The sequence below is a fragment of the Talpa occidentalis genome, unplaced genomic scaffold (genome assembly GCF_014898055.3).
Source record: "Talpa occidentalis isolate TD23 unplaced genomic scaffold, MPIMG_talOcc4v2.1 talOcc4.14, whole genome shotgun sequence".
Classification (NCBI taxonomy): domain Eukaryota; kingdom Metazoa; phylum Chordata; class Mammalia; order Eulipotyphla; family Talpidae; genus Talpa; species Talpa occidentalis.
In genome coordinates this window covers 42,635,602-42,707,690 of record NW_023601433.1, presented here as the reverse complement: position 1 = coordinate 42,707,690, position 72,089 = coordinate 42,635,602, and positions in this window count along the sequence as shown.

Sequence of the window (72,089 nt, the reverse complement as noted above, 5' to 3'; positions counted from 1 at the left end):
TTGTCTTTCAGGAAGAAAAGGGACTTGGGTTCCAGCAGTTGTAAAGGTAGGACTTGAAGCCAGAGGCTGCTGTTTTGGGAATCCACTGGCATCCACTGAAAATAGACAATTGTGAGAGAGGAGAAAACACAAGTTTCCGTGGTTACCATTCAAATGGGTATCAGATCTGGAAGCAGTAGCACAAAGTCAATCTGGAGTTTCCCTATACACCCAACTGCAAATCAGAAAAAAGGTTAAAACCGACTGTTTCCACACAGAGAAGCCAATGTCCCCAGGACCATCAGGATGCCGCAATTCAAAGTTGGCCATTACAATTTTGTAAAGCATCTCAAGGAGTTACACAAAACTCTCCACACTGTTCAAATTTAAATTTTTCTTTTAATCCACTTAAATTTTAAAATAGCACATTGTGACAGAAAGACCATTGTACCAAGAGTATAAGTGTGTGGGTTCTAATTTCAGCTCTGCTGCTTACTAGCTGTGGGAACATGGTCCAGTTTCTGAACCTCGAATTTCTAGACTGCATATCAAGATGCTAATAACTAGCTCACAGTTAGCACACCTGTAGGTAGTCTGCAACTATAGATTTTTTATGTCGTCAGTTACTCTTGTCACCTTGGGCTTTGAGGAGAGTGGGAGTTACACACTTCACACCTGATAGAGGGCTGCAATTCCTGCCAGATGGTTAAGATCTCTGTCTAGTTTGAAGGGCTGGGCCTTGGACATGAACCTAGCACACCAAATCCTAAAGAAAGACTTAGTGAACGGGCTCCTGGGCTGATAGGGACAGAAACACCAGACACCATCCATTGCAAATGTACTCTTCAAACATGGGGAATCCAGGGGCAGATTGCTCAAAATTATGTGACTAATAGGCCCAATCTCATCATCTCTTTACCAATGTTTCCTGGTCTGGGCTCTAGAAGCAGCTGGCAAATCAAAGAACAGGCCATCTGACTTGCCAAGCATGCTGGTACTTTTCCCTTGTAAGAAGACACTATCTCCAATCCCTGGAACTTTGTAGAAATCTTAAAGCTGAATCCCACCGCTAATTTGCCTGAGACCTTCCTTCCTAGTTGCACCATTTCTGTCCACCATCCACCCAGGCCAGGGTTCATCAACAGCCTGCACCCATCCTCATCCCTCTTGGCCTCTCTGTAGCATTTGCCGCATACTTCACCCCCAACTCCTACAAACACACACCCCACCTTGTTCTTCCTCATCATACTCTACTCTGCCATTCTCATAATTTCTTCTTCCTACCAACTTTTAACCCTGTAAATATCCTGTATGCCTGTCCTCAGTCTCCCATATTTCCCTCTCTGTTCACTCTCAAGAGCTGAGAAACTCCTCTTATCTCATCAGTCTCCCAAATCTATATGCCCAGCTCTGACCTAGCTCCCAGGGGCTGGGCCAGGTCCCTCAGCTGCCACTTCCTTCTGGGATCCCAAAACCAACATGCCTCTTCCCTCCAAACCCATTCTGGAAATGACACCATTTCTGTGAGTCACCTGAGTTCACCTGGACCATTTCTACCCTCATCTTCACATCCAATTAGCTTTGAGTTCCTGCAGGGACTTCCTTCATAAAGTGCTCATGTAAATTTATTTCTCTCCATTCCCACTGTCTGAAACAACCTCTAATAAGATTTCTTTCTCATTGCTTTTCCTCTTGTGAAACTTTCAGAAATGCTTCCACTCCATGGTATCACATTCAAGTTGTGGTTTAAATCAACCCCAATCTGCTTTTCTAAACTCCTCCATGAACCCCTCATTTGAGCCCAGTTATCTTTTCAATTGTGGTTTTGAACATGATTTATAAATGGCTGCTTATGCTAGTCCTTTCCCGTAGAGAGCTAATAACAGGAGTTAATATTTTCATGGCAATCCCTGTTTCAGTCACTGTCCTAACCATATCATACACCAGGTCATGTAACCCTCACAACAACTCGAGAGAGCGCTTACATTTGTCATTCAACTTCGCAGATGAGGAAACTGAGAACCAGAGATGAACAAGTTGCCCAAGGCCACACAGCTAGGGAGTGATGACAACCTCACGCCTTCTTGCTCTACGGCCATGGAATCAAGAGCCCCACACTGACAAACAAACCTGTTTGAGCTGACGGGTACCTTACTGCTCAATATTTGAGCATTAACTAGGATTGGCAAAGTGTTATAGGGATTTTGTACTATAATTCCTGAAAGAAAGTTTTCCTCTGACCTTCAGACCAGAGAGAGGATGATGAAACAGTACGTCATCCTGCCATTACAATTAAGTTCAATCACCCCTAATGGAAAGTCACCTCCAAGGCAGCTATTAGAGTCACCCGCCGAATAGGCTGCAGGGCTTCCGCATAGATCACCATTACCCTGTCCCGCAAGCAGCCATTTTGGCTGAGGAGTGGGAAGACCCAGGAGACACTAAGAGACTCTCAGCTCCACCCCGCTAACATCGCTGCGAGGAGAGGGGCCTGTGCTTAGTCATGTGACAGAGGCGTCTGTATTTCAGTGTGGGGGACAAGTGATGAAAGGAAAGTCTTGTGCACAGCCAGGGCTGACGTCCCTCTGCTGACAAGGTGGAATCGGGCTCCAACACAGAGCGGGTTTGCCTCATCATCTGGAGACAAACTGGACCTGCCCCTCCCGGCTACAGGACAGCACTGTCCTTCTCCATGGGCACAGTGTCCCCCAAGACTGCAGCTGCTGGCATAGCGTCTGGGCAAAGCCAGGCTTCCTTCTTGGTCCCCTGTCCCTGAAGGAGCCTCAGACTTCATTCCTCCCATATTTTGAGCACCAAGAGTCTTCATTTTTTATTCTCATGTGCTTCTTTTTTAAAAAATATTATTTATTTATTTGTTTGTTTGTTTTTACATCACTGTTCATTTTTGTACAATGTTTGCTTTCTCCTCTCAGCTAGCACCAGGAGTCTTTACGTGCACAATGAGATGAGGCTGTTGTTTCTAGCTCCGTTTTACAGATGAGACAAACAAGAATCAGGGAAGTGATCACGCAGATCATTAGGGCTCAGGAGAGGGTAGAGATAGCCCCTCCACATACACCAGACCATGCTGCTCCTGGAACTCCTGCATAGGCATTGCTTAGAAGTCTATACTTTGTCCCATAAGGCAGATGGTATCATCCCCAATTAATAGATGGGAAAACCAATATTCCACCAGGCTGAAGAAATTGCCCTAGTTGCAAATCCAGCAAGCACTGGACAGGGCCTGACCTCTCCCCACAAGCACAGTGTTGTTGGCGCACTGTATGGCAGCAGCAGCAGCAGCTGACTGCCCTTGGGCCTGGATACCCATCCTCATCTACCAGAGCTGGAAAGCACAACACCCTCTCCCCCTCAGTGCCAGCTTCTCTGCAGAAGCCAAAGATCCCCCGTGTTGCCCATCCCTGCTCTTGTTCACTCCTCCTTGGCATTGCTGACCTTCCCAGGCCTTGGACTCAATTCTTCCCTGGATCCAGGGGTCTATCCTTTCTGAACCCTCAAAAGGTAGCTCAGCTCATCCTCCTGCACTCACAGCGCCACCACTTCCTGCTCCTGCAGCAACGAGTGGCCACCACCTCGTCCTTTGTCTGCCTGGCCTTGGACCTGCCTGGCTCCCAGTGGTCCCAATCTGGCCTCACTGAGCAGCACCTTCACCTCCACACCCCAACAGGCAAGATTTCACTCTTGTCACAGATTTCTGGGCAAGTTGGATTTCAACAGGAGCCTTGGCTTAAACACTCTGAGATGGGTTTTGACTGGTTTCAGCAGGTGGAGGCTTGCCATGCTGTGATCCCCTGGGCACCACCTTTAGGGCTGTGAAGCACCACTGTGTTCAGGGAGATTTTTCAACTTTCAATTATTTTCAGGAGCCTTTGTCTCCAAAATCCTGTGCTTTCTAGTACTGGCCTATCAGATGGATCCAGCCTCGCAGAGACAGGCTGACTCCTCAGGGCTTCTGGGACCCTGGCATGTGGGCAGCCCTGTTCTGGCTGGTCCTCTACTGCCTTGGCTTCTCAGCACAGGCCAACTGTGCTGCCCTCAAAGATGTGCCAGCACACTGTCCTCTCCCCCAATAAGACAAGCAAAGGCAAAAATGTAACCTTGATTTCAAGTCCAAGTCCCTGTAAAAGGAAATAACCCCCATGGAGTACTTATTGGTGCCAAGCACTATTTTAAGCATTTTACCTGGAGAGACTCCCTGCATCCTTCCAATGAGGAAGTCACCATTACTGCTACATTTATAACGAGGAAGCCAAGGGAAAGGGAACTAGGTAACATGACCAGAAGCAATAAGAATGGGAGCCTGGATTCAACTCCACAGGGTCTGACTTGAGAGTTAAATCTCTGAGGTTACCTGTCTTGTATGAAATATAATCATGGTGCTAAAGGGAAAGTAGACATTGGGGTCCAAATTCTAGTTCTGTTTCTTATTCTGTGATACTGACAAGTCAACTTTTTAGAAGGTCAGTTCTCTCACACGTAAAAACTGGGCTAATCATTCGCAGCAATGTGGATGGAGCTAGAAGGAATTATGCTCAGTAAAATAAGTCAGAAGGGAAAAGAAAAATATCGGATGGTTTCACTTATAGTAGGAATATAGGGGAACCCAATAAGACATCAGTGTGAAAAAATAACAACAGTACAAAACACAACAAAGCAGAAATGGACAATTATAAATCAGAGACATACTGCGGGGGAGGAGGTGAGAGAGGGATCAGAGGGAAGGAGGGAGGAGCAGAGGGGACTGAGGTGATGGTGCACAGGTGCCTTGGGGAAGCAAATATTGTTGAAAAATGAACAATGATGTACAAAATAAAAAAAATATATTAAAAAATAAAATAATTAAATAAATAAAACTAGGCTAATAATGAATGTGTCTGGTAGGGTTAATGACAATTAAGCAGAGTAGTACAAGAAGTATCTGAATAGTGTCTGACAGGTGGTGAGCATGCCGTGTCATTGCTAGTTTCATTATTTCCTCTAATTAAAAAAGTCTTCAAAGTGGAGTGCCTACCACAATGGTAATCTCTTTAGTGCCAAATACTTCAGGGTCAAGGGGCTTTTTAAAAGCTCACAGAACTATTCTAGAGGAGCACTTCTAATCTTTTTGAAGATTTTATTCTAACCAGCTGAAGTGGAAAAGAGAAGAAAAAAACTACATCTTCCTCAAGAATATGGTAGGATTAACCATATTTCATAACATTTCATGTATATATAAAAAATCATAGTGGTTTTCATAGAATAGATAAACCATCAAATAATCCTAGTTGGTCAGTAGTCGGTGTTGCTAGCTTGTCAATAAGCCAACATCATAAAACCATCTGGATCTGCTTCAGGAAGAGAAGTTTTTCCGTTGTCTAAGGTTTGTGGCTCATCCCCAGGAGAGCCATGAAGGTGCTGTCAAAGGGCCATAGGTGATTGTGTAGGCCACACAAGGCCAGGCCTAAACTTTTTTTCCCACAATGTATTAACTGTGCACTCAATCAACCCCCGGGACCAGCCCTTCCATGACTGGCACAAATTAGTTTACTAGTGACTTAGTGGAAAAATGGATGCTACATACATTGGAATAAAGTCAAGATGTTAAACTGCTTCTCAGAGAATCTATGGCCATAATTCTAGTTTCTCTTCCTCCCTTTGGGCAAATGATTTAGGCCCCCAAGGCTTATTTTTTTAATCATTTGTGAAGTGTGAGTTACAAGTGTCTTTGAAAACAAAGGGAAATGCAATTTTTCTTTCTATATACTATTCCCTCTCCTTGGAGAGCAGTGTTCTTTCCTTTCTTCCTTCCCCTTCTTTTTTTTTTTTAAAGATTTATTTATTTATTTATACAAGCACTGGGTACAGTCAGAAGTGTGGGACGGTGAGAGGATTCACCAGAGCCAGAGCGGGGACTAGAACAGGCAGACTGACGAAATACACTGCTGAGGGGAGCAGCGGGCGCAGCAGGAGAGATCTGCCGCACCATGTGGGACCCTCGCTGGTGGCTGGGGATTGAACCTGTGCTGCAGAGGCTGCAGGCAGCTTCACAGCCCAGCGCTCAACTGCTGCGCCACCAGAGGAGGCCCCCCCTTTTTTTAAAGATTTGTTTATTTATTTATGCATACAAGAACTGGGGTGTAAGCCAGAGGTGCAGGAGCATGAAAGGATTCACCAGAGAGAGTGGGGAGAAGAACAGGCAGATCTACTGAAAAATACTGCTGAGAGGAGCAGCGGGTGAGGCAGGAGAAGTCTGCTGCACCATGTGGGTTGATTCCTGGCCAGCGGGGATTGAACTTGTGCTGCAAAGGCTGGTGATAGCTTGATAGCTCTGTCTTTAACCCCTGTGCCACCAGGGAGGTCCCTCTTCCCTTTCATCCAGCAAATTCCTTTGTATTCTTCAAGACTCAGCTTAGAAGCTGCTTCTTCCAGGAAGCCCTTCCATCTCAGCCTTCTGAGATTGATACCTTACTCTTTCTCTCATAGCATCCTGGCTTCCTCCCACCCTGGCACAGATAGGCTCTCCTTCATTAAACTGTGAGCTCCTTACCAGCAAAGTGAGTTTTGCTCTCCTTCGGACCACCCTCCCCCACAACCAGAACCTGGCCAGGTAGGGCCTGGCACATGGTAGATTCTTAAAAAGGGCTTGTTGAACAAATAAATCATAAAGAATGCATAATCCAAGCCTTATTTTCCATTCACTTACAACATGGCATATAGATTATACCTCTAGAAATAAACAACTCAGAGGTTGTGCAATCAGAGAGTTGGGTCAGAAAGCAGAGCAAGGGGCAGGAGGTGCCACCACTCCAGCACGCCAAGTCCTCAGCTCTAGGCAACCTCTCTAAATGACGCAGCAACACCAGGAGGGAAGGGCAACCTTTCTGCCCCTTGCCAAGCTGTAAAACGGGATGGCAAGAAACCACGCTTTAATTTTCCTCTTCAGATCATGCCAGCTTGTGGAATTTAACCAAGAGAATATTGATATGTCCCAGAACAAAGCTGGAGGACAAAGTCAGCCAGATTCCTATTGCAGAAATACAGTCATACGGAAATGCAGGTCATCTGGTCTACCCTCTGCTCTGTGTACACATCCCTCAGAATCTAATGGTCACCCCAGTCATGGAAAGTTTCAAAATCTCAAAATTTTAACTTTAAGTGGCAAAGAAAATAATCACCCCATGATCTCTCCAATACAGTGCTTTTTAAAGAACCAATGGAGGGCCTCCCCGGTGGTGCAGCACTTGAACGCTGGGTTGCAAAGCTGCCCGCAGCCTCTACAGTGCCGGTTCGATCCCCGGCTGCTCCCTGGCCACCGGAGGAGGATCCCACATGGCACGCAGACCTCTCCTGCCACCCGCTGCTCCCCTCAGCAGTGTATTTTGGTCCTTCTGCCTGCTCTGCTCCCCGCTCTGGATCTGGTGAATTCTCTCACCCTCCCGCGCTTCTGACTGTACCACAGTGCTTGTATAAATAAATAAATAAATAAATAAATAAATAAGAACCAATGGAACAGCAATTACACACAATGCACTACTTTGGGAACCACGAGGAAAACAACAATGAAGACAGTTCATTGTGCTTGCCTTCAAAAAGCTTACACTGTACAAGAAGCAAAAAAGGCCAGTTCAAGGGCCTCCCTCATGGTGCAAGGGGTTAAGCACCACACTATGAAGCAATCTGCAGCCTCTGCAGCACAAATTCAATCCCCGGCAGGCCAGGGAGAAACCCACATGGTGTGGCTGACCTCTCTTGTCTCACCCACTGCTCTCCTCAGCAGTGTATTTCAGTCAGTCTGCCTGTTCTGTTCCCCACTCTTGTCTCTGGTGAATCCTCTCACCCTCCCGCATCTCTGGCCTGCACCCAAGCTCGTGTATGCATAAATAAATAAATCTTTTTTTAAAAAAAGCCAGTTCAGCAATGGGCATAATTGAGATCACCCATAATAAGGCCTGTAAGATGAGCATAAATGGGGGAGGGGGAGTCAGAAGTCACATGGGGGGCAAAAGGTTCTGCAGAACCTATCCATCCCCCAAAACACAACCAAATCAAATGGTAGAATCAAAAAAAATCAACCTCTAGAAAAAATGGAGACAACTGGGTCCATTTCAATATGGATTGGATGTTGGACAATAGCAAGGAATTATTGGTAATTTTTAGGCCTAGCCATAATATCACCACATCTGAATATACCCATATTTTTTAGACACACAAAAGCTTGCTCTTAGAAGTAAAATGAATGACGCTTTAAATTTTTTCTGAAGAAGATGAGAAATGGAGCAAGTGTGATGAAATCTTGATTTTGGATGATTCATGGGTAAGGTGCATCATGCTCTGTTCTCCACTTCAAAGAATGGTTGAAGTGTTCATAATTTAGATAAGTTAAAAATGAAAATAAGTTAGCACATGGTGAAAGAGGTGCTCTCGGTTGAGCCTAGAAAGGCAGGTCGGATCTCGTAGATGGAATTGGACAGGAGCATCATTTTGGCAGGGACAGGTCTGGCGGAGGCTACATGGAGGAAAAGTTGACTGTGGCTCATGACCCCAGTTTGCCTCTGTGTAGGTCCATGTTCTAAACACTGGCCTGATGGAGAAGCAAGGCCACCTGTGTCAATCTGTTTTTCAAGGATGTGGTAAGTGCTGACCAACCAAGAAGGCAAAAGACTTACCGAACACTGGGCCCTAAAGCAGGCCAGTCTGCCAGACTATTTTCCAAAATAACCTGCTTGTTTTTACTCTGCTGACTTTTGCTCAAGGACAGGCCCCTACGCCCTTCACCCCTTGCATAACTGCCCCTCCAGGTTCATACAAGCACTCGCTAGAAAGACCCCAGTCCCACATAAGGCTCATTTCTTTCCCTCTGGTAGAGCCCTGGTCTTCTGGGGAATATAATTCCCATTGCCCCTTTTCCTCTGGGTTCTTTGGCATTTCTGGAGAAAGCAATTCAGAAGTGGCACACAAAAGTGGACATGAGATCACCGGACTGCTGGCACCTTCACTTGGCCCCTCCCAAACACCCCACCACCACCACCGACTCCTTCCATATGTATCTGGAATCCTCCTTGCATGGCACTGTCCCTGGGGAAAAAAGCAGGCTGCCTATGAAACTGCATCTGCTGCTACTGTCTTCTCACTTGAGACCCCACCCTGGTCCTCCTCCCCAGGGCCTGTGGGGGTGGGGAGAGGCTCTTCTGGGGCAGGGTGGGCAATTAGGACCTGCCACAACTTTCAACCACCTCATCTCTTGGCCTAATTATCCTCTGGATTCTTTGGTTTTTCTGAGATCATGAGACAAATGAGCCCTGGTCATATCTACATGGTGGCCTCAGTGTTCATCTCTTGGGGTAATTACACTTGACAGTCTGAGAATCATTCAGAAATTGCCCACAGTGCACTCAGGCAAAGTGGGAGGTTCCTCTCTTGCAAGCTTATCTTTACTTTGCAGCCTTGGTAACTAACTGCCTGGGGTTACAAAATCAAAAAAAAAATATTTGTCATGAGAGTTGACCTAAAAAAGACTTAGATGGGGGTCAGTGTACCTTCAGATTGCCCTGACCTCTTCCAGGCATTCCATTTGGGGGCTGTGTGGAGAGGTGGGGGCTGTGTGGTACGAAGACCTTGGGTTTCAGAGTCAGGCTGGGAGCTGAGTTCAAATTCTGCCTTCACACTTAGCAGATTGGGTAGAGAATTCATCTCAGTGAGATATTTTCTATCTCACAGTTTTGGCAGGTTAAATGAGAAATGTGCAAGTGAAATGCTTGAGCACATTTTGCCCCCTCCTTCTATTCGGTGTCAGGTAGCTCATCCTGTAGATAGAGGAGTTGGAGATGATTGTCAAGGCCACTTTCAGCTCTGCTTGTCTGCCATTCCATGAAATTGCAGGAGCAGTAAGTCACTTTGCTTCCGGGGCTCAGTCAGTAGCTTCATGCATCCTTCATCCTGCTGGCCCCAACTCCCTGGTCTTTTGCTGGTATTATAAAACCACCAGGACACAAAGGGACCTGGGCAGAAGCTTAACCCCATATCCAGACAGGCTCCCAACCTCCCCTTCTTCATGCAGAGGCTTCTCTTCTCCATGTCACGGTGGGGCTTCTTCCTAATTTTCTGTCCTCTGTTGGAGATCACCAGTTGAGAAAAGCGTGGTAAGAAATTCAGATCTTAGCCATTGTTCCGGTGGGTAGAATAGTGGATAGAATATTCCATGAGTCAGATGCCAGGAAATGAATTCACCCCTTGCAGGCTTTGGTTTCATCCGCACCTCTGGTTTCTCATCTCTCAAATGAAAATCAGACCCACCCTTGGGCTGTTGGGTGGGATTTTCTGATTAAATTGTGGATCTTGTGAAAGTGTTTTTGAAAAGTATGCAACCCTAGAAAAATGTGAGGTGTTATAACTCCATTATGGATCTCCAAACCAGACTCCCAGGAAAGAGTAACCTGTTGAGTCACCTCCTACTGTCCTTTTCCCAATAGAAGTCCCCCACTAGCCAACCCCTCCCCCGGCAGAAAGGTTGCAGCTCTTTCTCCTGGTGCAATAGTCCTTGTGGCCTGGCCACCTTTCCATGGGAAACCTCCACGTTCTTCTACCAGACTCTCCTGATCCAAGGGTGGGTAACAATATATCCTTTTTACCTAGATCATTTTTAGTAGAACCTCCTTTCATTTTCTTTTTTTTTTTTTACCTCTAAGATTTATTTATTTATTTATACAAACACTGGGTACAGTCAGAAGCGCGGGAGGGTGAGAGAATTCACCAGAGCCAGAGCAGGGAACAGAACAGGCAGACTGACGAAATACACTGCTGAGGGGAGCAGCGGGCATGGCAGGAGAGGTCTGTGCACCATGTGGGACCCTCGCCAGCAGCCGGGGATCGAACCGGCACTGCAGAGGCTGCGGCCAGCTTCGCAGCCCAGAGCTCAACCGCTGCGCCACCAGGGGAGGCCCAACCTCCGTTCATTTTCAAACAAGTGTCCCTTCTTTGGCAAGAAAGAATATGGTCACAGTACCTCCCGGTGGCCCCTCTACAGACCTGCCATCTTAGCCAAGCTAGAGGAGCTCATCACTGACATTCTCTAGGGTGATTCAGACACGTTAGACATCATCTAGCACAGATGTTATCCCCTGGTTCACCGCAGCAAAAGGGGATGTGGCAGTCAAGATAACAGGAGGAAGATCACGGAGGCCAGACCCAGAGGTGCTCACCAGTCCTCCTCAGGGAGAAGACGCAGCCCTCTTTTTCAGCCCTGGGGAAACACTTTCCTTCACCTCTTATTTCTGTTTTTTTATCTGAAGGCTTATCTCTACCAGTATCAGAGTGAGGAGGCTGCCCCTGCCACCCCCCAACGCCCTTGCTTAGAGCTGCCCCCCGCTGCGGCTCCCAAGGCCTCAAAGCAGCTTCGGTCTGAGAAGAGACACTTGGAGCCAAGGACATTCTGTGCCGAACAGATTGGTGCTCCATATCCCTTGGGCTGATTGTTTTCGGCTGTTATCACACCATGATGAGAGCAACTTGAAAGAAGGTTTAGGATGCCACAGATAGTTGAACTGCTGATGTTTTGACATTTTTTTTTTTTCCTTCTCAGACAGCAATTCTGTGGTTTTTCTTATTGGGTTAGAGATGGAACAAATGTCTTCTAGAGTTCTTCATGTTTGCGAATGTTTCGAATGATGTTGCTTCCACCACTTTGTGCCTTAGAGGTATATCAAAGACACAAGTACTGGTCCTGTTTTACAGATGGTGAAACAAAGTTCAGCTAAACAAAGAAATTCTGGTCTTACCTTGACGTAGGCAATCAGACTTCCTTCTAGGGATGTCTTTGACCAAATTGTTTGTTTGCACACACACAAACATTCATATACACACTCTCTCAACTGACCTTTCTCTCTCTCTCTCTCTCTCTATACACACACACACACAAACACACACACACACACACACACACGTAAACTACTGTCCTTCAGGGGACCTCATATAGTTTACCTCTGCTGGTTTTACCCCTGATGCTGCCTTGCTTCTTGCCTGTAGATATACCAAGGTCAACTGTGTCCCTGAGTTTCACTCCATCAGCCAAAGAAGCCTTACTCAGAAGGAGAGAGCAGGGAGCAACCTGAGAGAGAAAGATGACAGATTTCTTCAGCCCCAGACAGAGGTGGATTTTCTTTGCATTTTCCTCAGGTGCAGCCTCGTAGAATGATGTCCAGGATCCAAGTTCCAGCACACACTCTTGAGCTCCCAAAGGCTTACCCAGGACAAGGGTACAAAAATCACTCTCATTTTATTTGATGTTTTCCCATCACAATCTTATCATATAATAAATGTTAGATTGTGTAATTGTAGGATAAATAAAAAGTATCAGGCTTTTCTGCCCTCCCGCCATTAGGATTAATGATGGATCCTTGCAGTCCTGAATGCATGCCTGATGGTGGGCAGTCCTCCTCAGGGAGAAGACGCAGCCCTCTTTTTCAGCCCTGGGGAAACACTGGAGTAGGATGTGGGCATATGTAGCTGGGAGTCACCTGTGCTAAGAGACTGGGCTTATAAGGGCAGCATCAGGGGGACGCCAGCAGAAGCAGAGAAGCAGAAGCAGAACCACGAGAGCAGCAGAGGCCACCAGAGAACACCGGAGAGGCCAGATAGAGTGAAGACTTGCTGGGGGCTCGGAGGCCTGCCAGTCTCCCAGCCCCCCAGCACCCCTGCCTGCCGTGTGCCTGGTAAATCCCAATAAAAGCCTGCAAAACCACTGAGGGCTCCAGGACTGACTCCTCCTTCACCCGTCTGCTCGGGTCATAGAGAACCTGCCCTGTGTCATCCTGCCCTTACAATAATTTAGCAATGACTTCTAATTCTCTTTAGTAAGAACATGTCCTTTCCCCTGTGGGAGGGAAGAAGAAATCCTGCGCCCACCAATGAGAAGTCTCCATAAAGAGAGGCAAATGCTCTTCGTTCTTTCCATGCTCTCCAGACTGCAGTGTGCACATGAAGGCCAAGCGCTCTCAAAAATTTGGGCCATGAGATTTGATGTCGAAGGACATTAAAACAGAGGAATCCTGACCCCTTACAATTTTTTTTTTTAATTTATTTTTTTTTAATGGAGGCATGTTTTATTTATTTATTTGTTTGTTTTGTTTATACATGCACTGGGTACAGTCAGAAGCGCCAGAGGGTGAGAGAATTCACCAGAGCCAGAGCAGGGAGCAGAGCAGGCAGAAGGACCGAAGTACACTGCTGAGGGGAGCAGCGGGCGGCAGGAGAGGTCTGTGCGCCATGGGGGACCCTCCTCCGGTGGCCGGGAGCAGCCGGGGATCGAACCGGCGCCGCAGAGGCTGCGGGCAGCTTCGCAACCCAGAGCTCAACCGCTGCGCCACTGGGGAGGCCCATGACCCCTTACAACTTGATGAAGCTATTCTACAAGTTCCAAATTGCCTGCATCTGTATTTCTTTTAGATCATTTAGAATAGATTTTTGTCATATGCCAGTCATGCTGTTCTGTGGCTTCCAAGTTATCTATTCTAACAAGTAATCATAAGTCAATTTAAATTTAATAAGTGGGGGAAAAAATGTGGTCAAAGAAAATTTAAAGCAACTCTCATGCTTCATCAGAAACTTCACATAGACAGTCTTACAATTACATGAGGTGGTTTTTCATTTCATTTATGTCATTTCCTTTTATTTTTTTATTAAGGTATAATTGACATATACATTACACTAGTTTCAGGTGTACAATATTAATACTTGTATGTATTGCAAAATGATCACAATAAAACAAAGTAACACCTATCACCATGCACAGGTCTTGGGCTGGGGAATGTAGGTAGGCTCTCTAAGGACAGTCTGTGTGGGGGCTGTTTCCTGTATGCCCATGCCTAGGCTAATTCCAGTATCCATAGAGCACATGGAGTCGAGCTTAACCATGCTATATGCTCCAGGTCTTGGCATGCTGGGAGAGGACAGCAGTGAGGCCCTGGCTTCTTCCACTCTTGCTGTGGAAAGGACAGACCCTCTCTCTCCGGCCCAAACCACGCCTTGCACATGATTGGCCACACATTCAGGGAGACAGTTCCCCTCCAATCATGCCTCTCTGACTCTGGTGCTAGAAGGGAGACAGTTCCCCTCCAGTCATGCCTCTCCTCTCCTCTGTGGCTCCCCTTTGGGCCCTGGAGGCGTGGAGCCAACACTCTCAGGAATTCAACTGCTTCTCTGCCAGGCTTCCACCCAACCACCACCATCTTTTCCCTACTCATATAAGAGCTTTCACCAAAAGGGCCCTCTGCTTCCATCCCAGCCCTTCCTCTATTTCTTCTCTGTGAAGCACCCACATGACCTTCCTAACATGACTCGGAATGTGCCACTCTCCGCTCACCCCTTCCATGATCGCATTGCACTCTTTGGATGACCTCTGGACAGTCTATTTCAAAACATCATTTGCCTCTTTCATTCTCACTCTCTCACGAGTTACAGTGGAGTTTCCCCAGAGGCTGCTTGATAGGACAAGCGACTAAGTTCAGAAGCAGACATGAAAGTTTAGCTCTTAAGTTAGACACTAGAGAGATTTAAAACAACTTAAAACAATGCCTCCCTCTTCACTAATTTTGTTTGTTTGAGGGGACATAGTCACCTTCCACAAAATTTTAGTATTTATGTTAGCATGTGGTAAGTTTATTATTGTTATTTTTAAACAAGTTCATAGACATTTTAAAAAGTTTCAGTTTAATTGCTAAGACAGTAAATATTGATGGACATAACCCACATAAATAAAAATTCTTTGGGAATCTCAGTAATAGAGATTTTCAAGGGTACAAGTGATCCTACACCAAAAGTTCGAGAACCCTGAGTATAGAGTATTTCTTAAACTTATTTGTCCAGAATCTTTCATCCTCACCTCCTTTCGGTTAGGTAAGAACTGTCAGCCTTTGCTGCCAATAATGTTCCATTTGGGAAGTGTTAGAATTGACAATAAGTGATAGAACAGGAAGGGCTTAACATTGCAATAGTAATGACGCACCACGTGGCGTCCGTGAACCAGAGTTCCAGGCCTGATGCCCGTGCTTACCAGCTGAGTGACACTGCGTGCTCACTCACCTTCTCGGCCACAGTCTCCCTATCAGTGTAATGGGGACAATGATAGTTCTGCTACTGGCATCCTCTGACCCAAAGATGATCACAGAGGCTCAAGACTACTTGTCAGGTACCCCAAAAATGGACATACACCCGGGGGGCTGGTTCACAATTAGGTCCACTCTCTCAACAGGCAGAGAGGCCAGACAATGTCCCTTAGGACTGTACTCAGCTCTCCCTTAACTGAGCTGGTATCCTCCACTACCCTCTCATGTTTTAGACAAACAGCAATTTCTTTGATAATCTGCTGATCTTTCTGTGCCCCAAACTACCCTCACTCTCTGAGATAGAGGGCTCTGGGGAGAGACTCCATGCCATGCACCTGCCCTGTGATATTATGGGCTAAATGTTGGTGCTGTCCTCCCAAAGTTCATATGTTGAAACCCTACCCCCTTTGTGAAGGTGTTAGGAGGAGAAGCCTTTGGAAGATAATGAGGTCAGTGGGTGGAGTCCTCATGAATGAGTTAGTACCCTCACAAGAAGAGACACAAGAGTTCGCTTCCTCTCTCTCTGCCCTGTGAGGACACAGCAAGAAGGCAGCCATATGCCTAATTCTGTGAATTTGGAAGCAGGCCCTTGCCAAACACCAAATCTGCTAGCATTTTGATCAAGTCAATGTTCCTTAAGTAGTCTAACAGACTAGGACACCCGGGATAGCAACTATTCCAAGAAAATCACGTAGGGCAAAAACAAAAGATGGTGACAAGGCAAGGAGAGGCGTTGGTGAGAGGCACAGGGAGTCTGGACCCACAGCCAGTGCAGCATCCACAGTTCTCACAGAATTGACACCTGTGGGGAGAGGCGAGGGACCTCAGGGCTGCTCAGCAAGTTCATAGCACATGGAGGGTTTGGGCCCGATGTGAGACAAAAGGCCTCTAAAGGGACAGGCCAAGCAGGGTATACACAGGAAGGTGGCGCCCACAGATGACCAACTACCCTCGCCAACTCCACAGCACAGAAGGCCCAAGATTGCAGACCTCAGGGAATGCAAGCAGTGCAGATGGCAGCCAAGATCATGGGCCCTGACAGAGCCAGGGCCTCCTTTCTCTTCCCCACTTTCTGGGACCCCTTGAAAGCCCATTTACAAAGAGGGAGGCAAGGACAGATGAGGAGCCCTAATTGCACCTGGAATATCCAATGCTGTTAGTGTACATGAAAATGTGGCCTCTTCCAGCCCAGATCCTGTGGGAGTTGTTAGCTCCCACCGCTGTGGGGCGGGGAGGGGTGGGGGTGGGGATATGTTCTGGACTTCAAGTGTACCTTGGTGATGAGGCAACCTTGACTTGAAATAGTCCCACTTGAAATAGTCCCACTATTTTTGGAAACTAGTTTAGGGAGAACACTTATAAATTACCTCTCTATCACTGGAAGGGCAACTCCAGATACTTTAAAGGACATTGCGAAATAGCCCTTGTTCATTTCCTCTGGGTTTGGCACTCGTATCTCTATTTTAAGCAAACGAACAGCACCATGTCTAAACCAGCACCGGATCTAAAAAGAGGAGTTAACTGGTCGCGAATTATGAATGAGAAGTGTAGTGCAATGCAGCCACCCAGCAGCACTGGGACCTGGGACACCTCAGCACCCTCTTCCTAGCCAGCACAGAGCCGCCAAGCTAAGCCCACCACCACCCACCCCGGCCCACAGACGCAGCAGTGAGAACGTGCACCACCCCAAGCCCAACACAGTCACGGGGCTTATCGCATTCAGTCTTGCTGAAAAGGGGACATCACCCATGGCCCTCGCGCCTCTACAGAAATGTTTTGGTTTCAGCTTCAGCTAATGACCCAGTATCATAAGATTTCTGAGTGTCTCGTTTCACACATTCGCCGAGAACCTAGGGGTCATGCGGAACTCAGAAAAATATTTTCCCTTCTCTTATAGTTATGTTTTGAGTCTGAGTTTCAGAAGCTGGGAGCCACATGACATAATGAAGGGGTGAGCTCCAAGCCCTTATTATCTGTGAGCCCATTGTCGGCACAGCAGATGCTACACGGATGAAGTCACCCACAGAAGATGTATTAGGAAGGATGTCACCCACTGTAAAATCGGCACATTCTGTCCCGTGGGGGCCAGCACAGTGAGACTGGAGATAGAGCTGACATTTCGATTTAAAGCTCCAGTAACTTGCAGGTAATGTTTCAAGGGAGTCTGGAGCACAGAAGGAAATGGAAGAAAACTGAGGATAAAGATTAACCCCTTCTTCTCCACTGAACTTTCAGTCTCGACTTTCTCTGCTACAGATAAGGGTAAAAGATACTACCCATAGGAGGGGAACTTCACAGGAGCAGGGGTTCTAGGCCCTGTACACAAAGGTCAGGCCTAGATACAAAAACTTCACCTGCAATAACCCTAACACAACACATCTATTCTTTCACGCTATCATTAAATGCAACAAATATTTATAAGTTGTTTAATCCAATCAAAAATAAATTTTGAGCACATATGTGAGGCTTAGCCCAGGGCCTCAAAGAGCTCAAGACAAGGGCCTCCCCTGGTGGCACAGCTGGTTGAGCACCACGCTGTGAAGCTGTCCGCAGCCTCTGCAGCGCTAGTTCGATCCCGGCCAGCCAGTGAGGGTCCCACATGGCGCAGCAGACCTCTCCTGTCTCACCCGCTGCTCCCCTCAGCAGTGTATTTCAGTCAGTCTGCCTGCTCTGCTCCCCACTCTGGCTCTGGTGAATCCTCTCACCCTCCCGCGCATCTGGCCTGTACCCCGGTTCTTGTATAAATAAATAAATAAATCTTTAAAAAAAAATCTCAAGGCAAGGAAAACCCACACAAATGAGTGCAGAGTGAGCAGAGACACAGGCTTAAAGAGCCGAAGCAAAGGTAAGTGGGAGTACACTGTCCTGGGGCAGGGCAGTTCCTGGGGTGTGCTTCTCAGGGTCAGCCTGGCTGAGCCTCGACGCATGCATCTCTCAGTTAAGAAATCAGAGCCTCGTCTAGCCACAACACACCATGATTCTAAATGAACCCATCTGGCTGGTTAGTAACAAAGGCTCACGTGCATGCGTCACTGAACCCCACCACACCCGTGGCTCTTGGGGCAGCCCACACTGGGTCCATGATGAGAACCCTAGGCTGGATTCAAAGGGATTTCCTACCAGGGGACAGTGGAGGAGGGAGGGCAGTGAGTGAGGAGGACTCACTAGTCAGAAAGCACCCCCTGCAGGGGTAAGGGCAAGGGGAAATATTGGGGAGACAAGAAGAGCAAAGAAAAGCAAAGGTGAGAGAGGACAGCTGTGGAGAAGAACCGAAAGAACGCTCTAAAATCAGAGTACGTCCATGCCCCAGCTGAAGCCTTTACCAAGCCCAAGATTTACTGAACTCCACCGAAGATTCATTGCAATCATGCCTTTTCTTTGGGATGCGTTTTATCTGCTGCTCACCACAATCCTGCAAGATAATGGATTAGTCACCCATTGTACAGAAAGGACACTGAGCCTGGCCCCCAAAGGCAGGCTCATGGTTAGCTAATCCCAACGGCAGCACCACCTTTACGCAGCCTGCCTCTTTGCCATGAAACCGAGGGTCCCATTTTGAACTGAATCCAAAAATACCATTTTTTCTAAGTCTAGAGATTTTCTAAAACTTCTGAAGGAAGACATCAAAATACTCTCCAAGCAGATCTGTACTTTCATCCATTTCTGGAAGCTTCTATAGACAGGACCACCAGATAGCCCTTTGCCTGTGGGTGGGGACAAGCACCCAAGGTCAGCTGGAAGAAAAAAAAGTCCCTTGTCAGTCAGTGCAAAGAGGTCAAACCTCTCCCAGTCTAGAATCCCTGCTGCTGAAATGTTTATTTCAAGCCCAGGGTATGAAATAAATTGGGTCTACAGGAATACTGAACTTCAATATGGGATAAAAACACACACACTCAGCTGAGACTTTCCACTTGGGACCTACATATGTACAGAGGACGCATTAATGAGCCCGAGAGGAGAGGACTCAAGGACCTGAAACAGCATCTAACCCAAAGAGAATATTCATTTGGGGAAAGGGGAAGTGGAGGCCCAGAAAGGTCAAATGATTTTCTCAAGGTCATAAAACTAATTGTCAAGTTAATCATCAGTCTTCCTCTCTCAAACCTCACACCATGGTCTTCTCCTTGTCACAGGAAGAGAGTCCATTTTCCTGGCTGTTAGCACTTCCTCTGAGGAGCTCACAGCCATTGCCACCCACTGCCGCTGCTTGCTTAGGTGGCCCCATCGACAATGGGCTCTCCTAGGGACCGCAGCACAACCCAGGATTGCTGCTGCCTTTCACATTCAAACAAGCAAGGACTGAGGGTGCAGTAGTGTACAGGCCTGGGAGAGGGGGGCTCCCAGAAGGAGGTTCAGTGTGGAGCAAGTTAAGATGAGATAGGACAGAGGTTCTCAGGCCAGAGATGGCTCAATATGTTGAAGATCCATCCAAACAGATGGACCAGCCAGCACAAATGAATAACGACTACGTGATTCCATTCACACAGACCTCCAGAGCAGCTGAACAATCTAGAGAGATCAAAGTCAGAAAAGCGACAGTATTGGGGCAGCTAGAGGGGCTGTTCCCCAGAAAGGAGCATAAAGAAACTTGCCAGGATAGTGAAAATATTCTCTAAGTTAGCTAGCTACACAAGGTAGATGCAAATGTGAAGGGTTATTGAGTTGTACATTTAGTATTTGCATATTTTATTGAGTATATATTGAGCCTCAAATAAAAGCCAAAGGAAACATAAAGAGTAGATGTAATAGGTTACAATAATTAGAAGGTAGTAACTTTCGGGTCCCTGGAAGTTGCCCACACAAGCTCGCTTACCATTAAGTTGGGCCATTTTAAAGTGAATTTGAGCATGGGTGAGGGCTACATGGGTTTCAAGGATTCTGTAGCCACACACTCACATAACTCCCGCTGACATCTTCCCAGGCTGAGTCTCTGCTAGTGGTCTCCTGGGGACCAAAGTTCTACAGTCATCCCATGTGGAAGGCTCCCTCTTTGACCTGCCCCTCAACACGCGCACACACACACACACACACACACACACACACAGATCCCTCTCCTGCCCCTGCTCAGTCTCTTTCCCAGCCCTCCCGAGATCCACAGTCTGCCCCATGTTCCCTCTCAGTGTTTCAGAATATCCTTTGCTCAGTGGCCCTCCCTTGCCCAGAAATGGAGTGGTTCTTCCCACAGGGGTTCATCCACACAGTGTCCTACCGACGGGACAAAATTCTGTGACGTCTACTCTCGCCTCCCAAATTCTACTTCAAAACCAGCTGGTCAAATGTCCTGTGTCAAAAAGGAAAAGCCATCAGCCTATTGCTCAATTTGGTGACTTAAGTAAACATGGGTTCAAAGAATTTAGCGCCAGGGTTGCTCAATTTGAGCACTTCACTGTGATCAAGGATGAAGCTGAAATGGAAAGATTTGGGAGGAACAAACACAAAGAGACATTACATGAATCACAGAAACATCCGTCCCTGCAGGACGCAGCCCCCAAAAACTGGATAAACCAGGACTCCAGAACCCCCACCCTGAACTCTGTTCCGTCTGCTGTCAGTCCTTACCCCTACTTCATGAGGGCAACTTGAGTTTGCATTCAGCACATAGGAAAGCTGGGGTCACACAACTTGTGAGTGGCAAGCAGGCATATCAGAAAATAGTGTTCAAGAAACTGAACAATGGGGACCAATGCTGACACGTGCCCTGGTGAAGTCTACTGTCTCCAGGAGAGGAAACTAAATGTCCAATTCCAGTGCAGTGTGGTCACTGTGGGAGACCAAGTGCCCCAGGGATGATGGAGGGCTTCCTGGATGAAGTGACATTTGAGCCAAGATAACTAAAGTGAATATATTATGGACATCCAGGACCTTTCTCAGATCCCTTACCAACCCCAGTGGGCCTTCCCCATCAAATCTCCCAAACAGTGCTTCCCCAATCGTTTTTGTCATTTGTCACAACCGTCTTGGGAAATGACATTATTTGCAGGTGTAAGTCACAGCCAGAGGATTGAGGAGATCACCACTCCCACATATACTTCTAACCACTGGACACCCTGTTGGGAGACTCTGCCCCAAGCAGCTGGGCCAGGAGCCTCACCACAAGTCCTGCCACATTTTGCTTGGAAAGTGCTTTATGATTTTCAAATCACTTTCACATATGTTTTCTCATTTGAGTCTTACAACTAGGACAGGCATTATTAACCTTGTTTTATTGGTTTAAAAAAATGACATGTGAAATGACTCAGCAGGCACACATGAGTTAGCATCGAGGGGGGTTACTAGGGGTCTGTGACAGCACCATGGGCTCAAAAGAGGCCAGCCTGTGTTGCCACTGATTTTATTTTATTTTTTTTTTTGTGTGTGTTTTTTTTTTTTTAAATATTAAATTTTATTTTTATATTCCCCCATACAATTGCAAACGCCCCATTCTGACCCCAATCCTTCCCCTCCCGCCCCCCACCCCCCAAAAAGTGTCTCTGGTTCATAGTTTTTTGTTGATTTTGATTTTCACTTTCTTATATTCATTTTCCTGGTCCCTTATTTAAGTTTTCTAGATTCCTGCTATGAGTGAGACCATCCGGTATTTTTCTTTTTCTTTTTGGCTTATTTCGCTGAGCATGATCCCTTCCAGTGCCATCCATGTTGCTGCAAATTGCATGTGTTTATCTTTTTTGAATGCTGAGTAATATTCCATGGTATATATGTACCACATCTTCTTGATCCAGTCATCTATTTTTGGGCATTTGGGTTGTTTCCAAAGCTTAGCTATTGTAAACAGTGCTGCTATAAACATAGGAGTGCAGGTGCTCTTTGGAATTGATGTTTCTGTGTCCTTTGGGTAAATACCTAGGAGTGGAATTGCTGGATCATATGGAAGCTCTATGTTTAGTAGGTCCAGAAATCTCCACACAGCTCTCCATAGTGGTTGGACCAGTTTGCACTCCCACCAACAGTGCACAAGAGTTCCTTTTTCTCCACATCCTCGCCAACATTTGTTGTTGCTAGTTTTTTTAATATGTGCCATTCTCACTGGTGTGAGATGGTATCTCATGGTAGTTTTGATTTGCATTTCCCTGATTACAAGTGATGTTGAACATTTTTTCATATGTCTGTTGGCCATTTGCATTTCCTCTTCAGAGAAGTTTCTTTTTAGCTCTTCTGCCCATTTTTTGACTGGGTTATTTTCTTTGTTGTTGCTGAGTCTCATCAGCTCTTTGCAGATTTTTGTGATCAGTCCTTTATCATTAGTGTTGGGTGCAAAAATGTTCTCCCAGTTGGTGGAGTTTCTCTTTGTTTTTGTTATTGTCTCTTTTGCTGTGCAGAAGCTCTTTAATTTGATGTAGTCCCAGCTGTTTATCTTTCTCTTCACTATCACTGCTTTGGGTGATGTGTCTGTAAAGATGTCTTTGATATGCAAATCCCGTAGTGTTTCGCCTATATTTCCTTCTATGTATTTTATGGTTTCAGGTCTTATGTCTAGTTCTTTAATCCATTTTGAGTTGATTTTTGTGTATGGTGTGAGGTAGTGGTCAAGCTTCATTCTTTTGCATGTAGCAACCCAGTTTTCCCAGCACCATTTATTGAACAAACTTTCTTTGCTCCAATGCATAGTCTTTGCTCCTTTGTCAAAGATTAGTTGACCATAAATCTGTGGGTTTATTTCTGGATTTTCTATTCGATTCCATTGGTCTGTATGTCTGTTCTTGTTCCAATACCATGCAGTTTTGATGATTATGGCTTTGTAGTATAGTTTGAAGTCTGGGAGTGTGATGCCTCCATTTCCTTCTTTTTTTTTCAGTAGAGCTTTGGCTATTCGGGGTTTTTGGTGATTCCATATGAATTTCATCAATAATTGTTCTATTTCTTTGAAGAATGCCATTGAGATTTTGATTGGAATAGCATTGAATCTGTATATTGCTTTTGGTAGGATGGCCATTTTAATAATGTTTATTCTTCCAATCCATGAGCAGGGGATGTCTTTCCATTTCTTTGTGTCTTCTTCTATTTCTTTTAACAGTGTTTTATAGTTTTCTTTGTATAGGTCCTTTACCTCTTTTGTTAGATTTATTCCCAAATATTTGATTTTTTTTGTTTCGATAATAAAAGGGGTGGTTTTTTTGATTTCTTCTTCTTCAGATTTATTGTTTGTGTATAGGAAGGCTACTGACTTTTGCGTGTTGATTTTGTATCCTGCCACTTTACTGAATTGATTGATGAGTTGAATTAGTTTTTCTGTGGAGATTTTGGGGTTCTCTATGTATATTATCATATCATCTGCAAATAGTGATAGTTTGACTTCTTCTTTTCCTATTTGGATTCCTTGGATGTCTTTCTCTTGTCTTATTGCTCTGGCTAGGACTTCCAGTATTATATTGAAAAGCAGTGGTGAGAGTGGACATCCTTGTCTTGTTCCAGATCTTAATGGAATTGCTTTCAGCTTTTCACCATTGAGAATGATACTGGCTGTTGGCTTGTCATAGATGGCCTTTATGATGTTGAGGTATGTTCCTTGTATCCCAAGAATTTCAAGGGCTTTTATCATGAATGGGTGTTTGCCACTGATTTTATTTTATTTTTTTTTTTTTATAGAGGCATGTTTTTTTTTATTTATTTATTTATTTATTTATTTATTTGTTTGTTTGTTTTGTTTATACATGCACTGGGTACAGTCAGAAGCGCGGGAGGGCGAGAGAATTCACCAGAGCCAGAGCGGGGAGCAGAGCAGGCAGAAGGACCGAAGTACACTGCTGAGGGGAGCAGCGGGCAGCAGGAGAGGTCTGCACGCCATGTGGGACCCTCCTCCGGTGGGCGGGGAGCAGCTGGGGATCGAACCGCTGCGCTGCAGAGGTCGCGGGCAGCTTCGCAACCCAGCGCTCAACCGCTGCGCCACCGGGGAGGCCCTTGCCACTGATTTTAAAAAGAAAAAAAAAATTGATGAGATAGAGGTATCCACCTTCCTGGGAAAATAAAAAAATTCAATTTTTTTAAGTGCCCCCAGGTTCCTCCCATCTTCATATTTCAATGGTTTTTCCATTGAACTCTCTGTTTGCCTCCCAAGACCCTTAGGATTATGAGAAAGTCTTGTGAATCTTTGCAATAGCAAAATGCTGGCTTTTCCTCAATACAGCAAAAGCCCCATAAATGGAGCAGTAAACCTTGCAGGAAGACACAGTGACATAACCTAGAAACATCTGACTCCAAGCAAGTGGAAGCAATTGCAGATTCAGGATACACGGCAGACGTTTCCACAGCTGCATCAACAATAGCTATAGGGAAGAAATCAAGACAGAACAGGAGGCTTTGGCCACAGATCCCAGGTACCTAAATCAGCCAGGCTTTGGAAGGAAGCCACTTCAAATGTTCACGTTAAAACAATGCTGCGATATTTCTTTGTTTCCACTGAGGTTTCACTGAATAACAGCTGTCAACAACTCAGGAAGACAGTGCTGTGTTCCAAGTCTTTCTTCTTTGCAAGTGTTCTTTTATAAACATTATATTGCTCTTTTCAGCAAGGACAAAAGAAAGGCATGCACGATTACTCCAAAGGGGTAAAATATTTCCACATATTTGCAAGCCTTCGTATGGGCCCTATATCTGAAGGGTCAAAGGTTCCATATTAAAAAAAAACAGTTCTTAACCTGTTGAAGGGGGTGGGAGGGAGGAGCATTTGAAGCACTTTCTACTATTTTCTAGAAGCTTTCTTTGGTCTTTACAGAAATTTCAGTAGAATAAATAAATGGTGTCTCCCAGAGGCTGGGAGGAGTTGGAGGAGAGGTTAGTGTTTAATGGGGACAGTTTCAGCTGAGGAAGATGAAAAAGCTCTGCAAAGGGACAGTGGTGGTGGTTGCACAACAACATGAATGTACGTAATGTCACTGAACTTTACGCTTAAAAATGGTTTAAATGGTACATTTTGTATTAAGTCAATAAAAATCAGGCCAAGAAAATGTTCAATGAAACAAAAAACTGTTCCCATGAAAAGAATCTAAAAGGTTTTGCAAGTTTATTATGCTGTTGTGCTTAATGTTTAAGACAGTCCATTTGGCTTTTATGTAATTACTAACTCTGCATTCAAAACACCCTCAGCAATAACGGACACCCCCACCCTCCCGCCAGGCCTGTGTCTGAGCTGTCAGCCTGGGCGCCATCACTCTATTCCAGCACCTTTCCCTGCAGAGCCATGGCACTCTCTAGACATTGTCTCACCCATCCTTTCATCTGGACAATGATATCCACCCCAAAAGGTTCAAGGGACCTGACCTCTGAGATCATAGTGAAGAGCCAAGATCAGTAATTTCTTCGAACTCTTCGCTTGGCTAGCTAAAGCTTCTGCCATTGTCAGTCAAGAGGTTCCAGGCAAGTACTTCAAAGATGAAAATGAGCAGCCAAGCTCACCCGCGCCTTGAGTCAGTTCCACAGTCAGCTGACAGCCTGGACGATGGCTCCAGGGCCCAGTGTGGTCACACATCCCCTACCTGGTGTCCAGATGGAGCGCCCTATGGGACTCACTGGGGGGTATGTTGTGATGGATGATGAAACAAGAAACCCAAACATTGCTGGAAGGGTGTCTGCTTTCTAGTTCTGAAAACACTTTCATCTTTCTTCAACTAAAATTTTGAAAATTACTTCAAAGATTTTTTTCCAATGGATGAGCAATAATGTCTTTCCAATGCTTTTCCCAGAGACAAACCTCAAAACTATAATGACTACAACTTACGGATCACCTGCCGTATGCCAGGCAACCTTCTAGCGATCTCTTACAATCTCCCCAACAGCCCCACAAGGACTCTTTTCTCGATTGGAGAGAAAAGGGGACTGAAGCTCAGAGAGGTTAAGCCACTTTCCCCAGGTCACATAGATAGGGAGTGGCACAGTCAGAATCAAATCCAGATCTGCCTCCCTCCAAAGCTATATTTTGTCCAAAAATGTGGGTCAGAAATGCTAAGGATTCACACAGAAGCTGAGTCTATTTATGAAACCAAATATATGGATTTTTTTTAAAAACTCTGCATAGCCATTTGTAATGATCTGTTCTCAAACTGAGGTCTTAAGAATCTGGATTCTAAATAGTTCACGGTGCCCTGGGGAGACCCCAGCACCTAGTGGGCCCCCAGGAATGACAACTGTCGTAGAAGTCCAAGTCAAGTGCTATTTGTGTTAACTGCCTAGATGTGCCTAATTCAATGAGATGGTGAGTGGGATGATAACAAACCACGTGAAAGAAGTCAGCACATCCTTGGGAAGACTGCTTGAACAAACATGGCAGCACCAAGGTTTCCCCTAAACTTAGAGCCTCTGAACGGGATTAGTAACTCTGGGCTGGAGCTGAGTGCTGGCCTGGTCCGGTGGCATCTCTGGGCAATCACAGGCACAATTATCCACCACGCTTTGGGCCACCCTTCTACCACAAGAAGAGGCAAGATGAGAAGAAGTGGCTTTGCTTGCACTGGAGAAGAGGGTCTGTACACATCTACCCCAGGAAGGAAGATGAGCAGTCCTCCCTGGGAGGGGGAGCAGCGGGGATGAAAAGGCAGGCCCACACAGCGGCCAGAGATCCTTGTCTGCACAGACGCATGGGGCTTGTGGATTCAGAAGCCCTTCACTTGCATTCAGGTGTTAGACAAATCCAGATGGCAGGTATCTACTCCAGCCTCAATGGTCCCCAAGTTTGCCATCCCTCCCAAATCACATCCAGGAGTAAGCCAGCATGATCAGGCAGGCAAAAGAAATGAGCTGGAAAGGCAAGGGTCCCCAAATTTGTTGTGCATTGGGGATCATCTGGAGGGCTGATGAACACAGATCGCTGAGCCTTGCTCCAAGTAGTTCTAATTCTGTGGTCAGAGGGGCCGGTGTAGGGGGGGTGGGGAAGGATGGGGTGGTGGGGGGAAGGTGTCTGAGAATGTGCATCTCCAATAGATTGCAAGTGATGCTGACGCTATTGGTCCAAGGACCCCACTTTGAGAAGCACTGTGCTTATTGTATAAAGTAAATGGTTGCAGGTCATAAGCACAATGCTCTGATTAGGATATTAGTATCAAATATCTCCCATGTGCGAGGTATTCACTGCCTTTGATATTTATAACACTCCCGCCAAGAAGGAATTACTATCTCTGCTTTACAAACTAGGATTCTGGGACTTGGGAGTTCAGCAATTTGCCTAAAGTTGCACAGTTGCTAACTGGCAGAATGGAGATTTTTTTTCTGAGGTGAAGGTAACTAGAAGCATCATTCCTACCTTCCTTCCTGTCCGCTCTGGTGACACTGAGGCAGGCTTTGGTAGGGCAGGAGGATACAGGCCAACAAGAAAACACGAACCAACAGAAAACCCAATACACTTACCTCCTGAGGGTGTGAAGGTCACAGCTACTTCAGCCCCCCTCAGTGATGACAGAGGCCGTAGATTCTGAGCTGGCCTGGCAGAGAGAGGATCAGGGGATGGGTGGGTTCTTGTCTTATACCTGTGTTCAAAAAGAAACGGAGCCTTCCCATTTGAATTACACCAAAGTAGAAAAATCCCCCCCTCCTGGTGTGGGAAGGGGATGGGTCTGTAATGGATGTGGAATATGTTTTAGAGATGTGGGGGAGGGGTTGCCTTTGCCATGTCATCACTCAGCACTGACTCTCAGCCAGATTACATCTCATTTATGGTCAACAATTATTTGACAAAGGAGCAAAGAATATGCACTGGAGCAAAGAAAGTTTGTTCAATAAATGGTGCTGGGAAAACTGGGTCACTACATGCAAAAGAATGAAACTTGACTACTACCTCACACCATGCACAAAAACCAACTCAAAATGGATTAAAGAACTAGACATAAGACCTGAAACCATAAAATACATAGAAGAAAATATAGGCGAAACACTACATGACATGCACCTCAAAGACATCTTTACAGACACATCACCCAAAGCAGTGATAGTGAAGGCAAAGATAAACAGCTGGGACTACATCAGATTAAAGAGCTTCTGCACAGCAAAAGAGACAATAACCAAAACAAAGAGAAACCCCACCAACTGGGAGAACATTTTTGCACACAACACTAATGATAAAGGACTGATCACAAAAATCTACAAAGAGCTGATGAGACTCAATGAAAACAGAAAATAATCTAGTCCAAAAATGGGCAGAAGAGCTAAAAAGAAACTTCTCGGAAGAAATGCAAATGACCAACAGGCATATGAAAATTGTTCAACATCACTTGTAATCAGGGAAATGCAAATCAAAACTACCATAGATACCATCTTACACCAGTGAGAATGGCACATATTAAAAAAACTAGCAACAACAAATGTTGGCGAGGGTGTGGAGAAAAAGGAACTCTTCTGCACTGTTGGTGGGAGTGCAAACTGGTCCAACCACTATGGAGAGCTGCGTGGAGATTTCTGGACCTACTAAACATAGAGCTTCCATAGGATCCAGCAATTCCACTCCTAGGTATTTACCCAAAGGACACAGAAACATCAATTCCAAAGAGCACCTGCACCCCTATGTTTATAGCAGCACTATTCACAATAGTTAAGCTTTGGAAACAACCCAAATGCCCAAAAATAGATGACTGGATCAAGAAGATATGGTACATATATACCATGGAATATTACTCAGCAATCAAAAAAGATAAACACATGCAGTTTGCAGCAACATGGATGGAGCTAGAAGGGATCATGCTCAGCGAAATAAGCCAGAAAGAAAAAGAAAAATACCGGATGGCCTCACTCATAGCAAGAATTTAGAAAACCTAAGTAAGAGACCAGGAAAAAGACTAATCAATACAAAGTAAAAATCAAAATCAACAAGCAACTGTAAACCAGAGACACACTACAGGGGGAGGGGCGGGGAAAGGAAGGACTAGAGTCAAAATAAGGGGGGGTGCAATTGTATGGGGAATATAACCAAAATGAAAATGCATACATTGTGCAAAGGTGAAAAAAGATGTAAGAATTATATAAAATAAAATATTTAAATAAAAAAAAAACAGATTACATCTCATACCAACTGTCCGTTTTAGGGATAAAAAAAGTAAGGTTCAAAGAAGTTAAATAACGCCCCAGGCTGCACAGTAAAAAGAAACTGGGAGATGGGACTTAAACTCAGATCTCCTAGAAGACAAAGCTTTCATTCACTCTCTGACTGACACAACTGTATCTCAAGTCCTGAGAGGATCGAAAAGCCCCTGTGGTCCAGCTCCCTCCTTAGACACTTGCATCAGACTTGCCACCCCTCCTCCACATCTCTGCTCAGGGACAACCAGCCTAATGGTGAGGCTCTTCTAAGGGTTTGCAGAAGAACCCTCTGGAGCCTCTGGCCTCAAGTTCCTCCTTTATCTCCTCCCCCAAAGGCTTGTCTCCTAACATGCAAGAAGGTTTTAGCACCCTAACCCCTTCCCAACAACGAGAGTTCAGCGAAAGTGAGCTACTATCTAATTCATGTGACTTTGAGGTGGGTGTGACCAGGCCATGGGCCAAGGCTCTCCCTCCTCCTCTGCTGCTTCCCTTGCTCGGGCAGGCACAGCTGCCTTTGAGTCAGGAGAGAGGGGGGCTTCTCTGCCTCACCTGTGCCACAGCATAACTTGAGCGGGAACCTCACCTCCACTGAATTTGTAAGAGCAGAATCCCCCAGAGTGACAAAACATTGATGCTGATAGGACAGCAATGCAAAGTCACACCCCAATATCCAACATGACTGCACGTGACGGTCCCCGCTGGACACCAGGAGACCACCAGGCCCCGCACAGACCCCCACCGGGCCCCTGGTCAGCCTCTGTTGCACTGCCTTAGTCACAGCTCCCCACAAATATGTGCCAAAGCTGCCCCCCAGGACTTCAACATTGTAAGACTCTTAAACAGAGACACCCTGGAGGGCAAACTGAGCTTGACCTGAGGGCTTCAACCTGTTTCCAGAGGAGCAATCTAGCCAGACAGCAGAAATCCAAGCATTTTTCCTCTCTGGAGTACAGAGAGGGCCTCCTGACACTGTAAAGCAGCCCCTTGGTCCACCACGCAGGCACAGTCTCTGCTCCCCGCAATGACCTTCTGGTCTGAATTTCTGCCAGACTAAACACCCGGGGAACAGCAGGTGGATGAAGACGCCGGCGCTTGCTGTGGCTGCTATCTCCTACCGTTGAGTGTTGTGTCTTGCCTTGTTTGATAACAAGATGTTGTTTGTCTCAATGTAAATATAGTCTAAGGCAGCATATGGCTTGCAAAGCACCATTTACAACTCATCTCGCGCACCCGCTTTCTGATCCATGATGCTCGCTGCCCCGCCGCGCAGCCGTGGGGGTCTGCCTTCCCTTGGCCTCAATCTGTCTGCTGCGGCTCCTGCTGATGCTAATGGGAGGGAAGCATGTGGGTCCCTGGGAGACCGAGTTCCAGCATGGGGCGCTAAACGAAGTCAAGCAATTGTCCAAAGTGAAATATTGAATTGAAATGAACCTGCTGTTTCTGCGAGAACTCATTTTTGGCGAAGGCAGTTTAAAAATAAAATCCAACCAAAACATCTGGGAACCCAGCAAAAGGGTTTCCTTGACAATCCTTGTCTTACAGCACAAGAGAAATATATTCTGAATGTGCTGTTAGACATACCCAGTTTCACCAGGCACAAAACTCCATTGACAAAAGAGACAAATGAATAGCTGGCATAATGCAGTCTTAGTTTTCACTGAGGGCCTTGGAATCTTTTGCACGTTAGAGACTTTGCCGGGTGACAAGAGATGGGTCTGGGGCCAGTCCTGACCCTGCAGGGCTGGTGACCTTTCCTCAGGGACCCTGCATTACATGAAAAACACCCCAAATATTGTGTGAGGACTTGACCGTCTATACCTGCATTCATTTTTTTTTTTTTCTTGTGTATTCTCAGTCTGGATAGGAATGTCTGTTTCAATCTATCAGACCCTCAGGAGCAAGAAATTCAAACCTCTTCTCCACCTCTTGCCTTATGTCCTTGGGGCATGAGAGAGGGAGGAGCAGTGACTGGGGCAGGCATTGTCCACCAGGAGAGGGATCTGCAACCAGGTGAAGTTAGCAGGTGGGGGATAAAATGATGGAGCTCAGAGTCTGGGGGTAGGCCCTGGGGAGAAGCAAATAAGAAATGAGGTTGGGAAGACAGAGGGTGGAGGCAAGGTCAGACACGCCCCAGGCAGAGTCAGGATGAAATCCCAAATGAGCTGCTTCCTAGGATGGGTGGGCCAAGGGGTGGCTGAGAGCTGGGCAGAGGAGACCCGGTGGTTTTAATTATACCTGGCCTGCCACCTTCTCACTGTAGTCCTGGCCGATTGGCTAACCCCACATGTCCAGCCTGTCTTCTCTCCTGCAGAACCTACAACTGAAAAAGACAGCTGATGAATGCAGAGAGCTATGACTATTATTCCCATTGTTATTTCCCCATATGTCAGTGGAACATAACTTCTCTTTCACAAACAATACAAAAATATTCCAATTCCACTTTGAGACAAGCACCAAGGCAGATGAACGCACAACACGATTCCTTAACCATACCTGTAAACGTCACCACCAAAGTTCTGTTAAGAATCAGCACCATTCACCCCCATTCTCACGACGGGTCATCGCAAGTCTGGCCTGGGGATCAGGGTGGCACCAATCAGGATAGATGGTCTGTAGCAACCCCAAAGCCCACGCAACACAGCCCGGCCTGGAGAGGGCACCAGGGCAGAGGCTTCCAGAGAAAGGAGACTGTGTACACTGCAACTTGACCCAACTACAAAGGGATGCTCTTCTTTCAGATCAACTTTACTGCAACTCCAAGCCTGTCCTGCTCCAAGAATCCACCAGGACAGAAATGAACTGTGGGGCCATTCATGGGTCTTGAAGGCAGCTGGATGGAGGATGGCCATCAGGAAGTGGGCCGGGCCAAGTCAGCCACCCCCAGCCCACAGGGAAATCTCTGGAATCTCGCTCTGTATGGCCAGTCGGCACTACCTGAAGACTCAGGAGAAAGGGACCCTGTCCTGAACCCAAGGACTTAGACAACTCCACACTTCCAGACAGAGAACTGTCATTCCTCATTGCTCACATGTGCCACTTAGGTGTTTGGGATCCAAGGCTCAATGCTGGCAAAGCCGCATTCATTACTTCTAACCAACATCCACTCCTGTAACCAACGCTGTCAGGACCACAGGGAAATGCTTCTCCATAGCTTCTCCGGCTCTCTTGCCCTGTGTGTTCAGGGGGGGGAAAGAAAACTCTATCCATAAGTGCCATGAGATTCCAAGGGTTGTACTGGGGCTGCTGACAGGAGACAGGACAGTGGTTCACCATGTGAGGAGAATTTGAGTAGCAGATGCACATAGGTGAGAGAAAAGGTAAACAAATTAACACGGCAAACTCTTTTAAACAGCATGAGAGAACAGATTCTTGCATAACAAGCTATCATTTCCCAGTAGACCTGCTCATGCCTTGCCTTGCTTCTCTTCCTGTTCTAATTCCTGTTCCTGAAAACACTTAGGAATTAATGTGATATTTGCAACAATTGCATGTGGCATCTGAAAAACATGGTGCAATAACCCCCAATTCCTATTATTCTTACTTCGGTATCTATCTGGGTTGAAATGTAACATGTGCGATGCATAATTAGGATGCTTTACATTAGCAAGTAGATGAGAATTGAAATTTGAGAAATGTGAAGTATTATCTACCAGAATATTTAATAAAACTTGATTGAATTTTCAGAAAATTACATTTAAAGTTGAATTTTATTTTAAAACTTTTGTGTGAACATTTTTACACTCATTAATTGTAATGTGCATATTTGCATTTCAAATTTTAATTTTCGTATCTTATAAGAAAAAATAGCTTTCTCTGAAAATACATATGAAAATGTTAATATTTTTTCATTTTTATGCACTTCATATTTTTGATGAAAATAAATTCAAATTTTGCATACTAAAATATACTGACATTTTTAAAAAATCTTCTACCTCGTTGCTCTCAATAAAACAAAATTATATGGAAATGTTCACATTATATAATGACAAAATTTGTGATAATACTGAAATGGCAAAAAACTAAGTTAAGGAAATAAATATGTAATCATAAATTATGTGTGTCTTCATTTTGCTTGTTACTCAAACAGAACAAAAGAACATTTAAACTCAGCAGTAATAATTCAGTTATCTTAAATCTGCTAACTTTTGGTCATGTAAAAATGATGATTTTATATAATTTTCAACTTTGCGTTTATGAATGTATTTTTTTTCTCATGTAAGAAGACAGAGCATACTGTATTTAGCCCTCTACAGGTTTGATTTATATTCCTGAATATTTAACAAGTGATGCCTCCATGTGTACTCCTGCCCTGGACTCTGCAAATGTTACCGGCATGACCACGCGATTAGAGAATGAGGCCACCTGCACTCACAAACATGGAAGACAGACACTGGTATACATTTCCCTTTAAATAACCACCTTGAGAAAGCATCAAAACACCTCCAGTTTGACTTGTAATGACTTTGACCACTATCCTGCCCTGTAAAGTATGCCCAGCACATAGCTTAGTGCCTGACACCGAAGACATTCAATAAATATGTGAGGACTGAGTGCACTTTACAAACCAGTTTGTGCTCTACTTCCCACTCCCCCAGCTTCCAGCACTTCATTCATTACACATGGGAAGAGAATACAAACCTCAACAGATGGTGAATGAAACCCCAATGGTTTAATCAACAGCTATCAATCCCCCAAAAGGAATTACTGACTTGTATTTCACTCAAATGCCACAATCCTATGGCTACTGTAAACTCTCGCCATCACCCTGGGGCACAGGTGGTGCCAACTCTCCAGGAACAGGGCTCCAAACCCTCTTATTATAACATCTCCCAGATGGCATGCATCACAAGTCACCAAAGCCACAGAGCCTTCCCTTTGTTTCAGGAAGAAAAAGAACTGCCCTGTTTAAAAGCTGCTATACCTCGAGCACTTCAAAACAAGAGAGCATTAAGAGGCTGTGGGTAGAAGGAGAAGAAATACCACAACCTAAGCTAGAGAACAATAGCTCAGCTGCACATCGGGGAAGATGCATTTTCAGAGAGCCACTCATTCCCCAGGATGCAAAACTGCAAAACACTCAAATTAATCTGGAAACCACAGCCCTACCAGGTAAGAAAATAGGTCAAACCACCTTTTTTTTTTTTATCTGCACATAACAGATCCATTTCTCCCAAAGAGCCAGGAATAGCATTGTCTTTGCCCCTGGGACAGTGCCTCCCGACCTTTTGCACAAAAGACAACGCATACTTAAAAGCATTTGTGTGATACACTGGGTAAGTGGGAGGGAGGCTGCGGCTCAAAGTAGGTGATTGGCTCCAAGCTCTGGGTGCACCAGGGTGCTCTGTGACCCCAGGAGGTGGATGGGTCACAATAGACTGGTGCAATTGAAGTGTGTTTGGCACAGCTGAAATCCAGCAGTTGGGAAGCTTTGTTGCAGGATGATGCCTCCTTAATGAAGTATGTGGGAACAGAACAGGGGACATGAGGCTTCTAGGACATGAGGCTCAGCAAAGGGACAGTGATGAAGAAGGACATAGCACAAACTGTGTGAAGTGGCACTGCCTGCCTGTGCAACCTCATAGCCAAGTATAGCCCCACCCACTTGCAGAGCAACAGGCTCCATCGCAAACATGAGAGATCCTCAGAGATTTTATTCCTGGTCTTCTCTCTTCATGATTATTTTCACTAGGGAGGAGTGCCTTGCCCTACCTCAGGTTCTCAAATTCCCTGCCAAGCTCTGCAAATTCTTCTTTTACCAAACAGGGAAGGTTCCCCATCAACCATGTTCCCTTCACCAGCCTTCACCATTCTGAGGTGCTGATTCAGCTGCCTTTCATCTTGAAAATCAAAAGCTTTTTTTATAGGAATCACAGTCTCAATAAGTAGGAAGTTTGTTGTTCTTGTTAAGAACAGGAGTGAGTAAGAGATCAGTTCCTGAAATCGCTCAAAGCCCTTTGGAATGGCCTCGAAGGTTACCGGTGTACAGTGCTGATTCAATTGCTCCTCTGAGCAAAATTTGTGAGGATAAACTAAAAATAATGCCTGAAAATCATTTTTAAGTTCTGATGAAGAGTCAGTGGCATAGAGCCTATCAGATACCCAGAGCCAATCATTTTTTAATCCCCCTAACCTACCACAAGATTGCTCATAAGAATCACATAATTATCAATAATGGCCGTTACACTCTTGATGTGCTCTTTACCTTGAAAATGAGCAATTGACAATTTAAAAGGCAAAATAAATGCCAGTGTTAAAATGTATTATTTGGATGCATCAAATATTTCATGCATGAGTTAAAAATTTGCATTTACCAAACAAAAATATTATACCTCTCAGTTCACATTCTGCTTCACTGAATTGAATTTTTAACATAAACAAAATCTCCAAGCAGTCACATAAAATGATAGAATGTAAGTAGTTCAAGTAGTTCAAGTGTATCTTTATCTTTACAATTGCTATATTCTCATTCTTTCTTTTGAGTCTATAGAATTTCTTATCTGTCCTTTAAGAGACATTCTATTCATGTAAAAGCACATATGTTGGGGCCTCCCTGGTAGTGCAGCAGTTAAAGACACAGTGCTGTCGAGCTATGGCCAGCCACTGTGGCATGAGTTCGATCCCCAGTCAGGGAGCTGACCCAGATGGTGCAGCAGACCTCTCCTGTGTTGCCCGCTGCTCCCCTCAGCAGTGTATTTCAGTAGATCCACCTGTTCTGCTCCCCACTCTGTTTCTGGTGAATCCTCTTACCTGTCCCCAGCACCTCTGGCCTACACCCCAGTTTTTGTATGCATAAATAAACAAATATTTAAAAAGCACATATATGTTCATGTGTATAAACACACACACCCAAACATGTCACCTTTTAAAATATATTCAAATGTTCTGTATATTGTTCACCTTATTTAACACTATATATTGTGATTCTTTTATTTCAACACTTATAGATTTACCTTTTTCTTGTTGATAATTATATAATTTTTCACTAAATTGATATACCTTTAAAAATGTGGTATCCACAGTTGTTAGAGACATAAACTGCTCTCAAAGTGAACATGGGTGAACTAGCTTCAAGGACTATTCATCAAAGATACAGTTGGCCTTGGGGTTGGCCAACCTCTTACAATGCTAGCCCAACTATGTAGCTGCGTAAACATGCATTGAGGGCCCAACTGCATAACCAGAAGGCCTCCAAATTACTTTCTACAGAGGACACAATGCTTATTAAAGGACATTAATACAAATAATGAAAATATGCAAAAATGTTTGCATGTATATTACTAAAACTCAAGAGTGATTGTACCAATTCTTTAGAACTTAGAACAACAAAATTATCTTCGTGGGGAAGGCTATTTTATCACAGGTATTGTCTAAAGTTGCCTACTCATGGTGATAATCAAAAGTAGACTCAATTCTGAGTTCATTTTACTCTTGCTTTTAAAGTTTCTGTGATAATGTACCCTGTTTTGCCAGCACCAGAGGAAGAAGACCACCGTCCCACACACTTACCATCACCCCAGGTACCCCATTCTCCTTATTTCTAAAATTCAGCTGCAACCCTGCATTCAAGAAAGTTGTCAAGTCAACTCTCTACTTTGAAGTGAGGTGACCAAAATGAATGGCAGAGGGCTTTTCTGTAACAATAATCTCTCCTCTTCCTCTACACCAGCACCAGTCAATTAACATAAAGATTATAGACCCTGGAAAGCATAAGAGAAAATCACATCTGTGTATTTCAAAGTCTTATCCAAGAATCTAGCACAGAAAAGCTTGCCACATGCCTACCACGATGCCAAGAGCTTTATGATCCTCATTTCATTTATCTGACAAGTAACCTGGGAAGTAGCTATAAAAATTACTAACACCACTGTTTTTCAGGTAAGAAAACTAAGATTTAGAAAGATAAAGCAAACTGTCCACAATTTCACAGCTAATAAGGGCCAGAATGCTGATTCCTACCCAGCCAGACTGCTAGGGGTAGGGGTAAAACATTAAATCACTGGCACTCTAGAATGCAAATGTTTATCGAGTTTGCTGGATATTCTCCCTTACTGGGGAGATAAAAGCAGCAAAACAGTCCTAAGATTCAGGCAAGGGGGGCAGTCTTTCCTTTCTCTTTGTGTAGAATCAGGCTTGAAGAATGAATGTAGAAAGAAGTGAGAGGTGCCAAGAACTACCTTACCCTAATTGTTCAGAGGAGAACTTGATGAATGCCTCCTTTCCACAAATATTTACTGATCACCTGGCTTGCACCAAGTGCCACTTCGAGTGTCACAGCAGAAACTTTCTCCTTCCATCTCAGATGGGGCCAGGCGTCACCACAAGGAAGCATGGGGACACATGTGGCTCAGAGGGGCCTTTAAGGGCTGGCATCCGGCTTTTTCTATAAGCCTGAAAGACAAGGAACTTCATTCAATTACATGCTTCCTCCTTGAGAACTAGCTTCAAGGACTATTCATCAAAGATACAGTTAGCCTTGGGGTTGGCCAACCTCTTACAATGCTAGCCTGGTGATTTTGCTTCAAGCTATTTATTGGTCCTGACTTAATACTTTTATTTCCTCAGCTGCTCTCACTCAAAAGTGCAGCCACTTCCAGAAAGACTGGCAGTTTCCCAAGTACAAAGTCATATGTTTCTAAGATTGTCTGGTGCACTTTCCAGACCAGCATGGTGGTCACAGTTCCACTGTTCTCCAGACATCCACATGTCCCAGAAACTGGAACCTTGAACTTTGGAACATTGTACCCACCGGCCTCCTAAAATCAATTTCAAAATTGGCCCCTCAGCGCAAACTCTTCAGACAATGGTGTTAGTGGGAATGGTCTAAGTCCTTTATGACCAGGTCTATATGTAGAAAGTTACATGAACACCAAGACCATTATCAGGAGAAATACAGACAAAAAAAAAAAAAAAAACCCTCAATATTCTAGTTGAGACACTGGAAAGCTGAGACCTTAAAAGGGTTCTTGGGGACCTTTTTTCTTTCCCCTCATATCATCTGTGTGACGGCCATGATTCCTCCTTTCTTCCTTATATAGGTCCAGCCTGAACTGATGAAGTGCTTTATGGCCCATTTACCCAGAATTCCACTGTGTGGTGGCCACCCCTCCTTTGTTGAATCTTTGAGTTTAAACTTTTTGTAAAATGGAGACTTCTTCAGCCAGATCGCTTGAGTGGAAACCACTTGTGGCTTTATGACCCAAGAAAAACATCTTACCTATGGGGCAACATGGTGCCCACTGTGTCTGATGGCCTTAGCATTTGTCTTAGCAGGTCCACTGAGCTTCTCCTGGAAACCTGGCTCCTTTGAAGAGACTGCTCAGCACCCACCAGAATGGGCCCTCTGAGGGAAACGGAGACTCAGAGCATTGAAATGGCTTATCCAGGGTCACTCAGGCTGCAATGGTGCAATGCCCAACCGTGGGCCGTGTGTGATGTGTCGTGGCCAAGATTGTGCTTTCATTTTGATGCACCGGTAGATCTGTTCAGAGTTTGGCTTCTGCTTCAAGTCTTGGATCCCAGAGCTTCTCTCAAACTTTCCCCTTTCCCAATTTCATTTCTTCCTCAACTTTGTCAGTGATTCTTTCTCTTCCCACAATAATCTTCCTATACCGAAACCACTCAGTGGTCACAAAGACTCTGAGCACCCCATATAACTATGTGCCTAACAAGTTCAATAAAACCTCTAAAGGGACCTCCCTGGTAGTGTAAGGGTTAAGACACAACCTATGAAGCTATCCGCAGCCACTGCTGCACAAGTTCAATCCCCGGCCAGCCAGGGAGATACCCACATGGCTCAGCAGACCTCTCCTGACTCACCTGCTGCTCCCCTCAACAGTGTACTTTGGTCAATCTGCCTGTTCTGCTCCCCAATCTGTCTCTGGTGAATCCTCTCACCCCTGTGCCTCTGGCATGTACCCCAGTTCTCGTATGCATAAATAAATAAATCTCTTTAAAAAAAAATAAAACCTCTAAAAAGGGACTCCTGGTTTCTGTCTCAAAATATGCTCCCTACTGCCTTCTAACTCATCCAAATCTCCCCCACCCTTCCAGGAATGGCTCAGGGTACCCTAGAGCTGCACTGCCCAGCACAGTAGTCATTCACCATAGGTGGCTATTGAGCACTTGAAATACAACTGGTTCAAATTGAAATGTGTTGAAAGTACAAAACACACACCAGATTCCAAGGGTTTAGTATGGAAAAAAAATGTAAAACATTCTTGGTAATAACCTTTACATTATTTGCTTATGAAAATGACATTTGAATATTTAGAGATAAATGAAACATACAAATAAAACTAATTTCACCAGTTCCCTTTTGTACTTTTTTAATGTGCCTACTAAAATATTTGAAATTATATATGTGGCTTACATTTTATTTCTATTGGAAAGTGATACTTTACAGAAAGAAGGTATTGCAGACATTTAGAAACAGTGATTCGTTCTTCACGTACCAACAATGAATTGAGCAGACATTCATTAAATACAGGGAGAATTTTTTTTAAAGTGTTGTGCAGTTATTATGAAGGGTACATATTTAATAAGAAAGGTTCCCCTTTGTCAAGAGACCAGAAACTCGTAATAATTTCTGGGTTCTGAAACAGAACCAAAGGATGGCTCCTATAAAGGCAAAATGGCACATTTTGGGAATACATATAGGAAGAGGCAGGTTAAGAAGACTTCACCATAAGAAGTGAGTTTTTAGGATATCAGATTGGGATCTCTAATGAAAACCAAAATAACGGTGGCTTAAAAGGAGTGAGAACTTTTGTTTTCTCTCAGACTGTTTCTTTTTTTTTTTTTTTAAGATTTATTTAAACAAGCACTGGGTACAGTCAGAAGCACAGGAGGGTGAGAGAATTCACCAGAGCCAGAGCAGGGAACAGAACAGACAGACTGACTAAATACACTGCTGAGGGGAGCAGCGGGTGTGGCAGGAGAGGTCTGTCGCGCCATGTGGGACCCTCGCCGGTGGCAGGGGTTCAAACCGGCACTGCAGAGGCTGCAGGCAGCTTCACAGCCCAGCGCTCAACCGCTGAGCCACGAGGGGAGCCCCTCAGATTGTTTCTTGAACATAGTCCAACACTGATGAAGCGGGTGCACCATGTCAAGGACCCAGGAACCTTCCATCTTGTTGCTCAATCAAGATACCAAACCCTGATGCCAAGCTCACATTCCCACAAGCAAGAAAGGTGAGAAGGGACCAGTTGCTGGTACACAGGCGCACATAACTTCAAGGAAGGCTGGGGAACATTGCACTCTCAGCCATGAGCCCAGCTCACCCATGGGTGCTCTATGACCACCAGAATCAGAGGAGAATAGAAGCTGGAGAACACCTTGAATTCACTGCCACAGAAGAATTATTGGAACTGAACTTAGATGAATGGATAGAATTCAGCAAGTGAAGAAAGGAGGTGCTAGGCTGAAGGAATGGGTTGACAAAAACACTACAATGTGAAAACATCTGAAAAGTTTAAGGGATGACTGAGCAAGATCCAAGATGTCAGTGTCTGGCATGGAAAATCAGACTCTCTTATATCCAGAAGCACTAATTAGTTTCCTGGGTTATTTCTCAAGAGAAGTTCAATGTTCCTATAAAATCTCCGAGCATGTCCTTCACCTGGAAGGGGAGAAAAAACAGAGTTGGTGTTCCACAGAACACTAGAATTCATTGAGCTCAGGAAGACAAGGACTCAACAGAAGCATAGGACTAGAAGGACTTTAAGACACTAGCAAAGTCATCCCAACTAGGAGAAGGCCAAATAGGCATAAAGACCATGGGTTTCCTATGTTATTGGCACCCTAAGGTTGAGGAAATCAGATTCTGAGTCTCCCTACTGAAGCTGTCATTGACCACTTACACAAGTAGTTTGTACCTATCATGTGTTTACTGCATATCTGCCACCACAGGGACGATATGACCTAGAATATGATGTATAATATGATATGCATGAGGGCAAGGACTTTGTTTGTTGACTATGGGTATCCCCAGCACATGGAATGTAGCAAGTGCTCAATAAACATGTGTTAAATGAATAAATAAATCGTAAGTCCCTGCAGTAAAGCCATTTCATAATACCCAAGGAGATAACTGAGAACCCAATATGCTCCTGACAACTTGCTAGAAGAAGTGACAGAGGTCACAGTCATAATTAGAATGACTGTTTAATGATTTACTGTCAGCCAGTGATCTTATTGGTCTTCCATTATTCCCATTTACAAACAAAAACATTGAGACTTACAAAATTAAGTGGCTTGCCTAAGATCACTCGGGTAGGAAGAAATAAAGCTAAGATTCAAACTTAGGACTTTCAGCTCCTCAATTGCTATTCTTTCTACCTAATCCTTGTCTTGCAGAGCATTCTCAGGATGGTTGGTCAATTTCTCAACTACCCATAAACCACAGGAGAGGCTTCAATGTCACTGCCCCAGATGACGGAAAAATCTGATGCTTGGATATTATGTGGCCTTCCCTAGGAAAAGAGTTGGCTTTGACTGAGCCCTCAGTAGGAGCCAGGCACTGTACTGGATACTTTCTACACATTGTCTCTTTTAATCTTCACAACAACCTGGTGAGGTTAAGACTATTACTGAATTCCATTGGGGAGTTAGTAGGGTTCTGAAATTGCCTTTGCTTTTTCTCTGGGTGCCAAATCGCTGAACCACTGAATGGGAATAGAGTAATCCTGGTATTTAGAGCTAGTGAGTAACTTTGCCAAAGTATGTTTAAGCAGCTGTAAAAAGTGCTAGGAGAGACACATGTGCTAGCCAAGGAAAAACTCTTGTGGTTGGTAAATAATGCAGGAACTTTATGGTGGGTTCCAGACAGAATGGGAGATTTAATTTCTCCTTAAGTATTTTTCTTATTTTAAGAAAATAAGAAAGCACCGAGGTCTCCAATCACAGAACCATGGTGTACGTGTTGTGCTGACATCTGGAAATATTTAGTACTACAAACAAAAAGAGAGTTCACCCAAAGCATCAAATACATTTTGATTGATCAAATATACATTTGACTCTACCCCGGATTCAAAGCAGCACCTATTAAGAATGAAGGAGCATGAAGTTGTGACTCGATTATCTTCCTCTGCTGCAGAAACAAACGTTAGGTTCAGGTTCCTGGCCTAGAAGAGGCTGGAGGGTCTGGGGGTTCAGTGTGCTGCCTACTGGTCAGCCCAATGGGACCTAGGCCACAGGCCCAGGCGAACAGGGCAGTGGTCCAGACAGGCTAACAGAGGTTCACTACAGGGCAAATGGCAGATGAGTGGGGGTGGAGGAGCAGAGAGAGGGTGGAGAGGTCAGCAAATCAGGACTGAATGGGCAGCACCAAGCTCTAAGCTTGAGGGGTTGGTGCCAAGCGATTGACAGGATTCAGCAATCAGAAGCACAACAAAACACAGCCAGGACATAAGCCGAGGATCTAATATTAGAGTTAGGCCTATTTATGGAGAGGGGCTGGCCAGACCCACTAACTTAAGATCCAGATAGAGCGAGACATCAACACACACACACACACGCAAACACACTCTCACACGCACACACATGCGTGCACCCTCACCACAGCCTGCTGGACCTTCTTCCCTACTAGGTTCAACCAGTGCCTTCCCCTGTATTTCTAGAAGCAGTCTGCTAGTACAGGCCCCCTCACCTCCAGAAGCCCAAGTTCCATTGCAAGTATCATTCACTCCCCGATCCAGCTCACCACATATACATCACCTCTATTTTCATTGTGAAGGAGGGTTTCAGGGTCTTTAGAATGTTCCTGTTGCCCACAATCACCAAATTATCCCACCAAACTATCCCACTCAAACAAAATCTGAAGCCCCCTCCTCTTTAATTCTGTCAGCTCCCAATGGGACCCTCCTTGGCACTTGCTCTACAGCTTCACAGAGAGAATGTTAGGAGACTATAGTGGGTCACTAGGTACATAGCCATGCACGTCCCTTAACTACCAAACTAACTTTACATGCCTTCTCAAGCTTGCTTTTCTTTATTTACTTATTCTAGACTCAATAATTAACACCAGTGTCCACTCAATGCTAGAAACGCAAGAGCCACCCCAGTTTCCTCCTCCTTCATTTCTTCCCATATCCAAACAAACACCAAATGCAATCATTTTTCATCCCCAAAATTTCTCACAGCTGTGTGCTCATAACTATTTGTCTCTACCATCTATTTACCTCAGGTAGTTAATACAGTAGCCTACAACTTGGACTTCTGGCCTTCCAGAACAAGCTTCCTAAAATATGAATAATGTCATGAACTTCTCCTCTTTGGATGCCTTTGTTGACTGCCCTTAGGCAATGGATGGTCTTCTCTCCTCATCAGAAATACAAAGTCCTGGGAGACATAATTCCCAGCATCTCCCCTGGCTTCCCTGCTCACCTTCCCTCCCAGCTTCAATCCTCAGATCAAAGGGTTGTAAATGAGTTATATGGATCTACTGAGACCATATGTAAAGTGCCAGGCAAGTGTATGATTTCACGAAAGTCTTCCAAGAATTCTCAAGTGGTTCTCAAGAGTCCATGAGTCCAAACAAGAGCTGTGGCCCTGACATGACTATTCCCTCTCGTGCTAGCCTGAACTCACCTCACACAGTCATCAGGAGTTCTCAAATATATTTGGCCTGTCAAATAGTATAAGGGGCTAGAGAGAAACTTGAGCAGCTAAATAAACCCTGTAACACCCAGCTCCGCAACACACACCCCACCATGCCGTATCCCATGGAAGGGGATATTCTGGAACAGCTATAGTAGGAATAGATCAGACCCTTGAATGGGGAACCAAGGGAAGCCAACCTGCGTAAACACCAGCAGTCCAAACTCAAGTGTAATTTGGCTGAGAAAACAACACAGTTCCTCGGCCAGTAGCATTTGCTTCTATCCTTATCCCACCTGGACTAGGGGTGAGTCACCCCCTAGGCATAGAAAAGGGGTGTCCCTTATTTGTATCCTGCTGCTTCTGATATTCAAAAGCAACGTCTCCATTCTCAAGTCCAAAAGCATGAGAACAGGAGGGAATGTTCAGCTGGGCATACTTTAATAAAACAAAATAAACTCAGCTACAAGTAGTTATGAAACTGCTCTCTCGGGAGCAGTTCCCTGCCTCTGACACACTCCCTTGAGACGCATGCTTTTAAAAGGAGATTTAAAATTCCCACCCTATAGTAAATGCACTCTTTCAATCACACTGCTGCTACACGACCAGATGATAATAAACCAGGGCCCTGCCTACAAATACACACTCCTCCCTGCCCTGCCCACCACTGCTTTGGGATCTTAATAAACTTCCCTTGGGCTTTGGGTGGTTGGGAGTGGGGAAATGTTGTTTGTTTCCCAATGCATGTAAGGGCAGCCTACTCCCTGCACATTTTTTTAATAAATTTTTATTGAGGTAACATTGGTTTATAACAGTATATAAGTTTCAGGAGCACATCATTGTAATTTTGTGAACACTTCATCATGATCACCACCAAAGTCTAATTTCCACTCATCACCATACACTTGACCTCCTTTGCCTGTTTTACCCACACTCCCACCCCAACTCCCTTCCCCTATAGCTTTCCCCCATCTGTTTCCTGAATGGAAGAGTCTGTTTGGTCTTATGTGCTCATTTACTTTGTTATTTTGTCTTTCACATAGGAGTGAAATTATATAGTGCTTGTCTTTCCCCACCTGACTTATTTCAGCAATTCCCTGTAGTCCATCCATGTAGTCACAAATGGTGGCTGTCATCTCTTTTAACAGCTGAGTGTATGCCATTGCATGGATAGGCCACATTTTATATCTGGGGGTGACCTCACGCTGTTCAACACAAAACACACTGCTGCCAGCTTGCCCCACTTCTAGGACCAGCTAGGATGACCAGCCTCACACCATTCTGGATCGGTGCCAGGGACCTCCTACCTGCCACCCATCCTGCATACGAAAGAGGGAGCAATAAGGGAGACCCATGACATTCCTCAGAATACAACTATGGCAAAGACTGGTGAAGGCTGACAAAACCATTCTTTGCTCTCCCATAGAGTAGGATTTTTGCCTGCACACTTGGCTACCCAAATTGCAGGTTACCCTCCAGACTCCTCTGCAGCCAGGTGTGTCATGTGAGTAAGTTCTAGTTAATGAGATGTAAGAGAAAGTGTCTCCTGCCTGCACTTGGCACCCATTCTTTGTCTAATCATCTTTCCTGCTATCTGAAATGTGGGGTGTGGTCATCTTGGACCAGGAGGAAGAGGCCACTCCCCCAGGGTGGGCAGAGAGGTAAGTTCACCTCAGCTTATGTGAAAGAAAAATAAACTTGATCTTATCTGTTATATTGGGTCTTCCATACCTTGGAATTAAACTCTGCCCTGTTCATAAGTTCTGCCTCAGGACAAAATTCCCATTGAAAATGGCCCATCTACATCACTATTACCCACAGGGAGAACCTGACAACACAAGTCATCATTTCAAGATGGTTTACAAAAAACAGAGCTGTCAGTTCATTCATCCCTGTATCATCTATTTCCTAAGTGAAGACTGTACCAGGTGCTGGGCTGGGCCCTGAAGATACAGCCATAAACAGACCCTACTGAGCCCACCCTCCAAGACGGCTTCCAATCTCACAGGAAAGAGAAGCCAAAGCACTTGCCTTGTGATGGGGTGAGTTGAGCAAGCAAAGGGCATCATGGGGTGCAATGGAGCAGAGTATGGGGACTCAGCCTTGGGAGGGGGCACTGCCATGAACATGTAAGCTGATACCCAAAGCATATGGCACGTGAATATTTTATCCTACATTTGTCAGACTCACTTTCACAGGAGGAGGGAGAATTTGTGGGGAGGAAAAATGGCTAGTGCAGGCAGAGGGAGAAATGTGCACAAGTTCTAGCAGGCAGAGGTGGAGCAGACAACACTGTGCTTGGCAGGCTGACTACCAGGTCACCTTCAAGCCAAGGATGGCAGCGGACTAGAGACATCTCCCACTCCTGGTGAGTGGTCAGCTTCCAGCCTCTTCGAGCCCTGGTCAGGATGCATGCATGGTCAAGGGCACCAGCTTTCCCTCTAGGTGCAGTGGGTACATACGGGTCATTGTGTCCCTATGGTGATGACTTTATACTCCTTCTTGCTTGCATCCTACCCACTACTCAGCTTACCGACAGAGACTAGAAGCCCCATCAGAGGCAACAGATCTCCATAAATATCTCCACATCCCCCCTCAGTAGCTCGAAGTTAGCACTTTCCCTTTGCTCTCCCCAAATTTTCCTCCAGAACCCCACTCCCCAGCTACCCTCAAATTGGCACAAGGGCTCATCCCTCTCATAAACCCCTTATTCCTTTGCACTCATAATCATCTGTTTCCCTTTTAAGATCCGTACTGACCCATATATCAAGGATACAAAACTCAGTGAAAGGCCATAGAATCCTTGCAGATTAAAAGAAACTAAAGAGACAGGACAAGTACATGCAATGAATGATTCTGGATTGGATCATGGATGGGGGATCGAGAGTGAGAAATACTATGACAGCGTTACTGGCACGATTGGCAAGATGAGAATATGACTTCATATTAGATAATAGTATTGAATGTGATAATCATATTGTGGTTCTATAAGAGAGTCCTCATTCTTAGGAAATACTTGCAGAAATAGGTCAGGGCGAAGAGCCATGTTATCTGCAACATAGTCCCAAGTGGTTTAGAAAAAATGTGAATAATATGTATCCCTAGAGAGGTAAAATAAAATGTTCATCTAAAAATGCATTTGAAAGGAATAAAGGTATTCCTTGGCCTATTCTTGCAAATTTTCTGAGAAATAAAATAAAGCATGTTTAGGATTAAAGCTATTAAGATGAGCAAGAAGGAGCCGAGGTAGGCTTGGAGGTATTACTGAAAGAAGCAGTTGGAACCCCTGAAAGATTGCCAAGGAGAACACTATGGGGGAGAAGGTCTAGTCTAGGACACCCCAAAGACCAGGGGGCCAGCTTCTCAGGCCCTGGACCCAGCCTCCCCACGTAATGGCAAGCACCTCGCTGACTTTGTTTGCCCTGCTATTTATAGATCCATTGCTTTCCTGCACCTAGCCCTGAAATAGAAATGTTAAAAGAGCAGCTGGTGCCTCGAGGGAACCTCATAAAACGTCTGTTTCCAAGCAGTCTTAGTTCTCTCTGTCATAAATATTCTGTAGTTCCTGCTCCTTCATTCTTTATTAGCAAGCACATTTGCATAAAAACAGGACTCCGTTTATTAAGAATTTATCTCTCCCTGCTGGTTGCGCCTGTCTGGAGATCCACAGGGCTGCATGCGACAGGGCCCGTGATGGAGTCACACCCAGCCTCAGGCCTGAAGGTGACGCGGATGAGACCAGCAGACAAAGCGAAAATATAAAAAAGGGTGTGATGTTCTCAGGTCTCTACTTTGCCACTTGAGTGAACAAAACACAAAAGTGCTCACACACACATGCATACATGAGTGAATTCATTGGCCATGTACCTGGGTAGAAGCTCAGAGGAATCTTGGGGGACAGCCCTCAGCAGCTGCATGACTAGTTGCCTTCTATAGTCTTTAGGATCCATATTCCCCTGAGACTTCCTGGTCCCTTGTCCTTCAGATTTATCACTGGACAATGTCCTAGTCTGCTCAGGCTGCCCTAACAAAATCCCATAGACCAGGAGGCTTAAGCAACTGACATATTTCTCACCATTCTGGAAGTGGGAGTCCAAGATCACAATGCTGGCCAATTAAGTTCCTGATGAGAGCTCTCTTCCTGTCCTTCAGATGCTTCCTCACTGTGTCCTCACAGTGGGGAGAGAAACAGTGGGCTGAGGGGGACGGAAGGGGGTACGCAGGAGAGAATTGACAGTTCTCCCTGGTAGCTCTTCCATGGGGACACTACTTCTATGGGATCAGGGCCCCACCCTTATGATCTCATTTAACTTTAATTACCTCTGGGAAGGTTCTGTATCCACATATAGTCACATTGGGGGTTGGAATTTCAACCTATAAATGGGGGGGACCACAATTCAGTCCAAAAAGATGACAAGACTGCTATCACTAAGGTTCCCCCCAAACCCTTCTATTAATGAGAATCAAAGACTGCCCCCTCCTGTCAGCTGTTCTCGGTCCCTGACAACCAACTCCTCCTCAACCAAGTCCTCAGGGCCACCAGCTGCTGTTGGGAAATGACCAGCCTTCCAGTGGGAGGGCTGTGGGCAGAGACCAGAGGTAGATATGGCTAGAAATGCCCATGTCACTGCATGCAGGCAGCAGGCAGGGGCACAGACTACAAGCAGGTGAAGACCTGACTGTGATGGGCACCAAGTCCCAACCAGGTTCTGCCCCCTTCTCTGGGAGGGTGGAAGTCTCTCCCAGGAGCCAACTGTGGGAGACCTGCCAGATGACCCCTAGAGTGGATATTTAAACACCCTGAAGGCCTTGCCCAGAACACCACAGTCCTCACATGTAAATGCCATTCAGCTTTTTTGTTCATTGTTGCATGCTTAACAATTGGGAATGTTTTACTTGGAACTGGTATGTAATCCCATCATGCTGTACTTCCTTTGTACTGAACAAGTGTTATTTAATGGGGCAGTTTTGATTGTTTTGGAGATAGGCGCATATTTGGAAAGAGGAGGGGTTTGTGTGTGTTGATTATATTGGCTAGCTTCCTTTATTTTTTCTGGGAAATCCTTCTTCCCGTGTGTATAGATGGTAAGTCTCACAGAACCGTACAATGTAGCATGTGAGACCCTTGTCCTGGCTGACTTCAGAGCAGCCAGTCCTGGCCTGCAGCTCAGGATCCTAGGAGGCCCCAGAGGGGTGGGGGTGGGGGTGCTTCGGTGAGTCCCTAGTGCCTTGTAAAGTTGTAATGTCACACTCAGGTAAAGTCATCAGCATGAGCTTGCATGTCTCCTTTAACACTGGAGACAGGAGTGTATCAAGTTCCAAATGCAGTTCCCAAGGCCTCTTGTTTGCCCGGGTCACTGCAGGCGTCTGGAGCCCTGATCCAACCCTTTCTTTAAAAGGCCTCCTCCCCTTCGCCAGGAGGCTTTTCCTCTCCTGTGGAATGTCAGTTTTCAATGGAAGAATGACCATTGTTCCTTCTCAGGGGAAAGAGGCCTCTATCCTCTCTGTTTTCTCATTCCTGTGCCTGGTGTCTACATTCCACTGTGGAGAAGTCAAGGCCTTCTGCCCACCAGAGAGCCCCTGCCCCAACCCTGCCCACCCTGACTCTCTCCCTCTCCTTCAGGAGCCAGCCAGCCTCTGCACTGTCTCCTCTCTTACCTGCCCAGCTCCCAGACAGACTCCCTGGGGAGACACTTCCTGATTTACCTAGGCGACTCTCCCTGCAGTTTCCTCACCTTCATGCCTTGTCTATCACGGGACATACTTGCCCCGGACCTGGTGTGAAAATACAGGAGCTCTCTCCCCAGCGTGTCTGGCATTTCTCAGCAGCATCACCTGGAATGCAGACTGAAGAGAGTTTGCCAAGTCCCTGGGAGGGAGGAGACTGTCACCCACAAAAGACAAAATGAGGTCTTCTAGACAGTGTCCTATCTCACAGACTCACACTATCACCCCCTGCTCATCAGCCCCCTTCCTAAGGAGACATTTCTTTTGATTAACACTCAGGACAGTCCCCAGGGACACTCAGGGTTAGGTCTGTCCACCCCACCCTGAGGCCTGGGAGTGGTGCTGGCTGGATTGGAAACTGGAATCCAGAACATCCTTCATGCCTTCTGCAGCATCATTTTCTATCCACATCTGGAAACTCAGTTTCTTCTGAACCCTGAAAAATTCCAATATCATCATTTCTCTACCCAGGAAAGTGTATAAACATGGGCATTAAACCCTAGAAACTTGAACTGAAAACTCAAAACTACAAGATAACCCAGAGAATGCTCCCCCGCAGCTGACCCCCTGTACTAGTACAGCTCCTCTCTTCCTGTGAATGAGGGCGGAGGGAGGTTTTAGACACAGCTTCTAGCACAGAGCCCCTCCTAGCTTCTGCCTACCTTATCCCCATCATCTTTGCCAGGTGGGATAGAGACGTGTGCTTCCCAGATATGATACCATTTTCTTAGAGTTATGAAATGTCTTAATAAATCCACACTTTGGGCCTCCCTTGGTGGCGCAGCGGTTGAGCGCTGGCTGCGAGGCTGCCCGTAGCCACTGTGGCGCCGGTTCATTTCCCAGCCACCGGTGAGGGTCCTACAAAAAAATAAAATAAAATAAAATAAAATAAAATAAAATAAAATAAAATAAAATATATCCACACTTTACCCAACATCTAAGGAAAATCAGTTGTTTCTATCCCCAGATTCAAAGAAGTGGGAGCTCCCCTGCTTGGGGTCCTGATGGGTCCTCGCCTTTCCAGCTCATCTCTCACCCCTGTTTCTTGTCATTATGGCGATCACCAGGCCCCACTCCCCCCAGCTCCTACCATCCCTCCAGAGCTCATCCTGAACCGGAGTACCCTAATTTTTCAAAGGAATAGCCAGTGTCAGCCAGGGGAAAGGTCCCCATGCTTTGTATAGAAATGGTGACCTTCCCCTGAGCAGCTTGGTGGGTGATGCTATAGTCAAGGGAACCCCTGAATAGATTGGGGCCTGGTTAGGTGACACCATGTTCCCCAGACAGAGTGACACTGGGCAGGTCAGAAAAATAAGGCAGTGACTGAACTGTCTGAGATCTCCCTTTACACCTTCAGGGATGAAGTCAATTTTTATCCAGGGTCCCTTCCACTGGGGTACAGACAGTGAAGACTGTGCCTCAGTGGTACAGGTGACTGGTGCCATGGTCCTTGCCTGTTTCAGTGCCCAGGGAAGTGGGAACCCATGATTCTATGTTCAACTCTATTTCCAGGACCCATGTATGTGAGGGGTTTAAACCTGAATCTATCACACAGTGAGCCAACCCAATAAATCACTGCTTTCATCCAACCTCTGGTGTAAAAACAGCCCCTACCTCTTAGGGACCTCGTGAGGATCATATGAGATGATGATTCATCAAACACGCTAGAACAATGTTCAGCATGCCGTGAGGCCTCACAGTTGTACACTAGTTATGATTGCCATGCCCACCCCCAAGGTTAATGTAAGTATATTTCCAAGGACTGAACACCACAATCCATGTTAGTCCTCACATGCCCTATGGATGCTCAACTCTTGTTATTATTAGTGACCTATCGCCAAGGAGACAGGGGTGACCAGAGAATTTCTGAGGGACCTTGACCTCTCTATGAATGTCCTTATCTTGCTGAGCTCTGAATCCACCTTACTAGGTCAAGACATTCTTTGAAAGAACAAAGTCCAAAGCAAAGGGATCATTTGTGTGTCTATTACTGTTCTTTCCTGTCACTCCCCCCCCAGTCCCTCAAAACCTTAAGGAACTAAGTGTTAGGCTCTTCCTCCAGCTCTGGGTCCCTGGAGTCCCCACTCCCGACTCACCACTGTCCTTTCTCCCTTTCACCCAAAGACACTCATGGATGTGGATTCTGGAGTTCCAATGAGACCCTGCCAGGCCACAGCCATGATGGTCCCCTTCAGACATTAGGGTGTCTGGTCAACTTGAGCTAGAGGCCTTGGGACCAAGCCCAAGTCAGAAACTACAGTGACAGGGAAGTCTCTTAGAAACAAAAGAGCCAGTAGGCATTCTGTGAGGAAGGGAGCAGGGGAGACAATCGAGCCACAGTCACAGGCTTCATCCCATGGGAGATGTACTGAAATGGCCTGGGGGTGCCACTCTATGGGTGCTAGGAAAAGTCCTACAGGTATAGATTGCAAAGACCATGGTGATTGGCCCACAATATTCCATGGAAGAGTCTGGAGAGAGGGGTCCAAGGGGTGGGAAACCTAAAATATGGACACTAGGGGTCCAGGGCAGCTGAGTACTTACTTGTTTTCATTTTGGGGGTTCCACAGTAAGAGCTACTTAAACTAACAAAGGTTGCCCCGCATTATATTTTTCCAAAATTTCCTGAACCAGTCTCCTTGTATTACTTTCCTTTGGTTTTAAATTGTCTGTTTAACAGAGTTTTCTGTCCCCCAGATGAAGACTTTCTACCACTTTTCCTTTAAAATGTCTTCAGTCAACTATATAGAATTTTTTCATAAAGCTCATCAAAATAACAGATCTGTGTTATTCCTCTGTACTATAAAGAGAGAATTGGTAGAATAATTTTCAAATTGGATCTGGGTCTTACAGGCTGAGATGGCTCTGGAGAACTACTGAGTTCATTCCTCAGTTTGGGGGAAGGAATCCCAGGTGGCAGGAGCTGTGTCATCCCCAGACAAGACAAGACATTCTGAGGCTTCTCAGTGTCAGCAGGGCCAATGACACAGAAAACAGACTTAGGTTTGACGTCAGGAACAAAGTAGTTCTAGTTCCTTACTGCTTAGGGAGCAAAAGGCCAGGAGAGAGACCCACAGTTACCACAGACTAGGGGTCGCCGCTGAAAGGGAGAAACACCTGGAATCAAAGGGCTTCTGTTTTCCTTCCGTCCCTGGTTCACCCATCTGGGGGATCCCCCCCCCACCTTTTCTCAATCAGAGTGGCTGATTTCTGCACCAGCACACAGAGGCAACTTCAAAGGAAAGGCCTGTGCTTTCTTGCCAGTAAGAACCTTCTGACCAGGGCCCATGATTGTCAGAAATGTTGGCACCCAGAGTTTTCTCTCTCTACCTAGCCTTTCCCAGTGAGAGCTCCTCCATCTCCAATTCCAGTCACCTTTTGACAGCCAATATCTCCAGCACAAATTTCTCCTCTGAACCCCAAATTCAAATGTGCAACTTCGTAATGGACAATGGACCCTCAAGCTCATCATGCCACAAACCTCCTCCTCCTTGCTCCCTCCCTAGAGATTGGGCTTCCCAGCCTCCTGGCCATCCAAATCAGTGGCCTGAGGGCTTCCTGGATCCCTTCCCTCTTTCCCTCACCTCCCCAACTGATTTGCTGCCCAGCTCCTGTAGAGGCGAACTCTTTTGCTTCCACCTCCCCCAGGCCCCTCCCAGGTGCTCCATCTCCCAGCCTCAGTGGTCCTTGACTTGTAGGTCTCTCTATTCCCCCATCCAGGCTTGGTTGCTTCATCTGTCTTCAGCCAAGCCTCCAGGGTGTCCCTCAAAAATGGGAAGCTCTGGTCACATTCTTTTCTAGCCTAAACCCTTCAGAGATTCTGGCCCCTTATAAATCACCTTGCCCTGCCCCCTTGGATCCCACCACCAGCTACACGGAATACCTGTCCTTACCAAACCAATCATGTCATCCCCCACTCAAGTGCTCTGTCACCCTACTCCCTCCTCGCCCTCCCAGAGACCCACCAGCAGTTGTTTCTCTCTCTCTAATCTCTGCTCAAGTAACCCCCTCCCATGAAAATGTTCCTGGTACCACAAGACCCAGCTCTGTGCTCACTGATTCAGGGCATCAGGGCTAGCAGGCCAATACTCTGAGGCGCTGCGTCCTCTTTCATGTGTCTGTTCTACTCTTAATGGACATATGGGTTGTCCCCAGCTTAGGGTGGCCATGGTCATTTGTGCTCAGTCACTGGTGCACATGTGTATGAGTTTCTAAGGGTTATACTCCAAGCCTGGGGTTTTCCTTGTGGAAAGTCTTCCAATTACAGATTCGATTTACTTAGTAATTATTGGTCAAGTTAAGGTTCATGTTTTTTCTTATGGAAGTTTTAAAAGTTTATATTACTTTTTAGAAATTTACCCCTTTATCTAGATTTTCAAATTCATTGCCATAAACTTGGTCATAACAACATCTGATGATCTTTAACGAAGGTGGGCTGTATGGTACTAGCCACTGACAAGGATTATTTTTACCTTTTCTTTTCTTTTTTTTTTTTAAGAATTATTTATTTATTTATACAAGCACTGGGCACAGTCAGAAGCAAGGGAGTGTGAGAGAATTCACCAGAGCCAGAGTGAGGAACAGAACAGGCAGACTGACTAAACACACTGCTGAGGGGAGCAGCGGGCATGGCAGGAGAGGTCTGTTGCGCCATGTGGGACCCTCGCCGGCAGCCGGGGATCAAACCTGCTCTGCAGAGACTGCGGTCAGCTTCGCAACTCAGCGCTCAACCGCTGTGCCACCAGGGGAGGCCCTACCTTTTCTTTTCTTTCCCCCCTGCTCAACCTTATTAACATTTGGCTTTGTTTTAATCAATTTCAGTACTTTTTCCAAAACATCCAACATTTGATTTTGTTGATATGTCCTATTTTATATGTTTTCTAGTTTATGAATTCTGCTTATATCTTTGAGTTTTTTCTTTCTTTGGGTTCAGCTACTGGACTATAAGCTCCTTGCAGGCAGCTGTTATGTCTTGGCTGTTTTACTTAGGTGGTATCTAGAGAGTAATAGAGTGCAAGGCACATGGAAGATATGTAATAAATATTTAAGGAAAGCGTTGAGAGCTGGGAGAGAATAAAAAGAAAAGAAAGCAGGGGACAGGAGGAAGTTGAAAGGACAACAGAATTTGAATATAAACTGTCCGTATACCTGGGTGATTAGCTGTAAGAGACCTGCATATCTGTGTGTGTGTGTGAGTGTGTGTGTAGGAGTATATGTGTGATATAGGAGGGTCCTTTAATTTAAAGAACCTTCTATCATGACTTCAAGTGCAGGACTAAGACCCGCAGTATTCTCCTCAGAAGATCTTCATGGAATGTTACTTAGCACACAGCAATGAGGCCTCCCCGTGACTCAGGGCACATGTTAGACACCAGGGAGACAGACATGAATAAGAAGTTGTTCAGAAGCTCAGAGAAAAGGCTCAGCAATAAGCAAATGGGTCAAATCAGCTAGCATCCATGTTACAAATAAAATTTATTTTATAAAAATTAAAATTATAAAATTTTATTATAATTAAATAAGTTATTATGATTTATTATTAAATGTTATTGTTAGAATAAAATTATAAATAAATTCTATTTTATTGGAATACAGCCATGCCGTTCACATATCACCAACCAAGTTAACTAATTGTGACACAGAGATATGACCCAAAGGAGGAAGTGCATAGTAGCTGACCCTTTGCAGAAATTGTCTGTGGCCCTGCCCTAGATTGCAGGCCCTTGTCTCCCATGGAGCACGTGTTTCTGCTCCATGTCTGCCATGGAGAGCATGGCACCAGCACCAGCACATTGGTGAATACTTAGCAAATCCATTCTCCAGGCCCGAGGAGCTCTCTGGAGTTGGGGCTCATGGTCAGGGAAGGGGAGGTGTGGTGGTAAGAATCACTCCTCATTACATTATCTAGTAAGTGTGCCTCTTTTCCTCTGAGCAAGTGCAGCCTGATAATTCGGGTATCGGTGATCTCTATTCAAACGTGTGGACTCACTCCTGGAATCAGCCCACAGTGTCTGAGATCTCATCCAGCACCCTCATAGTGGGTGGCCTGAACTGAGAAAATCCTGAGACTCTGAAGCAGAAACCCTATGCTGTCAAGAAGTGAGGCTGCTTATGTGAGTCCAAATTCTACTGCTAACTTTGGGCTGCACTGCTTTTATCTTTTTTTTAAGATTTATTTTTATTTATTTATGCATATAAGAACTGGGGTGTAGGCCAGAGGTGCAGGGTGGAAGGTTGAGAGGATTCACCAGAGACAGAGTGAAGAGCAGAACAGGCAGATCCACTGAAATACACTGCTGAGGGGAGCAGCCAGAGAGATAGGAGAAGTCTGCTGCGCCATGTGGGTGAGCTCCCTGGCTGGGGATCGAACTCATGCCACAGTGGCTGGCGATAGCTTGATGGAGCTGAGACTTAACTCCTAGCGCCACCAGGGAGGCCCTCCCGTACTTTTATCTTAAATCAAAAATTTCACCAGGAGAAAGTTTCACCCTTCAGCCAGGATTGTGTTAACAATAGTCTTAGAGTTTGTGCCCCAAGTGACCTCAAAGACGTTTTGTTCTCCTGCTCTGGACATTGAGTGACCATCAGGGTGAAGGACAAAGGCAGGGGCAGGACAGCACCAGCCCACACCTCCAACATGGAGCCGCACATGCTCTTCTGAATCCCAGCCAGGACACCAGAGATGCTATTTCATTTCAGCACCAACCCGTGGGCTGCTGGGTTGGGTTTGCTGCCGCTCTCTCTTTTTTTTTTTTTTTTTTTTGCTTTCCTCTAAAATGGAGGTGGCATGTCTTGCTGGAAGAGCTAGGTAGAGTATCCACCCTCTGAGACAACAAAGTGTTAACAGTTTATGCAGAGTTGTAAACTATTAAAAATTTGAGCTGTGTTAGTCAGCTAAACTGAGAAATTTTGTCCTGGCCTTACTCTTGGAGGGCAAACCTTCATGCTTAGTCAGCTCTTAAACAGGGTTTGTTGCTTTATATGTTTTTTTTTTTTTTTCCACTGTGAGTGTATGTGTATGTTTGACTTTTTAAAAAAAAAACTGTGGTTTAAAAAAAAAAAACAAGTTGATCAGTAAGTCAAAGCATCAGAACTGTCTGGTGAGTGTAGGCACTGACAGGAAGGCAGGAAACACAGCCTTTAAATTTAGAGGGGGAAGGAAACAGAATTTCCATTCAACACCAAGACTGCTGTCGAACCCTGACAGGAGAGCCCAGACAAAGCCAAATGTCATTTTCTTTATCCTAATTTATTGACTTCTGCTGGTTGCCGGAAGCGCTCAGGGGAGGAAGTGTGGTAAGTCCATGGCTCATGCTTTTTACTGTTCCCACAATTACTGTGGGGGTACATTGGAGGAGAGAGGGCAGCAGAGGGGACCACAGAGTGCATAAAAATGGCTGTGGGATGCAGAAGTGCCGGGGTGCTCAGAGAAAACAGAAGTGTGCCCCTACCTCCCACTGCAGTGCTTTTTGAAAGTAGCCTCCTCATTTACTTGGAAGAGAGCTCATGCTAAAAAAAAAAAAAAGACATCACATCATCCTCCACCCGCCCCGTCATCTTGAATCACCAGCCCAGAAACACAACTGTTGCCAGGGGGTGCACCCCAAAAAATCACCAGTCCCAGAGTGCTTGTTGAAAAGTCTATGATAACAGAAATGTAAATCACCGAAGCTGCATGGAAAATCCCCACCCAGGTGTGTCATCCTCCTGGGTGTCAGGAAGGCCCAGGTGGGGGCGTCAGGGTGGGACCGAGTTGATGCACATAGTTCATTGTTCTGCACACATCCCCGAGAGAAATATTTGTCCTTGGGATGCAAAGAAAGCTGCTTCTTCAGAGGTCTATTTTCCATTCTGCTACTTCAAGAGGCTTTCGGTTTTCATTGTGCTCATTATTTTCATGAAAACTCATTACAAAACTGAAACCAACATCACAGAAGGATGAGAAATCACCAACCCCGTTACACAAGCTCAGAGTTGTGCATACAACCACTTCAACACTTTCAAAAATTTTTGTGTGTGCGGGTAAAGTGACCTCCCAATGTGGGCTTTCCCGGGTCACTCCTGTTTTCCTCTCTAGATACCTCCCCAGCATCACAAGCCCCCACTCACAGCCTCACTTCAGGGCAGGGTCTCCTCTGTGCAAACAGCTATGGGATGCGCACCCGTGGCCCTGCTCACTCTGCTGTCCTTCAAATGCCTGCTACCAGCTGCCAGTGGCTATCACCACCCCAGAGCCCCACCCATCATTGCTGCCCACACCTCTGGCTCCTCAATTGTGATCAGCTTCCAGCTTCACTGTCTCCTCCAGCCCCACGGTCCTGTCACTTCTCCTTCAGAATGTATCCTCCAGCAGACCCCTTCCCTCCGTCCCCTGGGCCAGACCCTGCGTGACTTTGGCCTCACCCCAGAAGGAGCTCCCCTGTGTTAGCCTGTCCTCCTGTCCAGGGCTTCCTCTTTTACCACCCATGGACCCCGCCTCCAGTCTGGCCTTTTGAGGCCTCCTAAACCAGGATCACCTTTCGGAGCTTCTGTTATTAGCCAACACAAAGTCTTGGGGCCACTGGGAGAGGTGCTGTGGCTTTCCCCACAATTGCTCCGTGAACACCCTTCTCTCACACTTTTGTTCACGTCACAAACCCATCTCTCCCTCGAATCTGCTTTGTCAGCTCCTCCTCAAAGGCCAACTCTAGTCTACCTCCCTGCTGTAACCTCTCCTGACTCACCAACCATCCCTTCTCTCCCTCCCTTGCTCGTACTGCCCATGCAGTCTCTCGTTTTTGCATTATTACAGTGGGGCATTTTGAGGTATTAAGAAATTGCTGCTTCCTGTACCCACAATCAAAGTGTCCCACCAATTTATTTGCAAATTCAGAAAAAGTTCCCCCTTCCTCAAAACACTACCTTTCAGATAATTGTCATGGTAGATACAATACATTTTTTTTTTTGTTTTTGTTTTTTTTTATTTTATTTATTTGTTTGTTTTGTTTATACAAGCACTGGGTACAGTCAGAAGCGCGGGAGGGTGAGAGAATTCACCAGAGCCAGAGCGGGGAGCAGAGCAGGCAGAAGGACCGAAGCACACTGCCGAGGGGAGCAGCGGGCGGCAGGAGAGGTCTGCACGCCATGTGGGACCCTCCTCCAGTGGCTGGGGAGCAGCCGGGGATCGAACCGGCGCTGCAGAGGCCGCGGGCAGCTTTGCAACCCAGCGCTCAACCGCTGCGCCACCGGGGAGGCCCAGGTAGATACAATACATTTATTTGCTGCAGTGACTGGTGGTCCCTAGAACTGCCCACTCCATCGGCATCCCCCATGGTTCAGAGTGGGGTCACTTCACCCACACTGTGCACTCCTAGTTCTTGGCTTTCTAGTTCTTGGTTTGCCTCCAGTAGAAACAATTATTGGAAAACCAAAGCACTTTTGATTAGCAAAACCTAGACTGATTTGAGAATGAGAAAATTTCTCTTAGAATTCCAAAGAATGGAGTTCACACAAGAGCTGAACTAACTCTGGGGGCTGTGGAGAGGACAGACAATGTCAGGTGGTGACAGAGAATAGCTATTTATCTACCCAAAAAGACATTATGCAGGCAGGAGGAAAGGAATTCAAAGGAACGTAGCTTAGACACTTGGGAGGTAGCTGGGATATTCGCGTCAAGTTCCTCCCTCCACATCTATCAAGCCAACCCCAGTGCACACACCACACAGTGAGGCAATGGGAAGCTTCAGAAACCTAGATGGACTTGGAAGAAACAAGAAGAGAATAGTTAATATCTCAAAATAATTCTCTCATAGGGGTTGCATCTCCCTAAGTGGTGAGTCAGTTCCCTGGGGTCGACCTTACAGCTCTATACCCTATTTGTTAGAAATAAAATATCAAAAATTATAAAATAGACCAATTAGAGTGCAAAAGGTAAGCATTCCAAACATCAGGAAAATAAAACAATCTTTGCCCTATTTTCTGCTATAACATTATAAAGTATACATATTAAGGAACTAAAATAAAAAATATGCCTTTTTTACTCTATTCACTATCGATCACTCTTTTTCACACATAACTCATCTCAAGAAAACTAAGTAGTGTAAGTGGAGGGAAGACAAATATCAGGAAAATATTAAAGTTATATGAAAATAAACTCAGTTCAAAAACTAAGAATACACTAATCTGTAAGATTTTTTGCTCAAAGTCACTTCTTAATGATATACCACACAAAAGGAAAAAGTATGCTTCCACTCAAAGGAGATTATACATGAGTCAACACTTGGGAGAAAATGAATTCTCATCAGGAAATATTAGATCTGATTTTAATTTTTTAATTTCTTTTCGAGCAGTTCTGTTTGTAAGGGTTGATATTACTTACCTCGTTTTTGTTAGAGATTTTCCGGAGAAAAAAAGAAGTGATTACCTATTTTCTTTAAAAAGTAAAATTCATTCTATACTGCAATTACCCTTGGACCTTTTACACATCAAAGTTATATTTGGGCACCTTTAAAAGGGTTCTTATTTTTCCCATATCTTGAAACATGTGTGCTATTTCATTGCTACTCATGAATTATTCCAAACAATAATGCTTATAATGAAGACGAAAAAGAAGGAGAAGGATGAAATGACCTAGGTAAAAAGCTGATGCAATAATGAGATAAATCATGACAATTTTTCTTCCCAGTTCTCCTGTTGTACTGGCAAAAGCATAGCATCATTCAAAGAACGTCTAAAAGACCACTGCAGACACCATCTTTGTAGCTTATATTGCACACGGTTGAAAATTCTATATTTTTCACTTTCTTTATGTAAAAGCAAGGAGAACAAAAATAAAGGGAGCTGTTTCACAGTTCTTAGGTGAATCAGAAGATGAAGGCCGAGACAGCAGGGTTCTAGATTAACAATGACCATGGCATTGGTCATGTAAGTGAAATCTCAGGTCAGAAGCTTTAATATAGCAACATCCTTGACAAATTTTCTGAAACTCAACATTTGGAGGATGAATGATATATTTCTTTGGACCAAAAGGAAATGTGGTGTTCTCATCCAGTTATTCCACCAAAAAGACTTCATCCTGCAACATTTTGTCCCCAGAACCTGGAATATTTGGTCACTAAAAGGATGTCTGGTGGTGTTATTTCATCTTCTCTGATGCCTGTGGCTAGAGATTGACTCAAGTGGACAAATATTGAAGGCAGATGTGCCTACAGAGATGACAGGATGGAAAGAGAGAAACTTGTTTTATCAATCTAAAAGTGAAAATTCTTTTTAATCATAAAGCAAAGAAGATGGCCATCCCCTCTTCATCCAAGTCATGTGGGTTCTTGAAGGTTTCCAGGCTTTTCCTCATATGTTGATGATGCAAGTGCTAAAAGAAGCAGCAGAAGCTATGACAAGCTAGAACCTATTTGAAATCTGAGTCAGAATTTTCAAGACGGATGTTCCCCAGTCATGCCTGACAGCTGGGGTCAGTTAGTGGCATTCAAATGGGGTTATTCACTTCAGGTGAATGTGAATGTGTGTATGTTCAAACCCCGGACGAGGGAGGAAAAAAATGGACATTTTGTGTTCGGCCCTAGTGTGCACATTTCTAGTAAAGCTGTTTTTCACTTTCATTCTACTTCTATAAAATGTTCACACAATGACTGAAAAATGTTTTTTAACCAGATCCAGATGGTAAACATGGATGACTAGTTTTCCTGGAACACAGAGAGCTATGTAGGTAGAAATTTCCCAAAATGTATTCTGCAGATCACTGTTTGGTGGTCAGATATGATGAGAAATATTGGATAAAACAAAGTAAGCTTTAACTGTAGGACTTCTCTGAGCATTCAGCATGCAAGATGTTCAAAACAGGCTGACCACAAGCCATTTTATTTGGGGAGCAGGAGGCTTTACAGCACTAAGTGGGGATCTGTAAAGGACACTAAAGAAAGCTATGTTAGAAGATTTAAAGACAGCAAACCAAACCATGGTATTAGTTAGCTGAGATTAAAGTCATGGAGACTTTTCCCCTGGGGGGGACAAATAGAAGTCCCATAAGAGGACTGGGGTGAGTGGGAAAGGAATGTCCAAGGGAACATGGCAAGCTCCCCATGTTCTCAGGCAAAGGGAACTCAAAGAGTAATTGCTTTATTAATTTTTGCTTTGAAAAGGGGGAGCAAGAAGTAGCCCTTTTTTCTAGATACAGGGAAGGTAATCTAACCATTGGTATTTAAAGGATTTAATAGAAAAACTCCCTAGCCACTACAGAACTCCCAAAGCTGAGAGGTGGGGGACAGGAGATGGGAGAAAGAAAGGAAAACAGCAGATCTGGGTCCTCAAGGATCAGGGAATATCATTGAAAACATTTTTTGTCAGAGTCCTGGGCTCCTGCCACCTGGGTGTTCTGATGCGAATGAACTAAACATTTCTGAGACTGGGGAATGGCCGGGAGTGGGGGTGGGGGGTGGAAGGGGGGTGGGGGGGTGGTAAAGGGGCGGCGGCTCCTACAAGAGTCCTGAAACACTTTTCCAGCCCTTGCCACTGGGTTCTGAGCTCAACTTACCCCACCCCTTCCTCCTGACACCAGCTGCCTTCTCCAGCCATGGCAGCACCTCATGCCCACACATTCTGCCTTCCCTTAAGCTATAATAGACAAATGGCCCCAGAGCTGTGGAGGGTCAGCCACGTGACTCATTCCCTAAATTTCCTGTGGGCACTTCTGCCATAACTCCCTTCTCCCACCATTATCCCTTTCTCCCTTGACCCCACACCCCAATCTAGCAACTGATCCATCTCCACACTTCCCTTCAAAGAGAAATTTCTCTAAAGAGTTGTATAATCATTGCCATCTCCTCACACCCACTCACTCCTCTAATTGTTCCAGTCAAGCTTTGTTTCCACCTCCTTCCTGAAAGAATTCACCAAATACCTGTATCAAGCCCATGGTGACACTGTACTGTCTTCATCTTTCACCAGCCCTCACAGCACTCATGGCTGAAGACTCCCTCCTAGAAACACTTTCTTCAGTGACTTCTATCACCCCACCTATGACTGGGTTCTCTCCTACCCGGTTCCCAGCACTTTCTCTGACTCGTTCATCTCTACTAGATCACTCAATTTTATTTCAATGTGCCAGAGTTCGGGCATCAGCTCTTCTCTCTTCCTTATCTACATTTTCATCTAGTGTTAAGATTTAACTATCACCTCTATATTGATGATTTTTAAATTGTATCCCTGTATCTGTTTCCCCCTAAAATCCAAGACTGGTGAAGCTCAATTGCCTGGCTCAGTGTTTCCACTTAGATTTCATATAAGCATCTCAAACTTAGCATGACCAAAGCATAAGTCTCCATTCCAACCCAGACCCCCAAGCCTCATCTCAAAAAATCATCCCAGTTGTGCAGTCTGCAAACCTTAGAATCATATTTAACTGGTCTTTCTTGTCCTTCAGCACTTCCCCAACAGCCAATTCATGGGTAAAGCCTCTAGATATGCTTCTCTAATAGATCCTGAACCTGAAGGCTTTTTGTCATCTACCCAGATGCTACCTAATCCAAGCTACATCATCTCTGACCTGGACTCTGCAGCACAAGTACCAACAGTCCTGACTGCTACTGTTGATTTTCCCCCTAGAGTTAGTTCATCCCCAGGCAGCTACCTGAGTGATATTCCATAGCACTAATTAGATCATCACACTCCTCCATTCTTTTCTTGGGGCTGCCATTTAAAAAAGTATCACAAATGGGATGACTTAAAACAACTGAAATTTATTCTCTCACAGTTGAAGATGCCAGAAGTCCACAACCATGTTGTTAGCAGGCTTGATTTCTTCTAGAGGCTTCGAGGCTTATCGGTACATCATGCCAATCTCTGCCTTCATCTTCAGATCATCTTTTCTTTGTGTGACCCTGTGCCATTTTTCTATCCTTCTTAAGATCAGTTTCATTGTATTTAGGTTCTGTCTTAATCCAAGATGACCTCATCTTGATCCCCACCTTAATTACATCTGCAAAGACCCTATTTTGAAATAAGGTTACTCTCTGAGGCTTCTATTAAATGGGAATTTTGGAAGACACTATTTGACTCCTACAACTTTCGTACATAAAACCTTCCACTGACGTCCTGTTTTATTCCTAACCAGAATAAAATAGATTCTTATAAGGTCCCCAGTATCTAGCATCTCTTTAGCTCTTTGACCTCATTTCCTTCCTTTTTTGACCATTCACCTCATTCCAGCTATGCTGACCTTCTTTTTCTCCCATAAATATGCCAAGTTATTCCTATCTACAAGTCTTTGAGCTTTCTGTTCCTTCCTTTAGAAGCACCATTTCCCCCAGACTTTTGCGTGACTGCCTCTTCACCAGCCAGAACTTAACAAATAGTTAAGTTCGCATTGACAGGCCTTTTCTAACCATTCTAACTAAGCAACTGATACTTCCGCAGTCATTACTTCATTACTCTGTCATCTTTGTAGCACTTATCAGTACATGAAATTATTGTGTTTGTCGATGAACTTGTTATCTATACCAATGAGAAATATGCTTCTTGAGTATAGAAACTCTTATTTGCTTAGAGCAATGCTTGGCACATAGTAGGTGCTTTGTTAGGAATTGTGGTTAGACTTGCTTAACACCCATGGCATTGGGATTGCGATGTCCATCACAACAGGAAGTTGCCATCTTATAATGCAGAAGTTGAAAAGCCAAAAACCATACTTCCCAGCTTCCCCAGCAGCTGAACTCCAAGTTGTAATTTAAATTCCTCAAATAACAGGCAGTCACTCAAGACCTGAATTTAGAATTGAGTTCAGTGGGGGCAGATGTGTGGCTCCAGCCATCTGTTCAGGGGACACAGATTGTAGCAGTCATAGGGCAGCTTTGTCCTAAGCAGCTAGCTTCCTTATGGTGGCAGGAGTAACATGTTTTAGTGGACTCATCCCTGAAAGCTCACTCTGGAACCTGTCTTCCCAACTATTTTGCTGGCCACTTAATGCCTTTCAGTAAATCTCTTTCTACTTAGACTAACTAGGGTGACTTCTGTGCTATGCAGCTAGCTGAACACTTATCAAAACCATACTCACTAAAGATCTGTTGTCTTACTATGATATAGCATTTGAAGTAGCCCTGATGTGGACTTGGGGGCTTGCAGCCAAGAAATGATCTTGTAGTGGTTACCTTTGCTATCATTACTACTGACTAAATTAGTTTCCTGTGGCTGCTATACCAAAATGGCACAAACTTGATAGCTCAAAACTATTAAATTTATTCTCTCACTGTTCTGGAGACCACAGTTTAAAATCAGTATCCCTGGACCAAAATCAAGGTGTCAACAGGATTGTGCTCCTGGAGGCTCAAGGGGAGAATCTCTTCCTTGCCTGTTCTAGCTTCTGTTGAATGCCAGCATTCATTGGTGCCCAGCCACATCACTACACTCTTAGCCTCCATTCTCACATCACCTTCGTGGGTGTGTGTGTGTGTTAAATCTCCCTCTGCATTTCTTTCATAAGGACACCCATGATCACATATTGGGACCACTCAGATAATCCAGAATAATCTCTCTATTTGAAGATCCTTAACTTCATCATATCCTTAACTTGAAGATCCTTACCTTCAATTTTTTTTCTGAATAAGGTAACCTTCCAGATTATAGATATTGGGGTCTAATATGTTTGGGGCACATTATTCAGCTTATACTCTGGCCATGATGAGAAAACCTTCTTTTGAGGATCTTTCTATTTTATGGGAATTTCACAACGTGTGCCCATACCTCACCTCGCCACCATCTAGTCCTTTCTTGAAGGACTTATTTAATGTGGAAGGTAGAAAAGAAGCAAAGACACTACTGCTGCCAGGTAGAGCCTGCCAAGGGAACTAGGAGCTGCCTGAGACAAGCTCTGACCAGGTGGTCTACACTCAGCTGAAAGCAGAAAATGAATAACCAAATTGCTGGAGCTTCAGCCAGATGTGTTCAGCTGTATCTGATGGGCCAAGAGGGAGATGAGTGTTTAGCATGTCCACTCTGGCAAACAGGTGTACTGGATCTGATGAGCTCTTGGAAAAGGGCCACATCCCAGATGAAAGTTGATTTTCCAGGACAACTACAGCCAACCTCATCTATATTTAAGTCCAAGGAGAAGGAAAGAAGGTCAAAGAGAAAAATGAAAGTAGGGGGGTAGGAACAGATGGATCTCTGTACCCAATAGGCCGTTCAACAAAGATCAGCAGAAGTCAAGAGTTGAAGCAATTATGTGGAAATATTAAGCAAATATAAAGAGTTGATGGGACTTGCAGACTTTTCCAAACAAGGACAGTTGTCTACACCATTCAACCCACTGGACAATTATCCAAACATCCTGGCATTTATGAAGGAAACAACAGATGGAAACTGGGTGGGTCTAGAGGCCTGTGATTATTTCAACCATCTTAGCAGCCATTTGACATTAAGTCAAGCCACTTAATTAGATAGAAATAAAATAACGTAATTGGGGAAATGCAAATTAAAACCACAATGAGATACTACCTTACACCAGTGAGAATGGCTCATATTAAAAAACTACCAACTACAAATGTTGGCAAGGATGTGGAGAAAAAGGAACTCTCCTACACTGCTGGTGGAAGTGCAAACTGATCAAACCACTATGGAAAGCTGTGTGGAGGTTCCTCAGTCTACTAAAAATGGAGCTATCATACAACCCAGCAATTCCACTCCAAAGGCTCTACCTAAAGGATACAAAAAGATTAATTCAAAAGAATACATGCTCCCCTATGTTTATTGCAGCACTATTTATAATAGCTAAGACTTGGAATCAACCCAAATGCCCAGAATAGATGACTGGATTAAGATGTGGTATATCTACACAATGGAATACTATTCAGCATCAGAAAAAATAAATTAATGCCATTTTCAGCAACATGGATGGAACTTGAAGAGATTATGCTCAGTGAAATAAGTCAGAAGGAAAAGGAAAAATACCAGATGGTTTTGCTTATAGGAGGAATATAGGGGACCAAGGAAAAAAATAACAAAAAAAAAACCACAGACAACTATAAATCAGAGATTTATAAACTAGATTTGAGCCGTATCTGTCATTGCTAAAACCCCTACCGTTTTGGTTTTTTTTGTTTTTTTTTTTTTTTGCATAGAAAAACTGGGATGTAGGCCAAAGATGTGGGGGTGGGGGTGAGTTAATTTACCAGAGACAGAGTGGGGAGCAGAGCAGGTGGATTTTCTGAAATAGAAATACACTATTAGGGGAGCAGTGGGAGAGATGAGACTCAGGCTGTAGTGGTGATAGTGCTGAGACTTATCCCCTAGGCCACCAGGGAGGCCCTAAAACCCATACTTATTCACATGACTCAATGGTATCTTGAAAGAGGAGGCATTGAACTGGTCCTTTGAAGCTATGTGAAAAGCTGAGATGAAGGGAAGGGCACTTAGTGGAGAGGAAAAATGGACATAGAGATATGGTCATGACACGTGTCTGATGATGGGGAATTAGAAGGAAGAGGAAGTTTATTTGGTAGAAATTGTGAGTTTTTCTAAAAAATATTTTTTAAAAGATTTATTTATGCATACAAGAGCTGGGGTACAGGCCAGAGATGTGGGGGGTGAGAGGATTCACCAGAGACAGAGTAGGGAACAGAGCAGGCAGGTTGACTGAAGTACACTGCTAAGGGGAGCAGCAGGTAAGACAGGAGAGGTCTGCCGCGCCATGTGGGTTGCTCCCTGGCCAGCTGGGGATCGAACTCATGCAGCAGAGGCTGCGGATTGTTTCATAGCAGTGCTTAACCCCTTGCACCACCAGGAAGGCCTCAAAAAAATATTTTTAAAGAACTTCTAGGACATTCAGATAGAAAATAACAACAGTCATTCAGAAATGCAAAGTGAGAGAGAGAGAGAAGAGAGAAAACGGAAGAAGAAGGCGGTGAGCTAACAATCTATTGGAGATAAGGGGAAAGTTTTGCTGAAATAACTGTGCTGAGCAGGGGCAGCAAAAATAAACATCCAGAAGAATCAGGCAAGTGATGAATGAGGGAAGTTGAGGGATGGAGGAGAGAAGGCCTTTGATGGATAGCAGCTAACACTCAGCCTCTTTGTGGAGCAAAACAGTCTCTGTTGGCAGAGTGGAGAGTGTGTGCCACATGTCAGAGGGCCAGAGTAAGCCAGGATCCGGGGCTGCTGGCTCTCCAGCTTGCAGTGCAAACCAAAAATATGGATTTTCCTGTGATCTCTTATTTCGTCAATGATAATAACTACATCAAATTATTTTAAATATCATTCAAGTCAAACAAAACTGATTTCAAGTTCCAGATGAAGTTCACGGGGTGTGAATGCGCTAAGTGAACCACTCAGGATTTCCCATGAAAACAGACAATCCCGAGGGAATGTCTTTCCCCATCCACTTCTCAGCCACCCAATCAGCCCTATCAAACCCGGGGTAGAAGAAGGCTGGATGGCAGAAGAATAAGAGGGACAAGAAATCAAAAGAAGCCCTCCCTGAAAGGGTTCACCCCAGGATCCAGAAAGCCAGAAGGGCCTCCTGATCCAGGCCTAAGAAGAGATCGGAGGCTTAAAGCCCCAGTGGGAAGAGGAGCAAGTCAGAAGGAGTCCTCTTAGAATTCAAGCGCTCCAAAAATAAACCTTTCCCTTTTATCACTTTTCCCTTCTTATTTTAGTTGTTCTCGACTTGCTTTTTTTTTTTTTATTTGAACAATTCTAACAGGCTACCAGAAGTGTGAAGAAAATAAAGCAGCTATAGGATTTTGCGGAGCTATTCTGTTCATTGTGCTTTTAGTCCGTGGTTTCAAAGGTAGGAGCACACTCCTTCTTCCCAAATGATCCAGTCACGAATTCGGACCACAAGCCAAGGCCACAAGTAACTGCGCTTGTGCTCCATCTGCCTCGGCCCCCAGTGGCTGCCTTCCAAGAAGTGCTGCAACAGCGGAAGCAGCTAGCAGCGCGTAAGAAGTGGTCAGCAGTTGAGAACAGCTGGAGGGAGGAGCGCCAGTGAGCAAATATCAGAGTTTGGGAAATAAGGCTTTAGCTGAGCAAAGTTCACTGTTGTTTTCCAAGAAAGCAGAGCTCGGTTGAGCCACCCCCAGAGAACAGGGCAAGGAGCACAAACTGAATGTTAGCTCTCAACTTCTAATGCACCATATGCTCGGCCACCCAGAGGTGACCAGAGCTATTGTTGTCCCCACAGGGCAGAGGGCAGGCAACGGCTCCAAGTTAAAGGGGAGCTTGGACATACAGTCAAAACAAGACCAGGCTCTAGAGATGGAGAGTAAGATGAAAGGAGAAACAACAGAAAGGCCTTTTGTCTTTCCATGTGCCACGCAAGTTCACTTACACCAATTTCTCATTCATTATTCCACCTTGAACCTTTAGAGCTGTTCAACCCTGCAGGTACTTACCTTTGGAAATAGTGAGCTCTCCATTCCTAGCAGAGTTTCAGAGGCTCAACCATCATCAATCAGAAATTCTACTAAAGGATGGGAGGTTGACTAGAAAACTTCTAATTCTTAAAATAGTAATTAAACAGAACAGGATAATTCCTGACAAATGATATCCTTTCGGAGTATATATGTGCTGCCATTTGAACGGCACTTAGACAAACCAGACTTTGCAAATAGGTTTGATTATCTGCAAATTAGCTGACTGAAGTTCCCAGGTATGAAACATGGCTTATTTTAAAGAGTTAATTTAGATAATAGTTTTATTGAAAAGCAATGAGTTCAAAAACAATTAGAAATAAGACAACTTTCTTTTTCTAACACCATACATTTTTCAAATTGCTTCTAGTAGACCCATCTGTTAAGAAAAGCTCTTTGTAAGTTAATTATTCTTAGAAGTCATTATTACTTTTTAACTCAATAGAAGTATTTTTATTTATCTAATGGCATATTAATTTCCGTGCTTCACAAATTTGTACCCCTCTAACATTCAACCCCACACCTGGAACATAAAAGGTGATCCATAGATGTTTGTTAAATGAATGAGGTGCAAAGACAAAGCATATAAATTGTCCATTTCCGGACATTGGCCCAACTAATGGCATTTTGAATACTTACTATGTGCTAGTAACTGGTCAAATAAATGAATATACAGATATACATGATATATCATCATACACTATATACATATACACGTGTATGTATATCATAATATTCCTTAATACATGGTTGCTTTGATTGTCCCCACTTTACAGATGACTTAACTGAGGCTGGTGAGTGGCAGAGCCAGGACGCAAGGCCAGCTCTCTTCACTCCTCAGTTGAATCTTTCAGCCATCACATTACATGGAGTCTTAATCCCCTGCTCCTTGCATATATATTTTTAAGTGCCGAGAGTGGTGTGTTCAGCAGATGGAAACTGCAGAGTCGCCCATGTAGGGCCGGCAGGGCTGACAAGGCCCACTCCCCCTCTGTGTGCACACAACCTGCCTCCCCAGCTGCTTCTATATGGCTGGGCCTTAAGCTCTATGCAGCCTCCCCTCCCCCAGGCCCTAAATCACTCCCAGGCCCTTTGTTCTTCTCACAGCTGCTCAGCAAATTCCTTGATTTGAAATTATGATCACAGGTTGGAGTGCTACTTAAAATAATTTTGCCAAATGTTCCATCTCTCTGCGTTGATGAATATAATGGATGAAAATTTAAAGAGGAAAAAAAAATTAAGAGAATGTGCTTTGTTGAAGACAAAAACAATCACGGGCTGCCTCCACGGCATTTGTTTGGGCCTGAAGGATTCTCTCCCGCGGGAAGCTGGCCAAATGCTGGACTTTTGGCGGGAAGAGTGGGCTGCTGGCAGGTACGGCCTGCCACAGATGGAAGGAGCAAAGGTCAGGGCGGGTGTTGGGTTTGTTTAAGAGTGAGTCAGAGGCAGAGTGGGGGGAGACCCTGGGTTTCCAATTTCCAATTTCCTGTGCTAGTCACTGATGGGCACTTCTCCCCTGCCCAGCAGCCTTTTATGTATACCGCTCTGAAGAACAAAGGCGGACATGGGGACACATAAATCACCGGGGCTGGCTGGGTCTTCCTTCTCTGAGGTAGTCCTCTATCTCTCTCTCTCAAATTTGGATGAATTCAAATTCTGAGGGAGGCTGGGCCCAAGGCAGACCACTGTGTCTGACACTTGGGTCAAGTGAGGCCTAATATGCTGGGCTCCTGGCTTCTTCCCCGTGCACGCAGCCCTGAGACCTGGGAGAAGCTGCAGGCTGGCCCTTCCTGCAGATTGACCTGCCAATCGGGGCCTCATAGCTCTGAGGGCTTCCCGGAGCTCAAAGGGCCCAATAAACCAGCCTTAATGAGTAAATACCAGAGGTCTTCCGTCATCCTGGAGTTTACCACCTCATGTGAACTCCACTTAAAATATTGTCCCCATTTTCTGAGGCTTCCTTTATGTTTGAGTCTGGGGAAGTGGGTGGGGAGAGATGAGCAATGCTGAGCAAAGACATGGTGGGGAGAGTCTCTCAAATTTTTCCACCTCCAAAAAGTTCTTGCAACAAGGAGGCTCCTGCCTATCCCCGGGATCAGGCCTTCCTCTGAATGAGGGTTCCAGGAATCTAGTATAGAACATGTGCCTCCAGGGCACCTTAAAAGCAAACTGCTGTCTCAAAATCAGTTCTCACCACTCTATAGGAAACTTGCCACACATGGAAAGCCAGGCCCTCTGGAAATAGCCTCTGCTGTCTGTCTGTTTGGCACAGAGACGTCCAAGGACCCTCGATGGTGATGCCCCTTGGTTGTGCCAAATCTCGAATCTCGACTGAGTTTATGAGGAGCTTCATGCATTCTCCCCCACCACAAAATGATCTTCCACACAGCATTAGAGAAAAACAATTCAATAGCTTATGTCAGGGCTTCCTCAAGATATATGGGGTGGCACACTCAGGACAAACCATCTGAGACCTACTGATTCTCAACTGGGTGATAGTGGGAGATTCCTGTCCTTTCTGAGCTTCAGTGTTCTCATCTGTTAAATGAGCATAATTCGGTGCATTCCACTGGTTGCATGTGATGGTTAAATGAACCCACTCTGTTGATAAGCCGGAATCTTTAGAGTTGCTTGCACCAGGAATGGCAGAACCATAGCAGGTCAGAGGAGCAGGTTAGGATGGAAGGGGAGTGAGTTTTACAGGCAAGTTCTCAGTCATGCCCTCAACCTCCACGGCCATCTTCTTTGCTGTGAGGTCTACATATCAGAGTGTCTCCAATGTCTCACCCCCCAGCCCAGCCCAGCCCAGCCCCATGGTCCTGCCTCATGGACATTCATCTCTCCATTCGCTCTTTTGAGGCCCCAGAATGCTTGATCACTTGCTTCTCTAGTCTCTTTTGGAGGAAAGAAATGTCTGGGGTCCCTTGACTTCAGGCCCCACTGTCTCTTTTCCACCCTGTTCACCCAGTGCACACCAAAAGGGAGCAGAAGGTGTGGCCACACAGTGGAAGGAGAATTTAACACTGTTTAAAATTATTGGTGGGAGGCAATTAAAAATTCAAAAAGCAATAACCTGTCCAGAGATAGGGTACCCCTCCTGGTCACACCAGAGGCACACCCAGGCCTGCACCCCTTCCCTTCTGGGTGGCCCCCTCTCCTCTTCTTTTGCTGCTGATGCTCTGATCACAGAAGGCGATTTGTGCCTTTGTTCACATCTCTTCTACTGGAGCAATTGAGAGAGAGGCCTGTTAGATCTCCCTTTCCCTAGAAGTTATTCTTGGGAACTTTGGGCAAGGAAAAT